This window comes from Bufo gargarizans, chromosome 2 (genome assembly GCF_014858855.1).
Source record: "Bufo gargarizans isolate SCDJY-AF-19 chromosome 2, ASM1485885v1, whole genome shotgun sequence".
Lineage (NCBI taxonomy): Eukaryota > Metazoa > Chordata > Amphibia > Anura > Bufonidae > Bufo > Bufo gargarizans.
Genome location: NC_058081.1, coordinates 91,143,370 through 91,215,458, shown reverse-complemented (window position 1 = coordinate 91,215,458; position 72,089 = coordinate 91,143,370). Strand labels below are relative to the sequence as shown.

Here is a 72,089-nt window from a genome sequence, read left to right as displayed (position 1 = left end):
CCTGTACCCTTCTTATGTTCTCTGTGGTGGAGTTCCCTGGCATGAATCCGGTTTGGTCCTCATGGATTAATGATAGTATTACTCAGTTGAGGCGAGAGGCTAATATTCTAGTTAGGATTTTATAGTCCACATTTAGTAGTGCTATGGGTCTATACAATCCGCAGTCAAGAGTATCGTTGTCAGGTTTGAGTAGGAGTACTATGGTGGCTTTCCTAAATGACTCCGGTAAGCGTCCTGTTTCAAGGGCCGAGTGGAAGGTGACCAATAGTTGGGGGGCTAGTACCTCTGCATATCTAGAGTATACTTCGTTGGGAAGCCCATCTGGGCCTGGTGATTTCCCATTTTTTAGATCTGCTATTTCTTGTAGTACCTCCTCCAAGCAAATAGGTTGATCCAAAATTGCTTTGTGCTGTGGTGAGTTTGGGGAAAGAAATGTCTTCTACATAGGTGGCTATCTCTGTTTCGGATACTGTTATATTGGATCTAAATAAATCGTGATAAAAGTGTGTGAAAGCGCTGAGAATTGTTTCTTGAGTACTAAGTACCTGTCCCATGACTCATGTGATCTCTGATCGCTAGGATGGCCGTAGAGGGTGAGTCATGTCGGATCTGTTGGGCCAGTAGCTTAGCTGATTGGTTTCCCAGTTCAAAGGCAATTTGTTTCATAAAGAACAACTTCCTGTCAGCTTTAAGAATAGCTAAATATTGTCTTCCCTCTTGGAGCCACTCAATTCTGTTGGCATCAGTTGGGTGACTTAATATATTGCTACTCTAGCATGGTGCACAGAGACTCCATTTCCAGTTCCAATTTTTTATTTTATTTTTTTGTCTTTTTTAATATAGGACAGGCATCTCAAACTGCGGCCCTCCAGCTGATACCTGTAGGCTGTCCGGGCATTGTGGGAGTTGTAGTTTTGCAACAGCTGGAGGGCCGCAGTTTGAGATCCCTGATATAGGATATGATGGAGTGTAGCGCCCCACATAGAAAAACTTTTAATGTATCCCACACCAGCCCAATATTAGACTCGTTTTCATGCGTTTTAATGAATTCTTGTAATTGATATGCTATCCCATCTGTTGCGCCCATGAGGTTCAACCAGAATAGGTGAATGTTCATTCTATACATTATTGAGGGGACATTTCGTATCAATATGCATACTGGTGAATGATCGAAAATTCCCTGGGGCAGGTATGTAATAGATCTCAAATTTAATAATGTTGAGTCATTGCCTAGTATATAGTCTATCCTGGTTAGGGAATTGTGGCTGCTACTGTGACATGAGTATACTCTAGACCTCGAATATCTATACCTCCATAGATCGTGCCATCTAAATTCTGTTAAGAATCTACTGTGCTGCGAAGGGTTCCCTATACTAAGAGGGCCTGCTACATCGTTGTGGCGATCAATGAGTGGTCTAACATCATGTTTAAGTCTCCCATGCAGATTACTTTGGCGTGTGGATATGCTGCAGCGAATGTGGCCGCTAGATGTAAAGTCTGCATGGAGCCAGGGGGAGGGTTATAAACGCTTAGTAAAACATAATGTACATTGTCAATAAAAGCGTGTACAAAGATATTTTTGCCTTCCGTATCAATAGCTAGCTCCTTTGCCTCCCATCCTAGCTATTGATGTATTAATAACGACGCCCCCTTGTGGAAGAGGAATGGTAAGAGCGTGCGTACCACTGCACCCAAGGCTTCTTCAGAACCAGAGATGTATTAGGAGTGAGTCTCTTGAAGACGCAATATATGTGGGCTGGAATTCCTGATATAAGAATGCACCATTGACCATTTTTGTGGAGTGCCTAATCCCCCTTACATTCCATGAGAGGATTTTCAACTCAGCCATGGAGTCCTAAACTTAGGTATGTCATCAGGAGCTAGACTTATCGCAATGGCTACGGGTGAACTGAGTTTGTGTGTTTGATTTAGCTATAAACATACTAACAGTAGAAACTCAATATATAAACTATAAACCTTAATATTCTAGTATTTGTAAGATAGATGTTATGTCTGATGTCACTTCTCTACCATCAGACTCTAGGCCAGTAAACCGGATGCCTCTGTCTTTGATGTCATTCTGACAGAGGCATGCCGACTACAGCAAGTGCTATGATATTTCTATTTAAGCACATAAGTATGGTAAATGTGGCCCTGAATAATTAAGTGACGCTTGCATAGCCCGAGAGTCATACACAAGAATGTGTTACGTATATCAACTTATCTAGCCAGTCCGTTGGCGCCATCTGGTGTTCTGAGTGCTGGTGTTTACAGGGGTTTCATCATCTTGGTGACCTTCTTCGTAGGGCTAGCCCCTCATTGACTTCACTAGGAGAGGTATAGAAGACTGCCCGATCCCCATCCACTATTCTTAGTTTCGCTGGATAACCCATGGAATGGGGTATGTTGGCTTCTCTCAGCCGCTTCTTGACATCCATGAAGGTGGCGCATTGTTTCTGTAGCTCCATGGAAAAGTGCGGAAATATGGAGACTCTGGTGTTGTCATATTTGATCTCTTGTCATCTTCTGGCTAGTGACAATAATTTTATCTCTAGCTTTGCAATTGAGAAATCTTGCAAGCATGGGTCGAGGTGGAGCTCCAGGCGGCGGTGGTCTAGCTGGTACTCTATGTGCTCTTTCTACCGCAAAGGCCGCACTGTCTGATGTTCATGCAGATTATTGCTAATGAGCGTTTGTACAGATGCTCATTAGCAATGATCACCTGTGCAAAAAGTGCCCTTGATTACCCAATAATCAACCGAAACGCTGCATCATCAGGTAGTAGTTCATTGGTGCGGTCACCTAAATCGGGCATGCTCAACCTGCGGCCCTCTACCTGTTGGAAAACTACAACTCCCTCGATGCCCTTCTGTAGAATGATAGCTGTAGCTTTGCAACAGCTGGAGGGCCGCAGGATGAGCATGCCTGACCTAAATCATTTGCTGGCAGCAGAAGATTGTGATGTCTAAACAGCAACTCCATTGCCAGTAAGCAATTATTCTGTATGGTGATGAGTGATGGCATTAGTGATCTCTCCTCCCCATACTGTGGTGGAGATCGCTGCATGTAAATGCTGTCGTTTCCTCCGAACACACGATTGTCACGAAGGAACGCTACCTGTACGACAATCGCTTGTTACATCAGGCCATGTAAATGGGCCTTTAGAAACCAAGCCATAGTGCTGGATCTGATGTATGACTGGATCCCATTGATTGACACTAGGGTCTGTCGGGTTCTATCTCAGCATCCATCATTTTGGTGGGAAAAAGGTATAAGACTGATTGAACACTATGAAGCTATTGCACATGACTGCTAGTAAAAACCTGATTGCGGTCTGCCAGAAGTGGTGCCACTCTTTTTCCTAGGCTGTATCTACTTCTGCAGCTTAGCTCTATTTGCTTGAATGGGGCTAATATGCAATACGACACGCAAGTCCTGGAGTGATAACTAGTGTTGAGCAAACTTGTGTTTTCACCTTCAGCGTACAAGGTTTGGGTTATCTAAGAATTCCATTATGGATTCCGCTACCATAACTTATAGTCCGTGGTAGTGGAATCCATAACGGGATTCTTAGATAACCCGAACCTTGTACGCCGGACTTGAAACGCAAGTTCGCTCAACACTAGTGGTAACACTACGTTCACATCACTATTTGGGTTTATGTTGAAAGTCCCAATACTTATCAGTGCAAGAATATTGCAGCATGCTGAGCTATTTTTGCTGTCGGGGTGACAGAAATTTCTGCGCGTCCCGTTGGATAAGTCAGAGTTTGCCGGGTATAGTTTGGATCTGTTGTCCTAAAATGGACAGATGTGACCAGAGCCTAATGGGGGCCATTCGACATTAGTTAGTTGCGGAGCAGTTGAACAAACAGTCATCTGGTGAACGTTCATTTCTGAGATATGGCCACACACATCTAAGGCTACTTTCATACTTGCGGCAGTGTGATCCGGCGGGCAGTTCCGTCGTCGGAACTGGCCGCCGATCTGCCGCTGACTGAAAGCATTTGTGAGACGGGTCCGGATGCATTGCACAGTTCTTCATACATGTTCAATGTCCCTGGATAAAGGATCTTTCTGGGAATATTCTTTCAAAGAAATATCTTTTGTCCGAGAAAATTCTCTTTGAATAAATGATCTTTCGTCCAACTATCAGATGAAAAGTTCAAATGTGTCCGACTTCTTTTTAGAGGGATAATTGGTCTGGTATTAGTCGACCAAAACAGTGTTAAATTTGACCGGACGAATGATCGTTTTGGTTGAAATTGTCTGTTTTGATCAACTTTAGTTTAACATGTATGGGCACCCTAATACCACTACTAGGTCATTAGCTTTTCTACAATGGCAGATTTGCATTTACAAATTATTTACTGGAACTTGTTTTCATTTTAGGGGAAAATACAGTAAAATTCTGCTGTTTAAACCAATGCCATTAAACAACTAGGAACTAATTTGTGAAATACAGTTTTTGTTTTAGAATGCCAGGATCCATCAACAGCCTGTCATGTATTCAGACTAATAAATGTTGTACTCTAAGATTTTGTGTGACTGATTATAGTTGTTTTTACGACATAAATGTAATCTCTGCGCATTAATGGAGAACTTGAATGACTCTTTACATCAATACAATCTCTGTTCCTATGTCCTATCCGCGCTCATGAACATCATAGAGATGTATCTTTTGCTTCGTCGGGCGTAAGGAGGACCTCTCACCACTCCTGACAGGCCTGTGTTAATAGCTTCATGCATCCCCCATGTAATAACAATTCTGGAGCATCTATTCTTATTGCTCTATGTTGTGCCGTTCCTTTATTATTTCTACTAGATGTTAACCAGTTGGGGTTGTCCCTGCACAGTCTGACAATGGCATTACTGACTGGGTAGAGTTAGACTAGGGGCGTAGCTATAGGGGGTGCAGAGGTAGCAGTCGCTATCGGGCCTAGGAGCCTGAAGTGGCCCAAAGACCCTTGTGCCACATAACAACACACCGGTATTATAGTGCGTGCTGGTCAAGTTACACTTCTGTCTGGAGGGAAGAGGTTAGGTCAAGAATTTGGCATGGGGAGGGGGGCCGTTTCAGTTTTTGCCGCATGCAGCACAAAGGCTCTGTGCTTCCCTGCCCCCTGGCCACAAAGCACTGAGGAAAGGGGGGCCCAAGCTGAACTCTTGCACCAGGGCCGTTGATCTTTTAGCAACACCACAGAGTTAGATTGTGCAGGACCCCCCCCCCCCCCCCCAGTTGGTCACCACCCCTCTGTACCCTTACTGCAGACTGCTGGTAATTCAGTTATAACTTCTAGTAGGTAAACAGGCATGTCAGGAGAAGCTACGGGTCCTTTTTCAAGGCTTCAGCTGACACCACAGACAACCCCTTTTCTAGGGGTTTTCTGGGATGACTGATATTTGACAAGAACTACAAGTAGCAGTACACTGCTTTATGCACAAAGATACATTGAAAATATGAATAACTGTGTTACTGCTATACTTACTACATGAAAAGTAGAAGCTCCTAGGAGAATAGGTCGGGCCCATTTACCAGCGACAAGGTGGCTTCTATCAAATGGGACCAACACTAAGGCCCTTTTCACATGGGCAAGAATTCCGTGCGGGTGCAATGCGTGAGGGGAACGCATTGCACCCGCACTGAATCCGGACCCATTCACTCCAATTGGGGCTGTGCACATGAGCGGTGATTTTTACACATCACTTGTTCATTGCGTGAAAATCGCAGCATGTTCTATATTGTGCGTTTTTCACGCAACGCAGGCCCCATAGAAGTGAATAGGGGCTGCGTGAAGTGCAAGTGCGGATGCAGTGCGATTTTCACGCAAGGTTGCTAGGAGATGATCAGAATGGGGACCCGATCATATTTTTTTTTTTATAACATGGTTATAAGGGAAAATAATAGCATTCTTAATCCAGAATGCTAAGTAAATTAGGGATGGAGGGGTTAAAAATAAAATAAAAATGTAACTCACCTCATCCACTTGTTCACACAGCCCGGCTTGTTTTCTTTCTTCTTCTTTGAGGACCGGGGAGGAAAAGGACCTTTGGTGACCTCACTGCGCTCATCACATGGTCCATTACCATGGTGAGTAAGAGTCTTACTATTCCTTGTGTGTAATGCGGACAATAACAGAACATGTTTAATTTTTTTCTGCGGAAGGGACAAGTGGACATACAGACACAGAATGCACATGGAGTGATTTTCAGTTTTTTAATAAGGAAGTTAAAGTTCATGCTACCATGGCTGCAAAGCAAAAACAAATAAGTACTACAAGTAGCAGCACACTGCTTTATGCACAGACACATGTTTATAGCTCCTCCCACCAGCTAGTTACATAGACACGCCCCTATCACTGACACACTCATGAATAGCCCCCTAAAGCGTTTAACTTGGGGGGCACAGGCACCTCGGTTATATATGTAGGCTAGGTATATATTTAGGTACGTTTGTATATGTGTATATATATATATATATATATATATATATATAGATATATATATATATACACAGTTGCAAGAAAAAGTATGTGAACATTTAAAAACAATAGACAATCACAGATCTGTTGTCCTAAAATGGACAGATGTGACCAGAGCCTAATGGGGGCCATTCAATCACAGTCTGCTTAAACTAATAACAGACAAATAATTAAATGTTACCATGTTTTTATTGAACATACCATGTAAATATTCACAGTGCAGGTGGAAAAAGTATGTAAACCCCTAGACTAATGACATCTCCAAGAGGCTAATTGGAGTGAGGTGTCAGTCCAACTGGAGTCCAATCAATGAGATGAGATTGGAGGTGTTGGGTACAGCTGCCCTGCCCTATAAAAAACACACACCAGTTCTGGGTTTGCTTTTCACAAGCAGCATTGCCTGATGTGAATGATGCCTCGCACAAAAGAGCTCTCAGAAGACCTACGATTAAGAATTGTCGACTTGCATAAAGCTGGAAGGGTTATAAAAGTATCTCCAAAAGCCTTGCTGTTCATCAGTCCACGGTAAGGCAAATTGTCTATAAATGGAGAAAGTTCAGCACTGATGCTACTCTCCCTAGGAGTGGCCGTCCTGTAAAGATGACTGCAAGAGCACAACGCAGACTGCTCAATGAGGTGAAGAAGAATCCCAGAGTGTCAGCTAAAGACTTACAAAAGTCTCTGGCATATGCTAACATCCCTGTTAGTGAATCTACAATACGTAAAACACTAAACAAGAATGGATTTCATGGGGGGATACCACATAGGAAGCCCCTGCTGTCCAAAAAAAACATTGCTGCACGTTTACACTTTGCACAAGAGCACCTGGATGTTCCACAGCAGTACTGGCAAAATATTCTGTGGACAGATGAAACCAAAGTTGAGTTGTTTGGAAGAAACACACAACACTATGTGTGGAGAAAAATAGGCACAGCACACTAACATCAAAACCTCATCCCAACTGTGAAGTATGGTGGTGGGGGCATCATGGTTTGGGGCTGCTTTGCTGCGTCAGGGCCTGGACGGATTGCTATCATCAAAGGAAAAATGAATTCCCAAGTTTATCAAGACATTTTGCAGGAGAACTTAAGGCCATCTGTCCACCAGCTGAAGCTCAACAGAAGAATGGTGTTGCAACAGGACAACGACCCAAAGCATAGAAGTAAATCAACAACAGAATGGCTTAAACAGAAGAAAATACGCCTTCTGGAGTGGCCCAGTCAGAGTCCTGACCTCAACCCGATTGAGATGCTGTGGCATGACCTCAAGAAAGCGATTCACACCAGACATCCCAAGAATATTGCTGAACTGAAACAGTTCTGTAAAGAGGAATGGTCAAGAATTACTCCTGACCGTTGTGCACGTCTGATCTGCAACTACAGGAAACGTTTGGTTGAAGTTATTGCTGCCAAAGGAGGTTCAACCAGTTATTAAATCCAGGGGTTCACATACTTTTTCCACCTGCACTGTGAATGTTTACATGGTGTGTTCAATAAAAACATGGTATCATGTAATTCTGTGTGTGTTATTAGATTAAGCAGACTGTGATTGTCTATTGTTGTGACTTAGATGAGGATCAGATCACATTTTATGACCAATTTGTGCAGAAATCCATCATTCTAAAGGGTTCACATACTTTTTCTTGCAACTGTATATATACAGGGGCGTAACTAGAGTGTTATGGGCCCCAGTGCAAACTTTGGATCGGGGCCCCCTCCCCCCATTTTTACAAAGAAGCTGCAGATTTTCTTACTAATGGCTCTTTCCTGTGCGGCTAGTCCGCTGCGTGAATGAGGGCCAAGCCCCGTAGCAGAGACACGGAGCAGTAACATGATTGATAATGCTCTTTGCCTCTCTGTGACCTTTTTACTACAAAATCACAGTGAGATAAAGTTGTCACCGTGATTTTGTAGCAAAACGATCACAGAGAGGCAAAGGAGCATTATCAATCATGGTACTGCTCTGTGTCTCTGCTGTCCGGAGCGGGGCTTGGCTGTCTTTTACACAGCAGATTAGGCACACGGGATCCGCTCGTGTTAAAGAGCCCTAAGCCCAATGCATGGCTACACTCACCCAGTCCTAATAAAATCTGGCCCTACCTCATCCAGGGTGTCGCTGGCGTCGGTGTGATGTCCGCTGGATCCAGAACAAGGTCCCTTTGGTGATAGAGAAAAAAAGAATAATCACATAAGGAAGGGATGGTGACTGCCCCTGTGAAACTACCAGCAGGGGGGCGCTGTGCTGGCCTGGTAGACTGAACTATGCCAATGTATAGCAGGGTAATTTAGGACATTTCCCCTAAGTGCAACCACATAGTACTAATGCCCACCTTAAGGCCTTTAACAGTAATTAAGCCCACCTTGTGGTCCCTTCACAAAAGTTATGTCCTTCTTGTGGCCCCTCACAGCAGTTATGCCCACCTTTGTTCCTGTCACAGTAGTTACGCCCAGATATGTACCCCTCACAGTAGTTATGCCAAATATGTGCCCCCTAACAGTGGTTATGCCAGATTATGTGCCCCTCACATTAAATATGCCCACATATGTGCCCCTCACGGTGGTTATGCCAAATTATGTGCCCCCTCACAGTAGTTATGCCTTCATATGTGCCCTCTCATAGTTATGCCTTTATATGTGCCCCCCTCACAGTAGTTATGCCAGATATGTACCCCCCTACAGTGGTTATGCCAGATTATGTGCCCCTCACATTAGATATGCCCACATATGTGCCCCTCACAGTGGTTATGCCAGATTATGTGCCCCCCTCACAGTATTTGATATATGTGACCCCTCATAGTTATGCCTTTACATGTGCCCCCCTCACAGTAGTTATGGCAGATTAGGTGCCCCCTCAGTAGAGATGCCCACTTTTGTGCCCCCTCACTCTAGTTGTGCCCATTAACCCCCCTCCTTCCCCTTTGCCCCCAGTCTGCAGTGTTAGGGGAAAAAAATAACACATACTTACCCTCTTCCCTGATGTTGCGCTGCCACACTGGAGCGAACCATACTGATAAATTCAGTGTGGTGAGCCATGATGACATGGCACCTAACATTACAGTTAATATGTTGATTATATTATTTACTTACCTATGTGAAGAATGGGTTAACCCAGATGCTGTGGGTGCTTGCGCTGATATCTTCAAATTTGATTGGAGATCACTTTAACTGCCAGTTTGAGAACCTATAAAAGAACAGAAAATAACGATTTTGGCTCATTCACATAAGTATTTTTCAAGAGACAGACCTGCGTTCATCTGTGTCATGGAAGATCTGTTGAAACAACTTATTTTCAGAGCAGAAAGCCAAGGGGGAGAAGAATGGCTGAGGAAGTGCTTACAGCAAGGACCGGACCAGCAAGAAGAGCTTCTTTTATCTTCTAATCCCGTCTGCTGCGCAGTACCTGGCGCGAGCGCCGAACTGATCGATCCTCCCTGCGATAATTTTTTGCGCATGCGCGAAAAACCTGAGACCCGCTCGCCGATTAAAAAACGTCAGCGGAGAGACAAGAGGGCATATTCCCCTTCACAATATGCGCCTCCTTCTAAGACCAAGAAAACCAACTTATCTTCAAGCCGAGCCAGCAGGAAAATTCAACGGCGTCATTTTCAACAGCATTCAACTGTCACTCAGGAGCCATCACCTGCTTCAACAGTTGATCATCCTCCTACATCATCTGCTTCTGGTGAGCTGAATTATAACTTTTTAAGTGACTGCAAACCGCAGGGCACTATTAATCAAGAGATTAATTCACTTGACATTGATTCTTCTAAATTGAAGATTCAGTTGTTTGATGAATTTTTACTTTACCTATCTAAAAAGGATGAATCACCAAAAAATGTTTGGTCTGGATTAGCAGATGTCAGTCAAGTTAATACCCTTAATAGTCTGACTGCTGCTAATTCAACCATTCAACCGTTCACTAATGTACCTAAAATGTCCAATATTAACCCTGAAATGGCAGTAATTCCTGAGCTTGAATTTAACTCAGGTATAAAAGAGACATCTGTTAAAGAAGTTCTGGCGTGTCAAATTTCTCCATTAGGGTTTCATTTACCCTTGAGCGTGAAAGAAAAAATTTTGAGAAAAGAATATGTTGAAATTTTTTCTCTTCTTCCTTCATCTAGTGAGAATTTAAAAAGTGAATTATTGAAAGACAAAAAATCAGATTCTGAAGAAAATAGAAAATTACACCAGAAATCCTTTTTTAACTGGCTGCAAGCATTTAATATATACTCAGCAGTTTTGGGTGAAAAATTTCCTAGTCTTTGTACTGGTTTATTTTACCATGTAGATACTATTTTGGAGGCATATAGAAATTTTGGCGGAATGGGTTGGTGTCTGTATGACGAATCCTTTCGTCAGAAACTTGCAGTATATCCGAATCTAAATTGGGGTAGTAAAGATGTCGGGCTTTGGTTGAATTTAATGCTCCCTAACAAAAACAATCTTTTTCGTCAACCCAATTTCATTAACGTCAAAAAAGGTATCTGTTTCGCATTTAACGAGTCGCATTGCAGATGGCAACATAATTGCAAATACCGACACGAGTGTTCTTTCTGTGCCGGTTCTCATTCAGCCTCAAAATGTTTTAAAAAACAAGGTATTCACTTCCCAATTTCTAACAAGGAAATTCAATCGTTTAAACAAGGTGACTCCGCTGAATTTGCCAATAATAATTCAGTGGCTAGGTCATTACCCAAACATTCAGATGGCTAATTTATTAACTGACAGTTTTACCAATGGGTTTTTCATACCTGAATTTGTGGGTCCAGGTTGCATTCTAGTTGAAAATGCGTTATCTGTAAAACAAAATATTGACATTGTTAAAGAAAAAATTGAATCTGAAATTTTGGCAGGTAGGATTGCTGGTCCCTTTGATTCTCCCCCCTTCTTGAATTTTCGTATATCTCCTTTAGCTTTAGTTCCTAAAAAAGAACCAAATTCTTTTCGTCTTATTCACAATTTATCTTATCCTAAATTCAGTTCCTTAAACGATGAGATGGAAAAAAATAAAGCCAGTGTGAAATACTCCTCATTTGATCAAGCTTTGTCTTTTTTACAAAAAGCAGGCCGCAATTCTCTTCTTGCCAAAGCTGACATTAAATCTGCTTTCAGACTACTACCTATAAACCCCATCGGTTATAATTCTTTGGGTTTTTATTTTCTCGATAAATTCTTTTATGATATGGCCCTTCCCATGGGATTCACCCTATCTTGCTTTTATTTTGAGGCGTTTTCAACTTTTCTACACTGGGTTATGGATATTCACTCAGGTAGTGGATTTTTACTACATTATCTCGATGACTTTTTATTTATAGGTCGTGTAGATTCGGATGATTGTATGAATCTTCTGAATAGATTCATTGGTATAGCTAAATATTTCTGCATTCCATTAGCTGTAGATAAAACTGTCTATCCTACTACGAATCTCAAGTTTTTGGGCATAGATATAAATACAGTAACAATGGAATTTAGCATACCAATGGAAAAAATCCAGAATACTGTTCAACAATTAACTCGCATATCCGGAAAAGAAAAAATTACGCTTAAACAACTTCAGTCTCTTTTAGGTTCTCTTAATTTTATTTCTCGTGTGATTCCCATGGGAAGGGTCTTTTCTAAAAGATTGTATGCTGCCACATCAGGTAAGTCCTCACCTCGATCCCATATTCGCATCACCAAACAACTAAAGGATGACATTTCAGTTTGGTTGCAATTTTTATGTGAATTTAACGGTCACACCATTTGGCAGGAAGAGTTTGTTGGCTCAGACACCTTGTCTCTTTATACAGATGCGTCTGGTGCTATTGGATATGGTGCTTATTTTGACAACTTTTGGTCTGCCGAACGTTGGCCTTTAAATTGGATTACTAATAACAAGTACTCAAAAAATTTGGTTTTTCTAGAATTATTTCCAGTTCTAGTTTCTCTAACAATTTGGTCCTCAGTGTTTCAGAATAAGAGAATTCTGCTAAGGTCGGACAATATGGGAGTAGTTTTTTCCATAAACTGTTTAACTTCAAAGTCTCCGTTAGTTTCTTCATTATTGCGTAAGATAGTTTTTCAATGTCTAAAATTTAACATTTGGATAAAAGCTAGATTTATTTCTGGGAAAACTAATTATATTGCTGATTATTTGTCCCGACAGCGCTTCAAGGAATTCTTCTTAATGACACCTCGAGCTTCCCGAATGGGAATTCCTTGTCCAACTCATCTTTGGGAGATATCAGAGGATTAACTAATGAACTTATTTTTGGTTCATTAGCCAAGAATACATGGGCAGCATATTCTGCCGCATGGTTGGATTGGAAGCTTTTCTGCATATCTCAAAAAATTTCTTACATTGATTTTAATTTAGGGAATTTTATCAAATTTATTATATATCTTTACAACAACGGTTTACAAGCCGATTCTATTTCTAAAAAATTATCGGGCATTTCTTTTTTCTTTAAATTAAAAGGCGAAAGCTCTATTCTGAATAATTTTATCATTAAACAAATGATTAAAGGTATCAAAAGAAAGTCAGTCCACAATGTTAAGACCAGCCCTTTATCTATTGAATTGTTACAAAAGGTCATATGTAATTTAGTATTAGTTTGTTCTTCGGAATATGAAACCAATTTATTTTCTGCAGCATTTTCTATAGCTTTCTTTGCTGCTCTAAGATTAAGCGAGATTGCTGCAGACAATAAAATCTCAAATCCCCCATTATTGATATAGGACCTTCAAAAGTTGTATGGATTTTTGGTGATGAACTGATTCAATTGGCTGAGAGAAGATCTGCTTCTAGACATTCTACTGTTAATTTAGGTTATTCAGCAGAATTTTCCATAAACTGGTTTTCCTTTGCTGACCTTAAAATTTCTGATATCTTCAAGAATGTCAGCCTTATATATTCAAAAATGTCGAAACCTGACCTGTTTATTTTACATATTGGCTCGTTTGATTTGGGAAAAATCAAAACGCATTTGTTAATTTATGAATTAAAAGAATTGTTATGTAAAATATGCTACTTACTTGATGGTGTTGTACTCGTATTTTCTGACATCATCCCAAAATTTTCTTGGTTCAATTCTGAGTTATCCTTTCTGGAAACAATTAGGAAAAGAATTAATAAAAAAATGGAGATTTATTTGAAGGAAATTGGTCATGGCAATTACAGACATGTTGAATTAGAAGGATTCGTTAGAGGACTTTACCAAGAAAAGGATGATCAGCTTTCTGATATTGGATGTGATATATTCATTTCAGATTTGCAGAACATAATTGATAATGGTTTTTATTAAAGGCTTGCAATGTTTATTGGGCCACTTGTTTTTATGTGGCGTTGTGGGGTTAAGTCACTCTCTGAGTGGACTGAGTGTTATATGGTTTATTGGTTTAAATATTTACTTATTTATATTTGAGAATAAATTGGATTAACCAGATTATAATTAATTGGTTAAGTAATAAGCATTGCGGCCTTTAATTACCCAACTAAATAAATAAAGATATTTGCTTAAATTCTATTTTGAGTGATGATTTATTCTATTTTGTGAATTGGAGCGTATGACATCATGGAGCGAACCATACTGATAAATTCAGTGTGGTGAGCCATGATGACATGGCACCTAACATTACAGTTAATATGTTGATTATATTATTTACTTACCTATGTGAAGAATGGGTTAACCCAGATGCTGTGGGTGCTTGCGCTGATATCTTCAAATTTGATTGGAGATCACTTTAACTGCCAGTTTGAGAACCTATAAAAGAACAGAAAATAACGATTTTGGCTCATTCACGTAAGTATTTTTCAAGTTCCCTCCCTCCCTTCCCTATTTATTTTGTCGCTTTGCTTATTGACGGGGGTTAAGTCACTCTCTGAGTGGACTGAGTGTTATATGGTTTATTGGTTTAAATATTTACTTATTTATATTTGAGAATAAATTGGATTAACCAGATTATAATTAATTGGTTAAGTAATAAGCATTGCGGCCTTTAATTACCCAACTAAATAAATAAAGATATTTGCTTAAATTCTATTTTGAGTGATGATTTATTCTATTTTGTGAATTGGAGCGTATGACATCATCACATCGCGCTGCTGGCTGTGCTGAAGGCAGTTTCCCAGGCCTTCAGAGCTCCTCCCACAGCCAGCAGCGCGATGTGCGGCCAGCAGAGGGAGCGCTGGAGCTCCTGCTTCACTGATGATCTGGAGACAGGGCCGAGTGTATGTGAGTGAGTGCGCGCATCCCCCCTCTTCCTCCTCCCCCCCTCTGCGCAAACCTCCCCCACCTTGCCTCATATTAAACATGTAATGGAGCGCCCAGACAGGGCCCGGCCTTGTCACTGTACTTCAGGCCGGGCCCAGTCACAACGCTTCATTGCATGTTAGTACAGCGGGCCCCCTCCCCCCGCCGGGCCCGGTCGCAGTCGCACTCCCTGCGACCGCTATCGTTACATCCCTGTATATATACATATATGTGTGTGTGTGTATATATATATATATATATACACAGTACAGACCAAAAGTTTGGACACACCTTCTCATTCAAAGAGTTTTCTTTATTTTCATGACTATGAAAATTGTAGATTCACACTGAAGGCATCAAAACTATGAATTAACACGTGGAATTATATACATAACAAAAAAGTGTGAAACAACTGAAAATATGTCATATTCTAGGTTCTTCAAAGTAGCCACCTTTTGCTTTGATTACTGCTTTGCACACTCTTGGCATTCTCTTGATGAGCTTCAAGAGGTAGTCACCTGAAATGGTCTTCCAACAGTCTTGAAGGAGTTCCCAGAGATGCTTAGCACCTTAACCCCTTAAGGACCGGGCTCATTTTCACCTTAAGGACCGGGCCATTTTTTGCAAATCTGACCAGTGTCACTTTAAGTGCTCATAACTTTCAAACGCTTTGACTTACCCAGGCCGTTCTGAGATTGTTTTTTCGTCACATATTGTACTTCATGACACTGCTAAAATTGGGTCAAAAAAGTTATTTTTTTTGCATAAAAAAATACATTTTTTACCAAAAATTTTGAAAAATTAGCAAATTTCAAAGTTTCAGTTTCTCTACTTCTGTAATACATAGTAATACCCCCAAAAATTGTGATGACTTTACATTCCCCATATGTCTACTTCATGTTTGTAGCATTTTGGGAATGATATTTTATTTTTTGGGGATGTTACAAGGCTTAGAAGTTTAGAAGCAAATTTTGAAATTTTTGAGAAATCTTCAAAATCCCACTTTTTATGGACCAGTTCAGGTTTGAAGTCATATTGTGAGGCTTAGATAATAGAAACCTCCCAAAAATGACCCCATTCTAGAAACTACACCCCTCAAGGTATTCAAAACTGTTTTTTCAAACTTTATTAACCCTTTAGGTGTTCCACAAGAGTTAATGGCAGATGGAGAAACAATTTTGAAATTTCTATTTTTTGGAAAATTTTCCAATATAATAAATTTTTTCCAGGAGTAAAATAAGGGTTAACTGCCAAACAACACTCAAAATGGGTTGCCCTGATTCTGTAGTTTGCAAAAACACCCCATATGTGGTCGTAAACTACTGTTTGGCCGAACGGTAGCACATAGAAGGAGGGGAACACCATATGGGTTTTGGAAGGCAGATTTTGCAGGACTGGTTTTGTTTATACCATGTCCCATTTGAAGCCCCCTGTTGCACCCCTAGAATAGAAATTTCAAAAAAGTGACTCCATCTAAGAAAGTACACCCCTCAAGGTATTCAAAACTGGGTTTACAAACTTTGTTAACCCTTTAGGTGTTCCACAAGAGTTAATGGCAGATGGAGAAACAATTATGAAATTTCAATTTTTTGGAAAATTTTCCAATATAATCAATTTTTTCTAGGAGTAAAACAAGGGTTAACTGCCAAACAACACTCAAAATGGGTTGCCCTGATTCTGTAGTTTGCAAAAACACCCCATATGTGGTCGTAAACTACTGTTTGGCCGAACGGTAGCACATAGAAGGAGGGGAACACCATATGGGTTTTGGAAGGCAGATTTTGCAGGACTGGTTTTGTTTATACCATGTCCCATTTGAAGCCCCCTGTTGCACCCCTAGAATAGAAATTTCAAAAAAGTGACTCCATCTAAGAAAGTACACCCCTCAAGGTATTCAAAACTGGGTTTACAAACTTTGTTAACCCTTTAGGTGTTCCACAAGAGTTAATGGCAGATGGAGAAACAATTATGAAATTTCAATTTTTTGGAAAATTTTCCAATATAATCAATTTTTTCTAGGAGTAAAACAAGGGTTAACTGCCAAACAACACTCAAAATGGGTTGCCCTGATTCTGTAGTTTGCAAAAACACCCCATATGTGGTCGTAAACTACTGTTTGGCCGAACGGTAGCACATAGAAGGAGGGGAACACCATATGGGTTTTGGAAGGCAGATTTTGCAGGACTGGTTTTGTTTATACCATGTCCCATTTGAAGCCCCCTGTTGCACCCCTAGAATAGAAATTTCAAAAAAGTGACTCCATCTAAGAAATTACACCCCTCAAGGTATTCAAAACTGGGTTTACAAACTTTGTTAACCCTTTAGGTGTTCCACAAGAGTTAATGGCAGATGGAGAAACAATTATGAAATTTCAATTTTTTGGAAAATTTTCCAATATAATCAATTTTTTCTAGGAGTAAAACAAGGGTTAACTGCCAAACAACACTCAAAATGGGTTGCCCTGATTCTGTAGTTTGCAAAAACACCCCATATGTGGTCGTAAACTACTGTTTGGCCGAACGGTAGCACATAGAAGGAGGGGAACACCATATGGGTTTTGGAAGGCAGATTTTGCAGGACTGGTTTTGTTTATACCATGTCCCATTTGAAGCCCCCTGTTGCACCCCTAGAATAGAAATTTCAAAAAAGTGACTCCATCTAAGAAAGTACACCCCTCAAGGTATTCAAAACTGGGTTTACAAACTTTGTTAACCCTTTAGGTGTTCCACAAGAGTTAATGGCAGATGGAGAAACAATTATGAAATTTCAATTTTTTGGAAAATTTTCCAATATAATCAATTTTTTCTAGGAGTAAAACAAGGGTTAACTGCCAAACAACACTCAAAATGGGTTGCCCTGATTCTGTAGTTTGCAGAAACACCCCATATGTGGTGGTAAACTACTATTTGGCTAAACGGCAGGACATAGAAGAAGGGGAACGCCATATGGTTTTTGGAAGGCAGATTTTGCTGGACTGGTTTATTTACACCATGTACCCTTTCAAGCCCCCTGATGCACCCCTAGAGTAGAAACTCCATAAAAGTGACCCCATCTAGGAAACTACGGGATAAGGTGGTTGTTGTTTTGGGACTATTTTTGGGGTAAATTTGATATTTGGTTGCTCTATATTACTCTTTTTTGAGGCAATGTAACAAAAAAATTAAAATCTAAAATTGTTTCTACATTCGCTATTTAGTTTTGTGGAACACCTAAAGGGTTAACATAGTTTGTAAAGTAACTTTTGAATACCTTGAGGGGTGTAGTTTCTTAGATGGGGTCACTTTTTTGGAGTTTCTAGTCTGGGCTACATCAGGGGGGGCTTCTAATGGGACATGGTGTAAAAAAAAAAACTGTCCATCAAAATCTGCCTTCCAGAAACCGTATGGCGTTCCCTTCGTTCTATGCCCTGCCGTGCGGCTATATAGCCATTTACGACCACATATGGGGTGTTTCTGCAAACGACAGAATCGGGGCAATAAATATTTAGTTTTGTTTGGCTGTTAACCCTTGCTTTATTACCGGCAAAATGGATTTAAATTGAAATTTTGCCCAAAAATAGGTGTTTTGGCACCGTTTTTATTTTATATTTTTAACACCGTTCATCCGAGGCGTTTGGTCAAAAGTTATTTTTATAGCGACGACTTTTACGCACGCGACGATGCCCAATATGTATGGCTCTCAGACTTTGGAGACACTAAGCAGGCATCCTAAAACTGCGGCCCTCCAGATGTTGTAAAACTACAATTCCCACCATGCCCTGCTGATGGCTGTAGGTTGTCTGGGCATGCTGGGAGTTATAGTTTTACAACATCTGGAGGGCCGCAGTTTGAGGATGCCTGCACTAAAACTAATATTTTTGGGGGAAAGAAAAATAGTTTTCGTGTCTCCAAAGTCTGAGAGCCATAGTGTTTTATGTTCTCTAGTGAACTGTTGGGGATTATAAAAATTTAGTACTCCATGGAAGTGTGATACTCCCTGAAGCAATCGATAACGCAGAGGCCCGGATGATCGGGGCACGTGTCGCACTGAGTGGTGGTGTCCTTCCGTATCCCCCTCCTGCGACACACTCTGCACTTTTTTTGGGTTCGTCCCTTCTTTCCAGTATGGGGGACCACACCTGGAAAGTGTTGGCCAGGGACGATCCGGGCGCCTCCAGTTCCCGAGGTACTCCGGCCTGCTCTTTCCCGGTCCGAAAAGATCAGGTCCTTGAGGACTGCCTCATAGAATTGGAGGAATGTCCCTGTGCTGCCAGCGCTTCGGGATAGTACAAAAGAGTTGTACATGGCAACCTGCACCAAGTAGACCGCAACTTTTTTGTACCATGCCCGGGTTTTGCGCATGGCGTTATATGGCGTGAGGACTTGATCCGAGAGATCAACTCCTCCCATATACCGATTGTAGTCGACGATACAATCGGGCTTGAGGACCGTTGCCGCGGTACCTCGCACAGGGACTGGGGTGGTGCCGTTACCGTGGATTGTGGACAGCATAAGGACATCCCTCTTGTCCTTATACCTGACCAGCAACAGGTTTCCACTGGTAAGTGCACGGGTCTCACCCCTGGGGATAGGTACCTGGAGGGGGTAGGCAGGGAGGCCGCGCTGATTTTTCCGCACGGTCCCACAAGCGAACGTAGATCTGGCGGCAAGGGACCTGAACAAGGGAATGCTGGTATAAAAGTTATCCACGTACAAGTGGTAACCATTATCCAGCAGTGGGTACATAAGGTCCCACACGAGTTTCCCGCTAACACCCAGAGTGGGGGGACATTCTGGGGGTTGAATACGGGAATCTCGCCCCTCGTACACACGAAATTTGTAAGTGTACCCTGAGGTACTCTCACAAATTTTGTATAGCTTCACGCCATACCTCGCTCGCTTTGTGGGAATATATTGGCGGAAATTGAGTCTCCCCTTGAACGCAATGAGCGACTCATCAACCGCGACCTCCCTTCCAGGTACGTAGGCCTGCTGAAATGTGGCCCCAAAGTGATCGATGACAGGCCGTATCTTATACAGCCGGTCATAGGCAGGATCACCTCGGGGTGGACATGCTGCATTATCGGAATAATGCAGACATTTCCGGATGGCCTCAAACCGGGAGCGTGTCATGACCATACTGTACAGTGGGGTCTGGTACAGGACGTCCCCACTCCAGTATTGCCTGACACTGGGTTTTTGGACTAGACCCATATGCAGCACGAGGCCCCAAAATGTCCTCATTTCGGCTGCACTGACCGGCGTCCAGCCACCGGGTCTAGCCAAAACTGAGCCTGGGTTTTGAGCGACGAACTGTTGGGCGTACAGATTCGTCTGCTCCACCATCAAATTCACCAGTGGGTTACTGAAAAAAAAACTAAAATAGTCAATTTCAGTAAACCCCACTGTGGGAATCTGGATTCCAGGATTGCCAGCGAAATCCGGAATCTCAGGCTCAAAGTCCACTGGGGGACACCAGCTAAGTTCATCGGCAGGGGTCTCCGGTGAACTTATTTGGTGGGCCGGGAAACCAGTACGAACCCCAGGGCGGCTCGTACTAGGGTGGGCCACAGGATCCCTAGCATGTGCGGCCCCTGGCTCCGCCTGGCGGCGTCTCCGCCGCCTTGGTGGCTCATCGTCATCCGATGATGATGAGGAGGATGCTGATGATAAGAGGAATGTGGGGTCATCCTCATCCTCACTGGGGCTCTCGGAGTCGGAGGCAATCTGGGCATATGCCTCCTCGGCCGAGAACACCCGGCGGGCCATGGGTGTGTGTGCGTGTAGGTGTGCGTGTGTGTAAAACTTTATTATATGTGCGTGTGTGTGGGGGCAACGGGTGTTCGCGTACTAAAAAAAGGAAAAAAGGGCAAGTGTTAGGAAAAAAAAAAAGTTGCTGATTAGCGGTACAACGCTGATCAGCGGTGGGGCAGGCGATGCGCTAACAGTGGACGGACGCTAAAAAGTGCCGACCAGTCAGCGAACGCAGAAAAAAAAGTGGTGGTGAGGGGGCTAGTGGTGGTGGTGGGGGGGGGGGGGGGTTGGGGGAGTGGTGGGGGGAGTGGTGGGGGGATGGGTGGAGGGGGTGGGGGGGCTGGTGGTGGTGGGGGGCTGGTAGGGGGGGGCAAGTGGCAGGGGGGGGTCTGGGGTCTGATAGATGGATCAAAAAAAGTTTTGTGTAAAAGTTAAAAGTTTTTTTTTTTTTTTTTTTTTTCCTAACTAACTTTTCCCTTCTTTCCCTGCCTAACGATGCCTCTCCCTCACTGACCCTAACCTACCTGGGTGGCGATGGGTGCAGGAGGGTGATGGATGGCGATTAGGGGGACACAGGAGCTGGTGCTGGACGATGCTGCCGGGTGCTCGTGCAGAACAGGAAGAGGAGGGGAGAGAGGAGCGCAGGAAGTTTGAATCTCGCGCCTCTCTCCCCTGCACCAATCAGCACCCTGGACAGCAGTGTTCAGCACCAGGGCCAGCACCGCCTCCTCAAATCCTCGGACTGCGATTGGTGGTGTATAATTACGCCACCGATCGCAGTCTTTTTCCGGTTCATCGGGTCACCGGACACCCGAATGGACCGGAAACGCAGAAAACCGCAGGTCTGAATTGACCTGCGGTTTTCTGCGATCGCCGATACGGGGGGGTCAAATGACCCCCCCCTGCGTTGTTACGGGATGCCGGCTGAATGATTTCAGCCGAAATCCCGTTCCGATTAACCCCCGCGGCGCCGGAATGCCGATTTTAAGTCAGGACGTACCGGTACGCCCTTGGTCCTTAAGGACTCGGGAAATAGGGCGTACCGGTACGCCCTGTGTCCTTAAGGGGTTAAAATGATGCAGTCCTCAGAAGATCTAAAATATACCAGAGGGCCTGGATCTCACCGACCCTTTTTGTGCATGTGATGGCCACCAGAAACAAAGCTTTCCAAGACAGAAACTTTAAATCTACTTTATCAAGCGGCTCAAAGGTTGACAAGACTAGCCCTTACAATACAGTAGGGAAATTCCAAAAAGGTAGGATGTCTGGAGGTCTGAGATTTTTAATTGCTCTGAAAAATCTTCTTACTAGAGGCTGATTAGAAAACTTTTCATTAAATAAAGCATTGAGAGCTGAGAAATGAACCTTCAAAGTGTTGAAGCTGAGGCCCTTCTTAAACCCCTCCTGAAGAAACTTGAGCAAATCAGGAACATCCGTAGAAGTACATCCGACTGACTCGGACCAAAAGGGGAAGCATCTGGTCACCCTATTATAGACTTTAAGAGTGAACGGTCTCCTATAGGCCGAGAGAATCTGGATTACATCATCTGAGAGGTCTAGCTCTTTCAGCAAACACCTGTCAGCCTCCAGGCTGTTAGACAGAACATTTCGGGGTTCGGGTGAAACAAACCCTCTTGTTCCAACATATCTGGACGGACTGGAATTTCCCAGAAGACCCCTCTTGACAGGCTGAGAGCTAGTGGAAACCAGGACCGGTAGAATTGCAATGATTGAAGCCTGATCCTCTATTACCTTCAACAGAACTCTCATTATCAAGGGGAGAGGTGGAAAGACATAAACCGTCAACTGGTTCCATAATAGTGACAGACCGTCCAGATGAGACGCACGATCCTCCCTGAACAGGGAACAGAACCTGGATGTCTTTCTGTTCCGCCTGTTGCTATCACATCAATTTCCGGAAATCCCAAGCGATTCGCCACCTGTAAGAACAGGTCTTGATGAAGACTCTACTCTGAGGGCCGAAGGAAATTCCTGCTGAGCCAATCTGCTCTTTGGTTGGATGACCCCTTGATGTGGACTGCTCTGATCTCCTGTATCCACATTTCCGCCCAAGCTACGATCAATCTGCTGTCACGGCCTTTGGTTTGCGCTGTGACACTGTTGCCACACTTGCGGTTGCCTGCGGCAACGTGTAGCTTTCCATGCTTGTGTGTGCACTTCCGCTTTAAGTGTCTTCCTTCCCTTGTCTGGTGTTGGAAGGGTTAACTCCCTTCCTAGTGTTTTGTTAACACTGGGTTTATGTGTGTGTGGGTGTGGCTGCTTGGGCTATTTAGCCTCTGCTGGATGCCTGAAGCTGGGGGGTACTCCAGCCATGGTGTATGCTGGAGCTATCTTCCTGGCATATTCCATCTGTCTAGTGAGGGCCACCCTTGTGGTCATAGAAGATGTTTTTATGGTGTCACATTTATTGCAGCTATGGGTGTCCTGGGTTCCTGTGTGGTTGTGGTGTGTGCTGTGTCCTTTTAATGTTGGTGTGGACAAGAGCACTTGTGCACGGGTTCCAGTCAGTGTGTCTGTGGCAGGTAAGTGTGTTACTAGTCTCGCTTACCTGCCATCTCTATAGCTGTATGTGTTCCCCTCTCCTTGCAGCTTGGTTGGTGGAGACTACTGTTCATCCGTGTTGTGGAGGAACAGATCGTCTTACCCTGCTTCTAGTCCAGGGATTTCCTGAGGGTTAGTAGGGCCCCGAGGTTCTGGAGTATGAGCCCTCCTACCATCTGGGTTGGCTCATACGGTTAGGAGTCAGGGTCAGAATTAGGGACGCATTAGGAGGTGACCTGCTCCCTGATCCCGGCGTCCTGGCCAGGCTGATCCCCTTTACCCTTGGACACTGCATGGGGGGGGGGGGGGGGTTTCCCCCACTCCCCGCCGTGACATCTGCATTCTTCTGCCAGCTGTGGGGATTTGGTTCCCCCTTGTTTGCCAGGAACCCACAGGTATGCCGCATTTAACGCTCCACTTCTCACTATTGGAGACAGAAGAAAAAAACATGTGTGAGGAGTGTCTTAGGCCTCTTTCACGCGAACGATGTGAAAAACGCACTTGCTTGCGGATGCAATGCATTATTCACGCAGCCCCATAGATTTCTATGGAGCCAGGGCTGCATGAAAAACACAGAATATAGAACATGCTGCGTTTTTCACACAACCCAGAACTGATGCGTGAAAATCACCGCTCATGTACACGGACCCATTGAAATGAATGGGTCAGGATTCAGTGCGGGTGCTATGCGTTCACGTCACGCATTGCACCTGCGTGGGAAACTCGCTCGTGTGAAAGGGGCCTTATAGTGTCCGCCCCTTGGTGGTTCTGTTCAATTTGAATGTTGTTCTTTTTTTCTGTGCTAGTAGGGAGAAAGGAAGATTAACCCTTTAGTGTGCTGCTGATGGACACTATGGAAAGTTAGATTTGCTGACAGTTCCCCTTAACCTTTTTTATTTTTCACTCTCGTGGCTGTCTGAAGCCCTGTGTAATGCAGGAGAAATGTTTTTTTTTTTTTTTAACATTCGGGGATACATATACCTTACAATTCATATGCTTTTTTTTTAGCTGTGGAAATATCAATAAAATGAGTTTTGGCTTCATTTAAAAAAAATGTTTTACACCGTTTCACACTAAATAACCCGATTACATTTTTCACGTGGTTATGCTCGCATGGATACCTAATATGTGTATTTTTTTTTTTTTAAGTTTACTGTGTGCCCAGTAAAATGTATTTTACAGTAAGAAATAGCGATATTTTTATTTTGGATGTGTCAGATTTTTTTCACATATTTTTATTTTTATGACATTATGTATAACATTTTAATCCCATTATCGGATTACAATTTTATAACTATTTCACATTTATAACATTAGTGACAGTTCTAAACAATCAGCACAATTCTTTAATGCGCCTCCAAGGGTCACTCCTGGGCTAAAAGTTCAGTATAAGGCCTCATGCACACTGTCCGTAATACACAGAGACCGACCGTAGGGCCACCGTATACAGTCACAGGACCTATTCACTTGAATGGTGTCAGAGATCCTCACCGCAAAAAAGTAGTGCATGCACTTTGCAGTGCTTTCATTCCGCACCACACCTTCCGGATTGCGGACCCATTCAAGTGGTCCGCAATTGGTCCACATCCATGATGCGTTGCACAAATGGCCGGTGCCCTTATATTGCGGACCCTCTCTAATGTTGACGGCAAGCAGAGAATGCAGCACTCGCAGGAGCACTGCGTTCACTTCAAACAGCTGATATGGGGTGGGGCCAGGAGTTGGACCTTGGCTGATCTCATCGCTCCGATGGCCATTTAACCCTGCTCATCTGCAGCAACGTCAAAAGATATCGCTGCAGACTGGTGACATTCTGCAGTCAAAAGACAGTGGGTTGTCGTTAAGGGGTTAAAGAAGCCAATGTCAGATTTTCTGCACAGGAAAGAATATTGCAGAAGACTACAATTGAAGTGGCTTATATCTAGTAATAGGTTGTCCTTCATGAGGCCCACTATAATATCAGTGTGAACAAAGCCAAAGTGCTAAACATACAGTGTAAATGCGGACCAGATAATATTGCATCTAATGACTCCTTACAAGACATTATTGGGATTTGGAGCCGTGCTCGATATGTAGAGAATGACAAATGGATTTTGTCAGATATTTTCGTATAAAGGGTTATTTCAGCAGGCGTATATGAAGCAGGTACACCACATGAGGGGATGCCGCACATGGAGGAGGGGAGTCTGCAAGAGTTCATTTAAGGACAGGCTGGATATATGAACTCTTCAGTAATTGGATTGTACTCTGCTGCCTCCTAGTGGTCATCTTATGCTCTGCTCTGGCTGATCTGTTACTGTGAACCTACAATATACAGTATGCAAGAGGTTCTGGGCTGCAAACTAACGTAGCCCTGAAATCGGGCAATATTAGTACTCCTTGTTTTTCCTGCTGTAGAGACACAACACTAAATGGATTCCAATCAAAGCTGTCGACGCAGGTGGTACACTGTAGCAGAAGCAGCTTGACCTTACCTAAACAGTTTCCCTTTAGCGCATTTCATATTACCTAGTGCTACGATCAGTTTTCTATTAGAAGCAAAAATGATTTGGAGAATTTGTCTAAACATTTGATTAAACCACGGTGCTGAGCGAACTCTGCTGTGACCATCAATGGCAAACCATATTGTTGGGTGATAAGAGCAGGTTCTGCCTTGGTACTAATGATGGCCACATCACAGTAGACTGGAGAGCGCCTACTGCCATAAAGCATAGCGTGGAGACAAAACCAGGTGCCATGGTGTGGGGTGCCATCAGTTGCCATGCCCATTCCCATATGGTAATCGTGAAGCGAACATTGACCAGTCTTTGGCATGTACAGGATATCATGGAACCAGTCCTACTGCCTTTTTTGACTCAGTAGACAGTGACCTAACAAGATAAGGCTGCCCACACTTCACAGTGTGCTCTCCAGGGTATCTAGCAGTTCCTCTGACCAGTTCGGTCACCAGATCTCTCCCCCATCTACAATGTCTGGGAATGGATGGGGCGACTGATCTCCCATGCACAGCGGCAAACATCCACCTTGGCAAAACTAAGAGCTTGTAATGACATAATACAGGCGGATACCCAGCACCTGCATGACCGTTACCATGCCAGAGTGGCAGCCTGGACCGCAGTATGGGTAGATGCCACCCAGTATTAAATATAAAGGGTGCACCACCTTGGTTGTGTGAGCTCTGATCATACACCACTAGCTCTATATACTTTTTCAATCGCATTAAAGCAATTGTCCCATCTCGCTGTTTCAAGAGCAAGATAGCTGGGCTAGGCTCACAGAGACAGCAGAGGGTCCGGCGCTCCACTGTTTCCATAACTCCTATTGCAATGAATGGACACTGCCTCCATAACTCCAAAAGTTACAGAAGCAGCGTAGCTCTCATTCTCTACAGTATAAGTTATGGAAACTGCACAGAGAGGGCGGCTTGGCTGTTTCTGTAAGTCCCGAACCCCCCAATCTCATGATCAGCAGAGGCCCAGTGATCAGGACACTTAACACCTTTGCTGTTGTCTCAGTGGGACAACTCCATTAACAAGGAAATAGTCAAACACGTCAAATATCAGCATTTCCTCAGCTCTATGCAGCCCCCATACATAGAAGCACAGGAGATCGGCTCTCAGACTCGCAATACTGAAAAAGACCACTGCAGCCCCTACTTTCCACCTCATGTGGATGTACCAACCAAAGGTTAATTGTATAGAGAAAACCACGCACTCTCTATGTGGAATATGCAAAATTCAATAAAGAAATTGGAAGTAGATTCGCAGTGAATTGCCTGTAATCGTAGACAAGTAATATGTTGTCAGACATATATATTGTTACAGCTCTGGATTCTCAGTTTTGCCAAGTGTTGGATCATTAATCTTGTCCAATGAGGCTGCGATGTAAAGGTTAGCTGTCCCAATATGGACAATGGCATCGCAGCCCTGCCATCCATATCGGAACGGCTAACCTTTCAACATAAAATCCTTTGCGATAGATTGATGAAGGTCAACAACGACCGAAACGTTCACATCGCATCCTCATGGGACAAGATTAATGATCCAACACTTGGCAAAACTTAGAATCCAGAGCTGTAACAATATACACTCACCTAAAGAATTATTAGGAACACCATACTAATACGGTGTTGAACCCCCTTTTGCCTTCAGAACTGCCTTAATTCTACGTGGCATTGATTCAACAAGGTGCTGATAGCATTCTTTAGAAATGTTGGCCCATATTGATAGGATAGCATCTTGCAGTTGATGGAGATTTGAGGGATGCACATCCAGGGCACGAAGCTCCCGTTCCACCACATCCCAAAGATGCTCTATTGGGTTGAGATCTGGTGACTGTGGGGGCCATTTTAGTACAGTGAACTCATTGTCATGTTCAAGAAACCAATTTGAAATGATTCGAGCTTTGTGACATGGTGCATTATCCTGCTGGAAGTAGCCATCAGAGGATGGGTACATGGTGGTCATGAAGGGATGGACATGGTCAGAAACAATGCTCAGGTAGCCCGTGGCATTTAAACGATGGCCAATTGGCACTAAGGGGCCTAAAGTCTGCCCAGAAAACATCCCCCACACCATTACACCACCACCACCAGCCTGCACAGTGGTAACAAGGCATGATGGATACATGTTCTCATTCTGTTTACGCCAAATTCGGACTCTACCATTTGAATGTCTCAACAGAAATCGAGACTCATCAGACCAGGCAACATTTTTCCAGTCTTCAACAGTCCAATTTTGGTGAGCTTGTGCAAATTGTAGCCTCTTTTTCCTATTTGTAGTGGAGATGAGTGGTACCCGGTGGGGTCTTCTGCTGTTGTAGCCCACCTTTCTTTCCCATTCTGACATTCAGTTTGGAGTTCAGGATATTGTCTTGACCAGGACCACAACCCTACATGCATTGAAGCAACTGCCATGTGATTGGTTGACTAGACAATCGCATTAATGAGAAATAGAACAGGTGTTCCTAATAATTCTTTAGGTGAGTGTGTATGTCTGACATCATAATACTTGCCTACAATTACAGGCAATTCACTGCGAATCTACTTCCAATTTCATTTTTGTGTGCATCACAAATAAATCCACTTTGCATATTCTATATAAAGAGTGTGTGGTTTTCTCTATACAAGTATCTATGGGCATAGACCCGTATACCACAGCACCTCACATTAAAACACAGGAGTGCATATTCCTTCCCCTTTTTCTATCCAGCCAAAGGATAAGGCTGCCGCCTGTCTTTCCGACTCCCCCATTCACATTCGCTATGGGTGAACATGTACTGTATATGTATTCAATGGGGGGGGGGGGGGGGGGCAGCTGCCACACTTTTGGCGTTGGCTCATTTCCTGGGAGAATAGAAGGATTGGACAAAAAGTTGAATTAGTCTTACCGGTAATTCCTTTTACGCGAATCCTCCATGACGGCACCTTACTTGGAGATTATCCTCCTCCTCCAGCCAGGCAGGGACAGGAAGGTTCAAAAGGGCCCGCCTCCTCACTTATCTTCAGTGTCTTCTGGACTTGTCAGGCCCTAAACTTACACACTCATTCGTGACCTTCACCAGTTACTTATCTATTCTCTGTTATACATATTAAACCTCATACATATAACTCTGGACTAATTATTTAATTTTATAACTAGTCTCTTTTTTTTTTTTTTTGGGGGGGGGGGGGGGGGGGAGAATATAAGCGGTGCCGTCATGGAGGATTCGCGAAAAAGGAATTACCGGTAAGACTAATTCAACTTTTCCCCTCCCCTCCATGACGGCACCTTACTTGGAGAACTAACAGATTAGTCAATTAGGGAGCGACAACTGCTTGTAAAACTTTCCTACCGTAGGATAGGTCTCTTTTAGAATCAATATCTATCCTATAGTGCTTAACAAAGGTATGGGGATTCGACCAGGTTGCTGCCCTACAGATCTGATCTAAGGAAGCGGATGCTTCCTCTGCCCATGAAGTCGATACTGCCCTTGTTGAATGAGCCTTGATATTTACCGGGGGTCGTTCTCCTATTGCTATGTAGGCTTCTGAGATGGCCGATTTTAACCAGCGTGTAATAGAAGGTTTGGACGCTTTTAACCCTTTCCTACCCCCTAAGAATTGGACAAATAGGTTATTAGATTTTCTCCAGTCTTTAGTTTCTGATATATACTTCAGAACACACCTTCTGACATCCAAGGTGTGGAAATCCTCTTCTTTTTTAGATCTAGGATTTTCACAGAACGAAGGGAGAACCACCTCCTCCATTCTATGTAACTCCGAGACTACCTTAGGTAGGAAGGAATTGTCGAACTTTAGAATTATTCTGTCGTCCCTGATCGTCATGAAGGGTTTTTTAACCGAGAAGGCCTGTATCTCGTTAACCCTACGTGCAGAAGTAATGGCCACTAGAAATACTGTTTTAAGGGTCAGATGTCTGATATTTGCTGACTCTAAGGGCTCAAAGGGGGGTTTAGTGAGACCGGAGAGGACAGAGTTTAAATCCCACGGAGCGACCAGAGGTCTACTCCAGGGTCTGAGTCTGACGGTTCCCTTCATGAAGCGAATGACCCACGGGTTAAGAGCTATTTTTTCATCTAAATAGACACTTAGTGCTGAAATTTGAACTCTAAGAGTGCTAGGTTTTAACCCTTTATTAAAACCTTCTTGAAGAAAATCTAGAATAGACAGAATACTCCCCCCAGAGTTAGAAGTATTTTCTGAACACCAGGAAATATATCTATTCCAGATTTTGCGGTAAATTTTATTAGTGACTTCTTTTTTGCTGGCTAGCATGGTATTGATTACTCTGTCCGATAAACCCTTAGATTTTAAGACTGCCCTTTCAGGATCCAAGCAGAGAGGTGCAGACTCTGCGTTTTTGGGTGGAAGACTGGCCCTTGACAGAGGAGGTCTTCTGACCAGGGCAGAATCCATGGATCTTCCCTGGACATCTTTGCCAGGAGAGGAAACCAGGATCTCCTCGGCCAGTTGGGAACAATTAGGATTACCTCGGCCCTCTCTTCTTTTATTTTCCTGAGAACCCTTGGAACCAGGGGCAGAGGTGGGAAACAATATGCCAGTTGGAAATTCCAAGGAAGAGCTAGCGCATCTGTTCCTGCACTTCTCGGATCCCATGGATCCAGGGAAAAATAAGTTGGTAATTTTGCATTTAGTTTGTTTGCAAAAAGGTCTATTTGGGGAAGACCCCACCTTTGTGTTAAGGCCTGGAAAATTTCCTCTTTTAAGCGCCACTCCCCTGGATCTAATTTCCTGCGGCTGAGGAAATCCGCTTGGCTGTTTTGCGTCCCTTTTAGAAAGACCGCTGATAGGGAGAGGAGATTCTCCTCTGCCCACAAGAAAATCTTGTTGGCTAGGGCTTGTAGTTGTTTGCTTTTTGTTCCTCCCTGGTGGTTTATATATGCTACCACCGTCTTGTTGTCGGATCTTATCTGCACGTTGGACCTTTTTAACTCCTCTGAGAAGTGACTCAGAGCCTTCCATACCCCCAGGAGTTCCCGGTGATTTGATGAGTACCTCTTCTGGGATTGTGACCACTCCCCTTGGGCTGACACTGTTTGGAGATGTGCCCCCCAGCCCCATAGGCTGGCATCCGTGGTGAGGATCACCTGATTTCTCACTACCCATGGAACTCCCCTCTGTAAATTTAAATTCGATTCCCACCACTTTAGTGAGGACCGAATGTGATCCGGAATTATTATAAGACTGTCCAGGGAATCTTGTTTCCGGTTCCATATTTTTAACATAAGCGTCTGAAGAGGACGGGAATGTATTTGCGCCCACTTCACTGCCGGAATACAAGCTGTAAAGGATCCTATCAGGGCCATCGTTTGTCTTATGGTGTGGGATCTTTGTTGCCTGAACTGTTTTACTTGGGATTGGATTTTCGTGATCTTTTCTGCTGGTAAAAAGCATTTTTGGCTCACCGAGTCTATAAGAATTCCCAGAAAAACTATTTTTTGCGTGGGGACTAAGTGGGACTTCTCCCGATTTAAAATCCAACCCAGTTCCTCCAGTCTGTCTATCGTTTTGGATAGATTGATCTCTAGGTCTTTCTGGGAGTCCCCCACTATCAAGAGGTCGTCCAGGTATGGAACTATCATTACCTTTTCCCTCCTCAGAGGGGTAATTGCCTCTAGCATAATTTTTGTAAAAAGCCTGGGGGCAGTCGTTATCCCAAAGGGTAGAGCTTGAAACTGGAAATGTTTTAGATGCCCTTGGACCCATACCGCTATTCTCAAAAACGGTTGAGACCCTGGGTGAATGGGTACGTGAAAATACGCATCTTTTAAATCTATGGATGCTAGAAACGCCCCTTCTTGTAGAACTTTGACCGTGGTTCTTATAGATTCCATCCTGAACTTTTCGTACTTTATGGACCTGTTCAGGGCTTTCATATTTATAATGAGACGCATTTTCCCGTTTGGCTTTTTTACCAAGAACACCCTGGAATAACAGCCCAGACCGACTTGATCCGTAGGTACCGGAACTAAGACGTTCATCTGAACTAGCAGTTCGATTTCTTGCTCCATGCAAAGCTGGAGATGTTCCGAGCTCTGAACTGGAGTCTGAATAAATAGAGAGGGGGGACTCTTGACAAAGGGAATACTGTACCCCCTGTGGAGGGTATTTCGTAACCAGTGGCTGCATGAGTATTTTTCCCAGCAATCCACAAATTTTCCCAGTCTTCCCCCCACTGGGGCTCTGGCGTAATTTTTTGGAAGAATCTTCGGAACGGGGAGAGAACAAAAAAACCTTCCCTTTCTGTCTTCCCGATCTCCAGTTTTCTGTTTTACTCCTTTTATTTTGAAAACTAGCCTTTTTTTGGGGACGAAAAAAGGGAGCTTTCCTCTTCTTTTTATCCTCTGGGAAGTTCTTTTTGGAATCAGAAGCTTTCTCTAGAATTTTATCTAAGTCCTGCCCGAAGAGAAGTTTACCATAAAACGGAATGTTACATAGTTTTGCTTTGGAACCTGTGTCCCCGGACCAAGTTTTTAGCCAAAGTGCCCTTCTAGAGTTATTGGCTAGAGCCGTAGCTCTTGCGGCCAGCCTGACAGAATCCGCTGTAGTGTCTGACAAAAAATGCCACTGCTTTTAATAAGAGGGAATGAGTCTGCAAAGTTCTCGTATGGGGTATTGGATTTCAATAGTAGATATAGTTGTTCCAACCAATTTTTTAGGGATCTAGCAACTGACGTGGCCGCGATATTAGGTTTAAACAAAGCCGCGACCGCATCCCAGGTTCTTTTAAGGTTAGCATCCACTTTTTTGTCCATAGGATCACGCAATGATCCTGTATCTTCGAATGGTAAAGAAGAACCTTTAGCTAGTTTGGAGAGTGAAACATCGATTTTAGGACAACTCAAGAACGGGGATAATTCTTCCTCGTCGAAAGGGAGCCTTTTCCTAATTGTTCGGGGTAGGAAAACCTTCCTCTCAGGATTTTTCCACTCCCTCAAGATAAGAGACTGCAGATTTTTGTGTACCGGAAATACCCTTTCCTTCTTGGGTTCTAATACTGAAAACATTCTATCCTGGGCGGACCTATGAACTTTTTCTTCCTTAATTTCCATGGTATCCCTGACCGCTTTTAACAGATCCTTTATATCGTCAGATGAAAATAGATAATTTTTAAAATCCCCATCAGAGTCGGAATTATTACTATCCTCGTCACTATCTGAAGAGACGTCAGAGGAAGAAGACGAGGTTTTTAAGAGGGATTTTTTCCTGGGCCCATGTTTGGACGTTGATGGAACGTTAGAGGCTGCAGAAAAATCTGAGAAAGCAGTTTTTATTTCCTGCTTAATTAGGCACTGCAATTCCTGTTTCAGGGACGGGGCTTCTACCCTAACGATGCTATCAATGCATTTTCCACAACGTTTTTTAACATAATTATCGGGGAGTTTGGCCGAACATATGCGACATCTAGGAATTTTAGATTTCGGCGATATTTTAGGCCTTACAGAACCATCTTTGTCACTCTACCATACAAAAAAGAGAGGGGAGATGGAAAAGATTTAGTAACAGTGCAAGCAGCATTCCATACTCACAACCTGGATGTCACTCACAGCTACAGGTTGGTCCATAGCTTCCTCCTGATCCATCTGTGCAGATGTCTGAGGCTGCAAGGAGTTTGCAAACTCTCTGGTCAGAGGCCGACATCCGACTTGACCAGGGCGCCAGTTTTTAAACCCTGTGTATGGCCGGAAGTCTCCCCAGGACCTCCGACGTCATCCGGGCCGGCAACTCTCTGGCTACCATAATTAGGCCCCCAGATGACGTCACCCGCCGGAGACGAGAATCTCGGGCAGCGGGCAGCCGAGAAACCGGAAGTGCTCCCTGAGTGTCCGGTTGCCGCGGCCTGCCACTACACGCTGGCGCGCGCGAGTTTTGAAATAAGGGCCGCGGCAGGCATCCAAAGGACCGGACTTACTTGCCCAAGGTAAGACCGTGGCTGGCGCAATGCACCCTCCATCCGATGGCTCCCGACCGGAGCACGAACGTAAACCTATCTTCCGCCTGGCAGGGACAGGAAGACACTGAAGATAAGTGAGGAGACGGGCCCTTTTGAACCTTCCTGTCCCTGCCTGGCTGGAGGAGGAGGATAATCTCCAAGTAAGGTGCCGTCATGGAGGGGAGGGGAAAATATTCAATCATCTGTGGAGGGAGAGACGGGAGTTCCATACACACATTGCACTATTTTCGTCGGGTTTGGCCAACAATACAGCAATGTGTAGAGGGGCCTTCCTTACTCTGCCGTGACATGTCCGATCTACTCTGCCTGGAGCTATTCTCTAGTGCAGATCTAAGAGCAGTGTAGCTTCCCCATTATATATAGTCCGTACTGGCTACTACACAGGTAAAATCGGGTACAGACATTTCATCAGTTTTGTGAAAAAGCCAAAGAGGTGCCCATACACCTAGCTGCCAGCTGAATCAAGGTATTGACCTCCAGCCATCTCTCCCCATAACCATACATGCTCAGGTTGCATGAGAATGTATGTATGTATGTATTTCAGTTAATCGGCCATAATAACAAAAGGATGGTGCATTAATATTTCAGTACCCCCGATCTGATCATCCTCAGTCAGCAGGGGGCACACCTGTACATGTTGCCCTGTCATCTGCTGAAAACAGCAGGTTCAGCCAACTGTGGGGCAATGCAAGATACCATAAACCAGGCATGCTCAACCTGCGGCCCTCCAGCTGTTATAAAACTACAACTCCCAAAATGCCCTGCTGTAGGCTGATAGCTGTTCGGACATGCTGGGAGTTGTAGTTTTGCAACAGCTGGAGGGCCGCAGGTTGAGCATGCCTGCCATAAACAGAAACGCATCTCTTTCTTGTATATTCACATAAGTGGTCTCTGCATTGTGACTCTCCAGCTGTTGTGAAAGGGAGCATGGACATTCAGGGCAGGTGGGAATTTGCCCACAACTAAATTAAACATGGCCGTCTAGTGAACACATTTGCTTCAGGCAGCAAACTAGATTGTAAGTAATAAATATCACACTCAAACATCTTCTAACAGAAAAGTTTTAATACAAAAAAAAATATAATAATAGATCAGAAGTCACAAATAGATGAAAAGAGTCCTCCACATACATCACACGTTCAGGATTCTGGTCATGGATTAGGCAGGGCTGGGGTCTTCTAAGTCTTCGTCCATCTGTATCCACCCTACTATACTCGTTCCAAAGCTTCCAACATGATGATGCTGTTCCCTCGAATAACCTGACAAAGACAGAACGGATATTGTATCACACAAGGGAAGTATCGCATTAGAACATGCATTGTTATTGGGTAGGCAGGCCGTTTCTATGGATCAGTTCAGGGATGTTTAACCTGCGGCCCTCCATCTGTTGCAAAACTACAACTTCCAGCATGCCCTAATAGCTGTAGGCTTTCCAGGCATGCTGGGAGTTGTAGTTTTTCAACAGCTGGAGCGCCACAGGTAGGGAATCCTTGGATTAGTTTACCACCTATATCCACCCGATTTCCAAAAATTTTAGGCTAGCGTAATGAATGCCGAATCTCACTGCTGACTGCCAAGTTGAGAATTGAAGGGTTACACTCATGTTAGAGTAAGCAGGGCTCTGAGGTCGGTAAGACATAGTTACGAATTGAACGGAGCTAAACAGACTCCATCGCCTACAATGGAATCCGTTCAGTTTCCGTTTGGGAGCCTGCATGCAATACTTGTTTGTCCGGTCTGTTTGACAGAATCTGCAACAGAAGCTCCGCACAGATGTGAACAAGCCCCTACAGTCGTAACATGGTAACAGTGGGTTTTGTAAGTAATCAGACTACTTAGACGGGACTTACTGGAACAGAATTTCTGAACAGATAACTAAAATCCTGTAAGTAAATGTGTAATGCATATTAATAATGGGAAGACACTTATGCACTTTATCCCCATTCTCACCCAGGTAGCCCCTCTGATATTTCATGCCCCGGTGCTCTCCTTTGCCCTGTGCTGTATAGGGCAGGGCAAAGGCATTTTCTGGAGATTCAGTGACGTAGTGGACTCTTCATAGGGAAAGCTTGGCGGCGCTAAAATGGCAAGGGCAGCGCTAAAGCCGCCCATCAGAGCTTGTGATGTCACCGAGAACACTGCTGGGCGGAAGCCTCCGCCATATAAACAGAAAAGCCCTGTGCAGCTCTGTCCCATTCATTGCATCCTCTTTAAACAGCTGATCAGCAGGGGCGCCAGGAGTTGAACCCCCACCAAATATTGATGACCTATTCTGAGGATAAGTCGTCAATACTGTAGTCCCAGAAAATCCCTTTAAAAGGGGTTGTAAAAGATGAAAATCCCCCAAAGCCAGGATTGTGGGAAAATAATAAAAGATCCTGTTCTCATCCATTTTTACTCCCACCACCTTGAAAGTCCTCATCTCTGGACTGTGTTTATATGGCTGCAGCAGTGACCTAGCCATACACCCCATGTGATCCTGAAGCCAATCACCGGCCTCAGGAGGTATATGGCATGAGACCACACAGGCCAGTGATTGGCTGTAGCAGTCATGAAAGTATGTGTTACTGCTGCAGCCATATACAGTACTTTACTGACTATTGGACGCATCTCTGCTGTAAACTGTAATAGAATCTTCTAGTGCATCTTATAGTTACTGAGAGATCCTGGCAGCAGCATGTACTGTGCCAAGTACATAATGTCTGTCATCTGCTCACTGATCAGGCACATCTTAACTCCAGTTTTGAGACTTGGACAGCTTAGGCTGTCCCCGATAATGATGAGGCAGTAGGGCTGGCATAGTCAGGGGGGTGCAGTCGCTGGCAAGGTTATGACGTATTGTAATACATTCAAAAATAAAGCATAATTAGAGCAGCTCTCACCTGCCTGGAAAGTGAAAAAGAGGAGTTGTCCAGCCTTTCTTCGTGGAATTCCAAAAGCACTTTACTCAATATAAAATATTAAAAACATCCGAGTACAGGTTGCATCGGTCTACGCGTTTCGGACAGAAAACCAATTTTACCCCTTACTTATGACTGCTAAAAATACACAGAATCCTCACCTTTATAGGAGGAGAAAGCCGCACCTGGGCCAATCAAAGGGTCATGCGGCTCCCCCCTCCTGCAAAAGGTGCATGACGGTAAAACAAGCTTAAAAAAACATCATAAATGGCTTGAAGATATGGGAAACCAAATGTTAGTATTGTAAGATCAAGTCTAATCTTTTGTTTAACCCTTGAGGTTGGTGACTTTCTAACTGGAAAATCCAGCAGGATTCTCTATTTAGAAGTTTCCTTTTGCGGTCACCTCCTCTTGCTGGTTTATTGACCCTTTCAATACCTTGTACAGACATATCTGCGGTGTCACCACCATGAACTATCGCGAAGTGAAGACTTGCCGCTGAAATGTTGCGGCTTTCATGGTGTGGCACATCTGAGATATGTTTCCTTATCCGTGTTTTTATAGCGTTCGTCGTACAACCCACATATTGTAACATACACTTGGTGCAGGTGATCAAATAGATGGCATAAGTTGTGTTACAATTTAAGAATGATTTCATCACAAAGCTCTGGCCATTAACACAGGATTCAAAGGATCTGGAAATTGACATATATTTACAACAAGTAAACACAGAATGCCCACATTTATAGTTACCTTTGGTTGATAACCAAGTACTTTGTGATGTCAAAGTCCTTTTATTTATTTGGAAAAGACTCGGACTCACTGTGTTAGCTATAGTGGGGGCTTTACGTGCCGCACATTTTACACCATTTTGTGCTACTTCCATCCAGTTTTTATCACATGCTAGCACTGGGAAATAGACAATGTAAAAGGGGTAAGGGGTAACAAGACCCCGAAACGCGTCTGGTTCCAAAGGATCCAACTACAACCTACAGATCAATGATGAAGAATACCGCTCGGTAAATCAGTGCCTGTATCCACCAACGTTCGGAAGCTTGAGAAAGACCGCCCTAGTGAATATTATTCAGGTGCGAACAAGCGGCCGGTGTGGAACTAACAGAGTCAAAATACGTCCTAACTCGAAAGACCACGGTCGAATACACACCAAGACCAACGTCCAGAGTAAGACTCAGGCATTCAGCCACACCGAATGGTAAGACTGTTCGAATTTATTATCTATCGTGTGTTGGCATACCGAGATTAATCTCAGTGGGACGCCACTGAGAAGCATTTATAGCGGGACGCCACTATACGAACATTCAAGTATTCGCATGCAAGCTGATTAGTGGAAAAGACTTGATTCTGTATCCGAATATTGGTGCAATTCAAACCGGATTTTGTCGATTTTATTCGGATGTTGTTGATGCAACTGTTCCTATAAATCTTATCTCCATACAAGAAATTCGGACTGAATATTTGAATGATATGGTTGCACACCCCTGAATGTTGCTGGTGATTGGAATATTCTATGCGAACTACCACCAGCTATATTTATAGATTTTTAATAGACATTTTAGTTATTTATGATATATTATGTGTTGCATTTTATGTGATATATTGTATGTGATATTTTGGGATTGTAATTGTTCCACTTTTGTTTGGATTTTATTATCTAGCACACTCCTTTTAATAAATTCAATATTGGTCTCATATCCGAGAGTGCCCAGTAGCTTTGATTTTCAGATTTAGCACTGGGAATTTTTTTTTTTTTTTTTTATAATGTTGCCGATCAGTGTGTACTCGCTACTGAATTGTGTGACAAAGACATTCTTCTTTATGTTCAAGTTCTCTCCCTCCATAGCCAATATATTGCATGGTGGGAGAGAAACTTTCTTCTCTTCGACACCAACCCGTTTGCAGATAGTATTAGGTGGTATGGCCTGATCTTTATCTGGTCAGGTGATGTGGTGGCCATACCTCCTTTCTCTAACTATCTGAACACACGTGTGAACAGTATCCAATTTACTGTTCACCATGATGCCTCCAATGTAGTGTTTCTGGATCTCCGCCTAAGGGGGGGGGACTCCTCCACAGCCTCCATATATACAAGTACATATAGGAAACCCACAGCAGGCAACACACTACTACATGCCATGTCATCCCATCCATACAGTTAGAAATATACCCAAGGGGGAATTTATTAGAGCCAGGAGAAACTGTAGTCAAAAAGCAACTTATGAAATTGAGGCTCAGGACATCATCAACAGACTGTCCGGCGGAGCATATTCCAAACAGAGGATGATAAAGCATAACAAAGAGGTTTTGGATATGAATAGGGATAAACTGATCTCAGCCGCCCCAAGAAAACCAATGTAAAAAGCATGGAGATGAATTGTGATACAAACTACATAAAGAAGAATGTCTGTCACACAATTCAGTAGCGAGTACACACAGATCGGCAACATTATCAAAACAGTGCTAGCATGTGATAAAAACTGGATGGAAGTAGCACAAAATGGTGTAAAATGTGCAGCACGTAAAGCCCCCACTATAGCTAACACAGTGACATCACAAAGTACTTGGTTATCAACCAAAGGTAACTATAAATGTGGGCATTCTGTGTGTACTTGTTGTAAATATATGAAAAGTTCCAGATGCTTTGAATCCTGTGTTAATGGCCAGAGCTTTGTGATGAAATCATTCTTAAATTGTAACACAACTTATGCCATCTATTTGATCACCTGCACCAAGTGTATGTTACAATATGTGGGTTGTACGACGAACGCTATAAAAACACGGATAAGGAAACATATCTCAGATGTGCCACACCACGAAAGCCGCAACATTTCAGCGGCAAGTCTTCACTTCGCGATAGTTCATGGTGGTGACACCGCAGATATGTCTGTACAAGGTATTGAAAGGGTCAATAAACCAGCAAGAGGAGGTGACCGCAAAAGGAAACTTCTAAATAGAGAATCCTGCTGGATTTTCCAGTTAGAAAGTCACCATACTAACATTTAGTTTCCCATATCTTCAAGCCATTTATGATGATTTTTTAAGCTTGTTTTACCGTCATGCACCTGTGCAGGAGGGGGGGAGCCACATGACCCTTTGATTGGCCCAGGTGCGGCTTTCTCCTCCTATAAAGGTGAGGATTCTGTATTTTTGGCAGTCATGAGTAAGGGCTAAAATTGGTTTTCTGTCCGAAACGCATAGACCGATGCAACCTGTAGTTGGATGTTTTTATTATTTGATATTCAATAAAGTGCTTTTGGAATTCCACGAAGAAAGGCTGGACAACTCCTCTTTCACTTATCCTCATTGCTCCCAGTCTGGGTGAGGGAGCGGTTCCGTGCCCTATAAGTTGGAATTTCCAGGCAGGTGAGAGCTGCTCTAATTATGCTTTATTTTTTAATGTATTGCAATACGTCATAACCTTGCCAGCGACTGCACCCCCTGTTCCTTGCCAGGAACACAATGCAAGGGTGAGATCTGTGGAAAATCAGCATCAAAGCAGAAGGAAAAACGAGATTTTTGTGAACTCACCTGTAAAATCTCTTTCTCGCGTAGTTCATTGGGGGACACAGACCGTGGGTATAGCTGCTTGCTGCCACTAGGAGGCGACACTAGGCTAAGAAGTGATAACTCCTCCCCCGCAGGCTATACCCCCTCCAGCCTGGAGAGAGCATATCAGTTTGTGCCCAAGCAATAGGAGTAGGAGAAAAAAAAAAATCAATAAGGAAAATACAGTACACAACCCACAACTGACAAACATCAGTCGGAATGCACCAGAACTGAGGACCATACTGGCCCACCAACCGCCAATATGTGCGGCAAACAGAACACAGGGTGGGAGCTGTGTCCCCCAATGAACTACGCGAGAAAGAGATTTTACAGGTGAGTTCACAAAAATCTCGTTTTCTCGCTAGTATCATTGGGGGACACAGACCGTGGGACGTCCTAAAGCAGTCCACGGGGAGGAAAAAAAATAAAAAATCACACGCCCCTGGAGAAAAAACGCCCTCGAGGATGCGGCATCCGCTGCCGCCTGCAAGATCTTGCTGCCTGGAGCAGCAACAGATGATGGCTAGAAAAGACCCCCGAAAAACTCTGTGAACTTGCCGGAAGACCAAGACGCTGTCCTCTAGAAGCGATGTCTGGAGTAGATGAACCCGAGAAATGACGACCGCTGGACGGCCAGGCCATCACTCCGCTAGGAAGCAACCGACAGGCAGACATCCCAGGAAAAAAAGCATCCCGTTGGAAGACGCCAGCCATGACAAGGACCTCCAAGAAAATCAGGCAGAAAACCCATACAGCGGAACACGCCATATATAGACCAGCAAATCTCTGAGGCCAAAATAGATGGCTGATGGAGAGCCCGCCCTTAAAATACGAGGGAGAAAGAAGAGAAAAACCATGTCCGAGAAGACCCGAAAAGCGGTGACCTTCCGCCAGAAAGAAAATTCTGGCGGAGCACTGCCTGATGCAAATGACAAAGGACAAATGGACGTACAAAAAGAAGAAGAAGTCCCAGAGGGGGGGCTTGTTTGTTCCTGAAACGCCCCCAGCGATCTACCGATCGTCGGGGCGAAGCCGGTTGTAGACCACAACTGTGGGAGCGGAACCAAAATCCAGGTTCGCAGGATCCTCCTCTGGTTAAAAGAAACCGGTAATGGAAAAAAAAAAAAAAAAACATAATTGACATATAGTGACTTCCGGGCAGAGACCAAGATAAGAGAATACTCCCCGTGGAAAAAAATAGATCCCGGATTCCATAGCTATACAACCCATTGCCACCGGTCGAGGAAACCGAAGGGAAAAGGTGGTCAGCAGTCCAGCTAGCGGAAGGACAGGAAAGAAAAATAGGGGTGTTCCGTTCAAGGAACTAAATCCCTACCAGTGGTGACAAGGTGTGACAGTCACCCGCTCAGCCTGGCTTGGGGGGACCGTAGTCCACCCCCGGAAGGAGCAGTAAAGGAATGACCACCATCGCTTGATGTGACACAGAAGTAACCATAACTGAAGGAAGGAATCACTGTAGTGGTAGACGAGTGCCACAGGGACTAAGTAAACATATCTGACGGACAGTATCACCGTAGTGGTAGACGAGTGCCACAGGGACTAAGCTACCCAGTCGAGCGCGCCCAAGTAAGGTGCTGATAGCTATGGCACTGACGCCAATGCAAAACCCGAGTTGACGACACAAGAACAATAGTCGTCAGAGCAACGGACAGTTAACAGTAATGAAGACCATTGAGAGGTCAGGGCAAAGCCCATTGCCATCAGGGACTGGCACTGTACAGATCTCTTGGTAATGAAATACACCCTTGAGGAGGAGCCCATACAAAGGAAGCTGCCAGAGTAACGCAAAGGCCACACTCCAGCTGAGGAGGATGCCACACCGTACAGGATACCAATCCCAGAGTCGGAAGAAAACGCCGTCTGACGAAGGAACTGTGCAATAGGAATGTTCAGTAGGAACCCTAGCATGTAGTGGAGATGCAAATACCCTTTGTACAGTAATAGCTACCGCCTGCTCCTCCCAGCGTAAAACTGAGGGAGAGGCCTAAGGACACCCAGAAGTAGCATGGAACCAAGCTAACTCAGTCAACCAGAGCCATTCTGAGGCATTCCATCTAAAAAGGGGGCAAAACCAGAGCAACCGCCGAAGCAGTGTCAGGGTAGAACCCCTATCTGAGGGGTCTGACCCACTGCCATGAGTTCGATCTCCGGCCCTTGCGAGAACTACCCTTGCTTTTTGTCAGAAATGGGATCTGAACCCACGCCTCCATTTGGAGACCCGAACACCCATACACGGAAGAGATTAACTCTTGAGTCTGGCACATTAGACCACTCGGCCATCCTGACTTAGAGAACACGCTGTAGTAGTCAATGCAGAATGCCAGCAAAACACCCTCACCTAATGAGGAAGAGTGGTGGCCCAGAATACAGAGTCAGTGCAACCTTGGGTTCGCTGGGTCGTAATCCCAACATTTGTATAATGGCGTGCACCCACACGCTGTAGAGGACCAAGTTCTGACCGACCTGAACGGTGGAGGCCCATAGGGATGGAAATCTAGGGCACCGGAAGAGCTGCTGAGCGACTCCCTTAAGAGAACAAGGAACGACCTATCTGCGCCAACCACCAGTACCAGAAGAGACGGGAGGATACAGTATGGGAGCAGTCCCAGTATCCATATACCTCTAGATGAAGAGTACCAGGCACCAATGGCAACTACCGTTGCCGCGGCCCACCCGTGAAGGAAGCCACGGCATCTAGTGCGGAGGCTTAGTTGAATTAAAGCATGCATAGATGCTCAGTGATTTCCCGTTAGATGTAGAAGGGGGTAATGCCACGACTGTTGAATAGTATTCAGTGGTAGCGCAACCCTCCGTCAAGGAAGGAAGGTAGGGAGATAAACAGAACCGCATCCAACGGTAGTGTAATAACCCCCTCCCTGGAGGGGGTAACGCGTACTGTAAGCACTACCCCCAATGGAAGTGCAAACACTCCACCTATGAAGGGGAGAAAAATATATAGGGAGTACTGAATCCTGAGGTTAGCGCCAGTACCTAACCTATGGCAGGGGGTAATGCACCCAGTAGGAATTGACCCCTATGGCAGAGAATTACACCCCTATCGAAGAGGATAATGCATACGAATAGTCCCGTTCCCGGTGGGTAGAGAATTCCTCCACCTAAGCAAGGTGGTAATACTTACAGCAAACATTGCCACCCGCGATAAAGCCATAACGCCTCCTATAAGAGAGGCTAATGCATAACGCCAGTACTGTACCCAGTGGAACAGCAATCCGTCAACAACCGAAAGGGGAGACGCAAATGGCTGGCCCTGACCAGTGCAAGTGCCGTCAGTCCACCTGTGGAAGGAGGGAATACAAAGGGTAAGTACTGTATCCAGTAGCAAAGCAAATGCCGCCTAAGGAAGGGGCAATGCAGACAATCAGTACTGCCGGTAGCATGGATGCAGTCTAGAAGGTTCATATCAGAGTCCGCAGAACTGTTCCCTGTTCCCTCAGAACCAACCCGTCAGAAGGGAGGGTTCTGAATATCACCCTAATGAGGAAGGATGGAGGTGCGGAGGAGACCGAGGAGGAATGTCCTGCTCGTGCGCAGCTCTACCTCTTAGCATCCAGCCATGGCAGTTGCAGGCTGTGACGGCGGTGATATAACCATCAAAACACCCAGGAGGTGGAATCGGCATCCCTACCTGACCGCTCACAGGATTGTGTGGGCGGTACTCAATCGACCCACAATCCAGGAGGGTGGATTGGGAACTGCCAGAGGTCCTCCATTGGATTGCGCATGTGGATTAACAACCAAATGACCCAAGAGGGTGGATTGGGAATCCAGCAGCTGTGCTCCCCTGGCTTGTGCAGGTGGAGCATTATCAACCAAACGGCCCCGTAGGGCGGATTGGGAATCCTGCATCTGTGTTCCCCCGGATCCGTGCAGGTGGAGCATTATCAACCAAACGGCCCCGTAGGGCGGATTGGGAATCCTTCAGATGTGCTCCCCCGGATCCGCGCAGGTGGAGAATTATCAACCAACGGCCTCAGCGGGCGGATTGGGAATCCTCAGATGTTCTCCCCTGGATTTGTGCAGGTGGAGCATTAATCAACCAAACGACCCCGTAGGGCAGATTGGGAATCCTTCAGATGCGCTCCCCTGTATTTTTGTAGGTGGAGTATTATCAACCAAACGGCCCCAGCGGGCGGATTGGGAATCCTCCAGATGTGCTCCCCTGTATGTGTGCAGGTGGAGTAATATCAACCAAACAGCCCAGCGGGCGGATTGGGAATCCTGCAGATGTGCTCCCCTGCATTTGTGCAGGTGGAGCATTATCAACCAAACGGCCTCAGCGGGCGGATTGGGAATCCTTCAGATGTGCTCCCCTGTATTTGTGCAGGTGGAGCATTATCAATCAAACGGCCCGTATGGCGGATTGGGAATCCCTCAGATGTGCTCCCCTGGATTTCACCTGTGGTGGCCTATACACCAGACGACCCAGAAGGTGGTCTGGGAAGTCTTCATGTGTGCATTCTCAACTAAACAGCCCCGGAGGGCGGATTGGGAAACTGTGAGCAATCCTGTGCTGTCCAGATAGGACATGGGCCCAGCCCCATACCCCACCACCAGGGTGGACATGCCGGCAGGAAGGGGTTAGGGTTAACTTCCTAATCTAAGGTAATTGGCATGCAGAAAGGGGACACTCAGATAATGCAGTGCCGGCTGCAAACAAACGACTTGCCACAAAGTGTTAACCCAGCTCAGATGACCAGATGCGGAGCTCAGCGGGGCACCTGGGGGAGGAGCGACAGCTAGTCGGGGAGAATCCGCGCCAAAAGGACGAACCCGCCCCCTCCATAACTGGAATGAAAGTTGCGGCCTAGTAGGCCGCAAAAGCCGGGACATAAAGTTCGGCGCACAGCCGACCGGGCGGTACTGCCGGCCGGTTACCACAGCGGGGCCTGAAGAGCAACCGCCGATGTCTGCCCACTGATTTGGAGGGGGAGTGTCCACTCTCGCTGCGGGAACCCATCCCGTGCCGCTAAAACAACTGCACGGGCTGAGTCCCGGTAGGCCCGAAGAGGAGCCGGGGGCTAGATTTTTGGCGCCGGCCAAACGAATAGCCGGCCGGGAGTGGAGTGACCGGAGCGGCGCTCTGCAAGTGCCCTGGCTGAACATCGGCCGCGGGAGCTCACCCCGCAGGCCGTACCTGGACCAGAATCTGAGGAGAACCCAGGCCCCCCGTATGGACAGAAGCCCAAACCTACATTGGGCCTGAGGTAATGTGGGGCCCTCATCATGAATGGCCCACCTGAGGAAAAAAGGTCCTCCATCTTATGATGAGGTGACCGGGGGGGGAAGGGAGAAGGGGGAGGGGAAGGGCCGAGGTACTTACCCAATACGGACTACTCACCCCATCTTCATCCTCTTCTCTTCACCCTTTCTCAGAGTACCAGCAGGGTCACCTCTTCAGCCGCTGGCACACGAAGTGGCAGGAGACTGGAATGGCGGAGGGTCTCGCCGGATTCAGGTGACCCCCTTGGCTGGCGGGAAGCAGGGGAGCTGGGCTGCCCTGGTCCACTTTCGTTTCTTGGGGAGGGCGAGCGGTGAGGGATTCCGACACCGGCCTTGCTCCCGGGGTAGACAGAGTGGCAGGCGACTGTTTCCCCAACCTAAAAGAGGAAAAAGATAAAATAAAAGTAAGCCGCCCTGCAAAAGCAGGGAGGTCTGCCTCCTACAACACTAAGCTAAAAACTGATATGCTCTCTCCAGGCTGGAGGGGGTATAGCCTGCGGGGGAGGAGTTATCACTTCTTAGCCTAGTGTCGCCTCCTAGTGGCAGCAAGCAGCTATACCCACGGTCTGTGTCCCCCAATGATACTAGCGAGAAAATTGCACGGAATTTCCATTCTGCAGGATTGCGTGCGGATTTTGTGCGCGGAAAATCCGCACTGTAGGTCATGTACATTGTATTCTATGAGAATTTGAAATTCTCAATGCACACGATGCAGATTTTTTCTGCACGGATTTTGACCTGCAGTGCGGATTTTAAAATCCGCGACATGTCAATACATTTTTTTTTTCCTGACCGGATTTTCTTCATTCACTTAGTGAAATCCGCATGCGGAAAATCCGCACCAATTAATGCGGATTGACCGCACAGATTTGCCTGCGGATTTCAGTGCGGATTCTCCGCACATGAATCCTGAGCGTGTGCATGTACCCTTAGGTTACACGCACACGTGAACGTACTTACTGCGTTTCTGCAACAAATCAGCAGGATATCTGCATGTGCTACTTCCAGATCACGTTGCGGATTTGCCCAAGATTTCACCCTTTGAAAGTCAAGGGGGAAATCTGAAAAGCAAATCCGCAGGTCAATTTACACAACGCGTAGATGAGACTTATGGTGACCTTGTGTACTTAGCTGGTACTGGATTACACAGACTTACCACACGCAAATCCGCATGGAATAGGGAACATGAGGATGAGACCTAAGGGAGAAGTCTTCATATCATGCCATCTCACACTTACCACCATGCCAATGTTGTTTTGGTTCCCGGCTCCAGACCCCTCTGTGCACTCATCCATAACCAGGTTCATGAATGGGTCAAACCCTCTCAGGATCCCTGTGACATTTCTGCCGCCATTCAGTTTCACTGCAAAATACATACATATATGGGCACGGGTGCAAAAATGACATAATGTAAGTGACACGTAAAGGACAAGTTACATTTCTACACTGGGTGCACCCAGACACTTACACGACAGCTTCTTGTCCATGAACCTGAAAGAGAACGAGGATCCAGAGTCAATACATGAGAAATACACATTGGAGACCAGGTTACTAGTACGGCTTTATAGACCGTGGTGGTCTCTGTTCCTAGCCCATGGCATACAGAAAGATTACAAGGAGTGGACCCCCGAACTACCACTTGTTAGGCTGATGACTGTATATTTAAACTAAGGGTTCCTTCACACGACTATTTTTAGTACGCATCCAACCTGCCTTTTTGGCGGATCGGCTGCGGCCCCGTGTACGTTCCGCAGCTTAAATAAATAGATAATGTCCTATTCTGGTCCATTTTGTGTACAAGATTAGTCATTTGTTACACAGCGTGGGACCGGTATCTGTAGTTTGCGGACCTCAAAATGGATACGTTGGTGCGAATGCCCCTAATGTGTTTAGGACTGGATGTTAGACTCTTTGCCTAGAGGTGCAGTGATCCTTGTCTGCTTCTAGTGAGATCTGCCTGGACAGAGCACAGCGGCACACCTAAAAAGACAACGGTTTTCGGCCACAAGGCATATACCGGACGTCGCTACAATCCACGTAAGAATTTACAAACAGCATAATAAAACTGGACAAAACTGTGGCATGTGATTTGTTCACAAGTTACTGGATCCGCACCTCATGTTCAGCCAGAGGAACAGACGCTCATCACACTGTGGAACCAATCCTTTCACAGAAAGCCTCCACAAGGCGTCAATGATTTCCGTGAAAGGATTGGTTCCAAGGTGTGATGAGCGTCGGATCCTATGGCTGAACCTGAGGTGCGGATCCGGTAACTTGTGGACATTACACTGTGAGAATATAGACCTACTCTCTTTGTAGGATCCCGCTGCCATAAATACAGGAGCGGGGGCAGACAAAGATGACTGGCAGAGAACAAGCAAGACATTATATCATGGTTCCACTGAGAGCTGAAGGTTTTAAAGGGATTTTCCACTAAACATTTTCCTGATAGTAACAGAATATAAATATCCAGGGCCCCATGAACCATAAGTGCAGCAGCCATTTTATATGTAGCTGAGGACAGCTGTTCCATTAATCATAAGAGTGGGACCGGAAATTGTACAGTAACCTACTACCACACAGATTAAAACCAGCAGCCAATCAGAATCCGGCTCTCACGTTTCATACATCCACTAGGAAATGAAAGCTGCAATCTAATTGGTTGAAGCACAGTGCAAAGGCAATACAAACTAAGAACCAATCAGAATCCAGCTTTCATCTACCATACGTCTATTTAGTAATGAAAGCGGCAATCTGATTGGGTGAAGACAGTAAGCTATCAAGGTAGGACACAGTGAGAGTGGTAAAAAAATCAACAACCAACCAGAATCCGTCTTTTATCTTTAATTCACTCGTTTGGACATGAAAGCTGCAATCTGACTAGACGCCCCTCTACTTCCACGCTTTGATAGCTCTCCCTAATGATACACGTGAGGGAGACCCGCTGCCGCCATCCCCTCCCCGGAATATAATACTAATCGTGCGGCCTGGACCCGCTTCCCCAGCGTGACTTACTTCTTCAGCTCGGGCGGATGCGCTTTGCTCATTTTCTTTCCTCGTGTCTGTGCTCAGCTCTAGCCGCCAGGAAACCAGGCACGTCGTACAAAAGACGCACACTGCTGACGCAGCCGGAAGCGGAAGAGGCAGCGACGACTAGACCGTTCAGCCATATTTGTTTTGGGCGAGTGTGCCCAAACTGTAAAGGTCCGTAGCGTAAGGTAAATCTCCGCATTAAATTCACACAGACTTATAACATTGCACATTGCTGTGATACTACGCGCCACCTTGTTTTTTTTCCCTATTTTATAAGTATACACATTAGCATTGCCCGAATGGGGATGGGACTCATGGAGCGTCCTAGGAGACAGGAAATGACGTAGTAAGGGCGGAAGCTCGTGTTCTTGTCCTTGGATCCCACGCTGGTGCATGCTGTCACACAGAAATGGCTGAGGAATATCAGAGCCGGCTGCAGAATGGGGTGGATGCTATGGTGAAGAGCCTGGAGAGGGAGAATATCCGGAAAATGCAGGTGGGAGCAGTAGTGTGGCAGGTGCATGTCACCTGTGGACTTTCATCAGGAGGCTTCTAATAGAAACCTCTCCATTGGAATATTGAATTAACAGAAGTGTCCACTTGTCATGTGACTGATTCTCCAGCTAAATCGGGGACCCAGCCTGTAATGTAAGGTGCAATGTCTCCTTCAGAGTGAGGATTGCTCGCTGCACCTCTCGCCCCTTTCACCCTGACAACGAGATTCCCAGGAAACTGCCCCGGGAACACTGTTAGTTGTCGAGATGGAGTTGGAGATTTTTGGGATGTGCAGCCGTAGCGAATGAGTCTCACTTTCTGGATTACTACCTGAGATTACACTGATCGCTGTGTGGCGGAGTGCTTAAAGGGAACCTGTCACCGGGATTTTGTGTATAGAGCTGAGGACATGGGCTGCTAGATGGCTGCTAGCACATCCGCAATACCCAGTCCCCATAGCTCTGTGTGCTTTTATTGTGTAAAAAACCTGATTTGATACATATGCAAATTAACCTGAGTTGAGTCCTGTCCCTGACTCATCTCACGTACAGGACTCATCTCAGGTTAATTTGCATATGTATCAAATCTTTTTTTTTTTCCACAGTAAAAGCACACAGAGCTACGGGGACTGGGTATTGCGGATGTGCTAGCGGCCATCTAGCAACCCATGTCCTCAGCTCTATACACAAAATCCTGGTGACAGGTTCCCTTTAATTTGTAGGGCTATTCTATCTTATAGAAAAGGGACTAATTGCCAGAAAATAGACACGTGATGCTCTGTGCAGAGTATACGGTGCAAGGATGGCGTGCTGAACAGCGTGCACTTTCTCCAAGCTCCATAGATTCCAGACTCGGTGTAATGGCTGATTGCAGGATGGTGGTGACCTTGGTTAAAATAATAATCATATGCTGCTTTCATGGGCGTAGATATAGGGGGTGCAGAGGTAGCAGTCTCTACCGGGCCCAGGAGCCTGAGGGGGCCCAAAGACCCTTGTGCCACATAAGAAAACACACAACGCACTGAGGGAAGAGGGGCTCAAGCTGAACTCTTGCACTAGGGCCAATGAGCCGTTAGCTACGCCCCTGGCTTCTTTTATCTTTTAATGGTTTCATTCATTGAAATGCAAATGTAATTAATTTGTGGACTATCTCATGAATGCAATGCAGTTTTCTAGTGTGGCCACAGGGTGGCAGACGAGTACAGATCAAGGCATTCAGTGAAGAGATTTCGCATTAGGGCTCATTCATACCATGTTTTTTTTTTTTTTTTTTTTTTTAATCAGGCCCAGTTCACGTCAGTGATTTTCATCAGTGATTGTGAGCCGAAACCGGGTTCAGGTCAGAAACAGAAAAGGGGAGAATCTGTCCATTATACCTTTTCTCTGTGAGGGCTTGACTAACTAAGGCTAGTTTCACACCTCTGGAAGCCTTAGGCCTCATGCACATCACAGTTGTGTGTTATGCGGTCTGCAAATTGCGTATCTGCAAAACACAGATGGTGTCCGTGTGCGTTCCGCCATTTGCGTTATGGCACTGACAGCCATTGATATAACTGCCTATTCTTGTTGCAAAACGGACAAGAATAGGACAGGTTATATATTTTTTGCGGACCACGGAACGGAGAAACGGATGCGGACAGCACACAGAGTGCTGTCCGCATCTTTTGCGGCCCCATTGAAGTGAATGGGTGCACATCCAAGCCGCAAAAACTGCGGCTCGGATGCGGACCAAAACAACGGTCGTGTGCATGAGGCCTTATTAAGAGGAGGAGGAAGGATCAGCTGAAGAGAGAAGTAGACTGTGAGGGGCCCCTGTTGCTACATGTTGCCCATCAAAATAAACAAACTATTTTTCGGCTCAATTAGAGTTTTAACACATTTACTGTTGGTTTTGATGAGACCCCGCAGATCCTGAAAACACAAGCTGCCCCTGCTCCCTATCTAAAAGTAGTCCCAGGAGCGTTGTGATGGACCAGGGCATGATCCTAGTGAACTCTGCTCTGCCGCCAAAAAGTAAAGCACGTCCTGTACTGTATTATTGACTGTCTGGGTAATGTTTCCTTCTGCTGGAATCTACGCTTTGTATTGTTCTGTAGTAAAACTGGCGGCACCATTGTGGGCTCTATTTTCGGACACAGCTTATGTTGTCCTGCCATAGACCTACATGTCATATTGATAGGATATGCCATATAAGTCTGCTGGAGGTCTGACCACTAAATCCTGAGAAGGGGGCAGCCGGGTCTTCCATCTTGGCAGAGTAGTGGCCAACGCCGTAGAGACCGGCTTAACTGTATAAAGAATGGGAGATATGGAAGCAGCTGGGGAGCTTTATTCAGGAGCATGTTAGGGGCCCCACCGATCAGTCGTTTATGGCATATTGATTGGCAGTAGTATGGGTCATGGGTAATACTGAAGAGCCTAGTGAAATTAATAGTGGCACTGTTGTACCACAAGTTGGTTTTGTGAAGTGTCTGATCTGCCCCATTTACCTGTAAGTGCAGTTATTGTGAAGCGGAAGTAGGACTAACGACAGCTCAGCCATGAAGGACCATCAAGTGCTGAAGACCATTACACACAAAAGCTGCATCATTCTAGAGGTCCAAACTGGGCCATGGAGGTCCCACCCACTTTCGTAAAAGCGGGGAGGTTGGCGGTAAAGGGGAAACAGTTGTGCATTTTTGGGCTTCCACTTTTTTTTTTTTACAAAGATGTAGAACAACAGTAAGTTCCCTCCTGTGTGTTCCAGAGCGTGACCATTGCACTTTGCCTCTTCTTGCAGGTGAAGATGTTCCGGTGTAGTGCACAGTGCTGTGATAATGAAAAGGCCTCCATGCAGCAGGTACACACCTGCATTGAACGCTGCCATGCCCCCCTTGCACAAGCTCAGAGTCTGGTCACCAGCGAGCTGGAGAGGTTTCAGGTAAGTCGTGTAGATAATGCATTGCTATTTAAAGGGGGTCGTCCGAGATGTTGATATTGAAGGCCTATCCTAAGGATAGGTCATCAATATCTGATCGGTGAGGGTCTGACTCCCATAGCCTCTTCCTAGGACAATGACGCCACATTTATCGGTCACATGGCCTAGGCGCAGCTCATTCTCATTCAAGTGACTTGACCTCTGCTGCAGTATACGAAGTACAGCACTATGCCTGGTAAACTGTGAGGAGGCTGCAGCACTCACCGGAGCACGGGGATCTTCAACAGCCAGCAATAGCAAAATCCTGGACAACCCCCTTTAATGTCATTTCGTATCTTTCTATATAATCCAGCAGAGGGCAGCAGATCTCCATTGTCAGATATGTTCATGGACACTAATAGTGATGAGCGAATCAACTGTCGGATCCCTTTGTTCATAACTTCAGAATAATACTGTACGGAGATCCTTCTCTGTACAGTGTTAGAATGTATGGGCTCCGATGAGCCGAAGTAAGTTATTTGTGAAGTGGCACATGTCTTCGTTGAATAACTACGGTAATTGATTTTTATAGTGGAAAGGCACTTTAAAACTTGAAACCGAACTTGGGTTTGGTTCCGAGGTACCATTAGGAACCAGAGTTCGGTTTCAAGTTTTAAAGTAGTTTTCCACTTGAATAACTTACTTTCGTTCATCGGAGCCCATACATTCTAATACTGTACAGAGACGGATCTCTGTACAGTATTAATCTGAAGTTATAAATGAAGCGACTTCGGATGTAACATATAAAACTCGCTTGGCTCATCACAGTGGTCACTATACTATGTTGTAAATAACAAGTCAAGGCAAAAAGGTTTTATATACCTGAGTAAGAAAACCTTCTGGTAAGATTACAGGTCTCTGGAGCAGCAGGGACTGGAAAACTAGCTCTGCCAATATAGGGGAAGGTGGGGGAGACTAAAGCTGAAGAGGGTGTAACAAACTGATGCTCTGAGGGCTTTGCCAGCCTCTTGGTGCTCCAGTTAGGTCATTTACTTATAAAAAAAATATCCATGATTACATTATCATTTTTATCAGCATAATAATAATTATTATTATTATAGCGCCATTCATTCCATGTCACTGTACATATGATAACGGGTGCACATACATAATACAGACAATTGCACTAAACATGAACAAGACGAGTTACAAACTGGTACAGAAGGAGAGAGGGCCCTGCCCGTGAGGGCTTACAATCTACATGGTATGGGAGAAGGACACAGTAGGTGAGGGGGAAGTTGGTCATGGCGGTATAGAGGCAGCAGGGTCACTGGTTGTAGGCTTGTCTGAAGAGGTGGGTTTTCAGGTTTCTTTTGAAGGATTCCATTGTAGGTTCCAGAGTGTGGGGGATGCACGGGAGAAATCTTGGAGGCGATTGTGGGAAGAGGTGATAAGAGGAGAGGAGAGAAGGAGGTCTTGAGAGGATCGGAGAGTGCGTTTGGGGATGTATCGGGAAAGTAGCTCTGAGATATATGAAGGGAACAGGTTGTGGACGTCTTTATAAGTATTTGTTAGTATTTTGAACTGAATTCGCTGGGCAATGGGGAGTCTGTGAAGGGATTGGCAGAGGAGTAACATGGAGAGAGGTGGAATAGTTGGGCAGCAGAGTTGAGGATAGATGGCTGTATGTCTGGTTTAATAGTGTTGGTCATGCTGCCAGATGCTTTTTAATCTTAGAGTGACCATTAATATGGAGGTAGAGCCTTGTTCTTACTACAGCAACACAGTATAAAAAGTAGAATAGAATAAATGGCGAAAGAAGAATTGGGACACATTTCCCTGCCTTCCTCAGATGAGTTCCGACTCTGCACAGATAGCTCTGCAGTCACAAGGGGGAGCTAACAATAGGTAGGACACACAATAATCCATGGACATTATGGGGGGCTGCTACAGCTAATATTTGATCATTTTATGTTTTGGGCGCAAAGAGGTATCTCACAGGGAAAAAGAACCACCTTGTGAGCGCCACCTTTTTGGGAGTGGCTCTCTGAGTAAAAGTCCGACTTTTTAACAAGCCATGGTAAATGACAAGAAAAAATAGCCAAGCCAAATATCCATCCACAGACAGATGTTTTAGGGTGCTTGCCCCTCATCAGTACGGCGTAGGATTCTGTCTGAGTGGGAGGAGCATGCTCTTTATCCTGTTTTCGACTGATTGATATACAACACGTGATGTTCTCCACTCACATACAAAGCTGCATTTGAAGATCGCTAGCATGCTAAACTTTTGTTCATCTCACCCTAGGATCGCCTGGGCCGCTGTACAATGCACTGCAACGACAAAGCAAAGGATTCCCTTGATTCTGGAAGTAAAGCATTGCAAGCAAGAGCTCAGTTGGAGAGCTGCGTGATGAAGTGTGCAGAAGATCACATGAACCTCATCCCTAGTATGACCAAGAAGCTAAAGGATGCTTTGGTTGAGGCTGACAAAAAGACCACGGAATGATATAATGAAACGTAACCCTTGCTGCGTTCTGTAGCAGGCTCTGGGCCTCAGCGTTGACCCTGCCGATGAGTTCAGACAAAATGACACGGGCTGTTACAGTCTTTGCTTTAGGAGAATGTGTGCAGTTCAGAGTCCATCAGTGGTGATGTCTCATGGTCTGCCTCCATTTGGCAAATCCCAAATTTTATCTATGATAGAATATATAAAATTTCAGAAGTCATTTATGGTGAAGAAGTGCAGAGACATTACGCCTGCAGCAGACGTCATATTGACTGTGATGGCAGTGAGGTCTTACATAGGTCACAATGAAAGATCCTTCTGCTTTTATCATTTATGTAAGAAAAGAAAATGGAATCTTTCCAGTCCAATTCATTGATAATTGATCTTTTTTTTTTTTTAAATCCTTTCTACCATTACCAGCTGTCATCTGAGAAATATAGCACATTTTGAATGACGGTTTTGAATTTTTCTCTTGAGCTTGGCAATTAATCAAATTCATTTGACTATTCTGCCATTCAGGTGCCGCGTGAATCTGTTCTTGCACAGAATGGTTAAATTGATTTCATTTAGCAAAGAGGGAGATGTGCCACAGAGCACTCTGCCCACACACACACTGATCTACAGCCTTCTCTGTACAAACGCTGAAAGCTGTCAATCATCCTGTGTAGGCGGAGACATCAGGACTCTCACTGTCCCTCCTAGGAGTCCTGTCCGCATTTTTATATATGGATCACAGAGCTTCTCTCCTTCTTTCATATCCTGCTCTCACACTGGGCAGCAGAAATCACTTAACACTTTCGCATCTTGCATTTACATTCTTGCTCAGAACCATCTCGCTAGCGCCACCTTCTGGAATTGGCTCCCTATGAGTAAAAGTCTAACATTTTAGCAATCCTTGGGACATGTCAGGGAACAATAGCCAAGCCAAATATCCATCCGTAGACGGCTGTTTCAGGGTGTTTGTGCCCCTCATCAGTACGTAGCAGGATTATGGGTGCCTTGGATGCAGCTTAGGTGGGGGTATGTTTTGGGTAGAAGTGTTCTTTATCCTGTTTTGGACACTTTATTGAACCCCATGCTTTTACATAAATGAAGCATGCACAGTCATTTTGAAAGCACGTCTGTCATGTCACCTAAAAAGTGGTCCCCTACTTTTACTGTATTTGGCTTCGATGCATATGCACATTGCAGTGTGAAGCAGCCTGATCTATTCATTGCAGCCTTCGTCCTCCCTCCACCAGTTGTGATGGCTGTGTCTTCATTAGAAGTATTCTCAACTGGGCGTCAGGACAAGGAGGCGCGCACTAAATATATATTGGACTCCCTCTTCTGCTCTGTGTCAGATTACTGAACGTTTTTCAGTTTCTTTTACTAATAAGACAAGAAAATTAAGATTAAAAGAAGTCTGAAATCAATAGAGCTTATTCAAGGAATGGCCTTTAGGTCGTGCACATATGGTGTTAAAAAGAATCCATTCCAGTAGGTGTGTCTTTTGCACCATGGTTTTCTTCATGTATTAAGAGTATGGGGCAGTCCATTTATTGGGGACCCCAACGAACTTGAGGCCCTCCCTGACCACATACTGTGGTCCATGTAGTAACACTCGTACACAGCCTCCTCGTATTCCAGGAGTACATCATACTATTAGTATATTACCATCTACATACATACCTACCCACCAACACTCATCTGGCAACATGACACTTAGACAGGATAGCTTGGGGCAGAGTGTTGATCCACGGCAAAGGCAGTATTGAAGCGCTAACCACGAGGCCTCCCTACTCAAACCCAATGGTCATCGTATCCCAAACAGAACCTGGATTTGTCACCAAAGATGATTGTCACCGATTCAGTAAATAGCAGTCCAGGTTTCTAATTTATGATGCCAAAGCAAATGAAGGCGATAGTGGCTGTCTCTCAAGAGCAGGACACATAATGGGTGCTGTGATACCATATTTCCTTCTGCCAAACACCTGGAAATGGTCCAGGCAGAGACAGGGGTGTGTAATGAAGGTGCCCCCTGTGTCTAGATGGTGCATAATAAAGCTTTTTGAGATGCTCGTGATTGTTGGCATTTGAGCCTCTCTACTGGTGGTCTGCCCGAGCTGGCCGGACCCTGTTTGCCATGTGTGTGCATACCCTTATGTGACCCCTGCTCCTAATACTTCCTAAGCTAGGTCAGAACGTTGAAATGACCATCCTGCTTCTCTCCATGTCCAATGATGCGCCCCTTATTAAAGTCTGCCAACTAGAAGAAATGTCTTCAAGTGCCTTAAGATATATGTCTAGCAGTCAGCAATCTCTCACCAGAAGTTACACTACCCAAAAGTAGTCTCTGAGAGCCTTTTATCAGGCAGCGGGGGAAGCACATTTACACCCTCTTGTGGTAAGACTGGGTGTCTAATCAGACCACCCTTGTCAATGAATATGTATATAATATATATATATATTAAAAATAAATAAATAAGAACGGACAGTCATTGCTAAAAGAGGAAAGAATATTAATAATCCTATTGATGATTTGTATTTATATTCACCATCCTCTCTGATTTTCCAATATGATGGCAGAAATATTAATAAGATAACAATTCTAATCACCAATATGTAACAGACCACATTCCCCCTCATGAGACCATCTGTGTCTGTACCCCAACTGCAATACCTTTTAGCTTCAGGGTACTTTCACACTTGCGGCAGAGGATTCCAGCAGGCAGTTCCGTCGACTGAACTGCCTGCCATATTCGTCAGAACGTATGCCAACTAATGACATTTGTAAGACTGATCAGGATCGTTATCCGTCTTACAAATGCATTGAAATGCCAGATCCGTCTTTCCGGTGTCCTCCGGAAAAAACGGATCGGGCGTTTATTTTTTTCACACTTTTTTCGGTCTGCGCATTATTTTGAATGCTGGATCCGGCACTAATACATTCCTATGGAAAAAATGCCGGATCCGGCATTCAGGCAAGTGTTTTTTTTTTTTTGGGCCAGAGATAAAACCGTAGCATGCTGCGGTATTATCTCTGTCCAGAACAGTCAAAAAGACTGAACTGAAGACATCCTGATGCCTCCTGAACGGATTACTCTCCATTCAGACTACATTAGGATAAAACTTTTCCGGAACTCTATGCCGGAAAAGAATAACGCTAGTGTGAAAGTACCCTAAGTATAAGATATTACTTGCGTATAAATGACAATTTTACTTAGTTTCAATCAAATACAAGATAGTTACTACTAGTTCCAAATACTTACAATTAGTTACATTATTTCCCATATCCTGGTCATGTATTTACACATACACCATGTATCTGCCTTATTGTCTCTACAGTATTCTTAGCCGTAGGCTGCAGGTTGGTCCTCTCTTCTCCTAGGACCTCACAGGAAGGCAAGGAGCACAAGAGAGACCGACCAGGCGCATTGCTGCTATAACTATACCTGACTACCCAGAATTTCTCATGTCTGTGATATAAGCACAGTCAGGGGGATGGGCGATGACTACGAAACCACACAGCAGAGTCCGGTAACTCTAAGGCCTCATGCACATGACCGTATGTGTTTTGTGGTCTGCAAACTGTGGATGCGCAAAACACGGATACCGGCCATGTGCATGCAACCACGTTATTTTTTCCTTCTTTAGAAATGTCCTATCCTTGTCTGCGATATGGACAACTATTGTACTGTATTGTTTTATTATTATTTTTTTTTCCAGGACTGAGGCACAGACCTATGGATACAAACAGCGCACTTCTGGAGGTTGCTTATCTTCTGGAAGAACTAAAGGATTGGGTGGAAATATTCATTTTGTCAGATCCTTCTCTATTTTGACATCATCATTCGGGGGGTAGTCAGAATTAGAATGTTGCCCAAATAAAAAAAACTGGGGCTTGATATTTCAGGAATATCTGAGGAACATAGGATGTTTTTTTTATTTCTGACCAGAAGATGGCGCACTCTTTCTTTAAAACACTTCCTTCCCTTTTGTTTGGGTTTAGGTAAAAGACAGAAGTTGTTTTATAACCGAGGGAATTCCGTAAGAGCGTGTTCACATGTGCACTGAGCTCTCTGTTCTTCTGATGGACTAAGGATTACTCATCTCCGTGTTATGCCCTGTTGATCAATTGGGTGCTTTAGGGTATCCGTTAAGTTCAGTTACTGCCCACTTCATCATGTATCGGCTATATTTGGTTTAAGAAAAAGTCCTGTCTGCAGGATTTTTTAGACTGGAGCTTTCTGTTTTTTATTTATCAACATAAACATCATTGGATATCAGATTCGATCCATTTAATGGATGTTTTTATTATTTTTTTATTTTTATTTCTGGCGGATGAGAAGAACCGCATGTTCAATGTAGATGTGAACAAGCCCTAAGCTAGAGGCTTGGGCATTGTAGAATTACATAGTGTATGGTTAAAACAAGTAAAACCCCCACTGAAAGGGACATGGGGACCCTAGTGGACAGTAATGTACCCCCACTCCTGGGCAGACCGGAGAAGGGAAGCATTCTTACCAGCTTCCCGGTGCTGGCTCCTGACTCTTTTTCTCGTTGGCCTCAGCTTCTCTGCTCGAGTCCCTAGACGTAAACTTCCGTTTTGATGCTGCTGCAGTCAATCCTTGGGCGTGGTAACCTATCCCCCTTGGCAAATAACAGGAAAACGGGTTAGGTAAGCAAGTACTATACTCTCTTAAAGAGCCTGTTCTCGTGAGATCTCACAAGAACAACTGTCCTCCCTGGTTATGAAGTGGTCCACTGCAATTGGGCAGAGTCACAGCCAGGGAGAAAGAGACGACCACTCAGAAAAGCGGATGTCTCCTCCTCCCTGTACCGGTGCTCTGCATTAACATACATGGCTCCAAAAACTTTGGGGATCATACTGGAGCAACTGAGGGGTGTTTAAAAAAATAAAAAATTACTGTAGCATGGGGGGAGTGCTCTCCATATAATGGTACTCGGTTAAAAAAAAAAGTGAAAGGTCCTCTTTAAACTGCACCAGATTTATCCCACTTCCTCGTACTGGATGATAAATCTGTCACATTACACCATCTAGTCTAATTTTACGTCACCTACAATTTGGCTTGGTCTTACTCTAAAAATGCGCCACAATTTTGGCATATTTTTGTTGCATGTAAGCCATGCCCCTTTACAACAAAGCCACACACCCTTTCAGCAAAGCATGTACACCAGCTTTTTGGGCACAAATTGCGCCACAAAACTCATACCTTTTCTATAGATAATCTCCTCCAATACTCCATTCTGCTGTTAAAAAGTACTTTCCCCTCACCCGATTGCTTCAGATTTTTTACTAGTCACAAGTAAATGTTTCAGATCATCCAACTAATGTTAGTATAAGATGAAGACAGCTTTCAAGTGATACTTCCATTTGCTGAAGATATAGATTTATTCTAGAGATGAGTGGATCAATTATAATGGATCAATTCTTCTCATCAGCAAGAGTTCTTCACCTGTGAGCGGCTGTCCCCGCAGATGAAGAAGCCCCCACCTGCCTGTTGATAGACAGGACTTGGCATCTCGCTCGGCACTGACAATCTTCTGCCTGTGCCTATGTTTCTAGTAGCGCAAGCACAGGGGCTCTGTTCATGCGCTGCTACCAATAACTGGTTGTGCCACCCTTGGCAGTAACAACCATTAAGTGTTTGTGATTGAAGAACTGTTTTAATTTGGCTAAATTTGAAAGTTTATGTCTTGTCACAGCATCTCAATAGGATTTAAGTAAGGACTTTGACTTAGCCACTCCAGTTCTTCCTTCTGGGATTCGCATCCCCACCTATCCCTTGGTTGAACTTGATGGACTTATGTCTTTTTTTTTCAACCGTATTAACTATGTAACCTTTTCGTTTTGCTTCTTTTGAGTCATTTAGAGGTGGACTTGCCTGTGTGCTTCAGATCGTTGTCCTGCAGCATAACCCAACTTGAGCTTTAGTTCACAAACTGAGGGGTGGACATTCTCCCTTAGCATCTTCTGATAAAGAGCAGAATTAATAGTTCCATTAATTGTGACAAGTCATCCAGGTCCTGCAGTAAAGCAGCCTCAGACCTTTGCACTTCCACCACCATATTGTACTGTTCGTATGATGTTCTTATGATGGAATATGGTGTTAGTTTTACACAAGATGTAATAGGACCCATGTCTTCCAAAAAGTTCCACCATCAAAAATTCCATCATCTATATCTATATATATATATATATATATATATATATATACACTCACCTAAAGAATTATTAGGAACACCTGTTCTATTTCTCATGAATGCGATTATCTAGTCAACCAATCACATGGCAGTTGCTTCAATGCATGTAGGGTTGTGGTCCTGGTCAAGACAATCTCCTGAACTCCAAACTGAATGTCAGAATAGGAAAGAAAGGTGGGCTACAACAGCAGAAGACCCCACCGGGTACCACTCATCTCCACTACAAATAGGAAAAAGAGGCTACAATTTGCACGAGCTCACCAAAATTGGACTGTTGAAGACTGGAAAAATGTTGCCTGGTCTGATGAGTCTTGATTTCTGTTGAGACATTCAAATGGTAGAGTCCGAATTTGGCGTAAACAGAATGAGAACATGTATCCATCATGCCTTGTTACCACTGTGCAGGCTGGTGGTGGTGGTGTAATGGTGTGGGGGATGTTTTCTGGGCACACTTTAGGCCCCTTAGTGCCAATTGGCCATCGTTTAAATGCCACTGGCTACCTGAGCATTGTTTCTGACCATGTCCATCCCTTCATGACCACCATGTACCCATCCTCTGTTGGCTACTTCCAGCAGGATAATGCACCATGTCACAAAGCTCGAATCATTTCAAATTGGTTTCTTGAACATGACAATGAGTTCACTGTACTAAAATGGCCCCCACAGTCACCAGATCTCAACCCAATAGAGCATCTTTGGGATGTGGTGGAACGGGAGCTTCGTGCCCTGGATGTGCATCCCTTAAATTTCCATCAACTACAAGATGCTATCCTATCAATATGGGCCAACATTTCTAAAGAATGCTATCAGCACCTTGTTGAATTAATGCCAAGTAGAATTAAGGCAGTTCTGAAGGCAAAAGGGGGTCCAACACCGTATTAGTATGGTGTTCCTAATAATTCTTTAGTTGAGTGTATATACGGTATATATATCTTGTACCTCTCTAAGGGATACCATTGTTGCCCTGTGTCTTTCTTATTGTGGAATTAAGAAAAATGACCTTGACTTAGGCAAATGAATCCTGCAGTTCTTTAGGTATATATCTTGGTTCTTTTGTGATCTCCTGGACAAGTTGTCATTGCCTCTTCGTAAAATTTTTATAAGCTGGGCAACTCCTGGGAAAGTTCACCACCGTTCCATGTTTTCTCCATGGAGTCCCAGAGCATGAGCATCTGTATTTGTATCTCTTAAGAACATAGCATCATGTGCAGCTTTTTGAGAACTTCCAGCTTGCATCACGTTTCCAGACAGGTTCTGTTTAAGTGATGCTTAGGTTCAACAGGTCTGGCAGTCATCATGCCTGGGTACGGCTAATGAAATTGAACCAAATTAACAGTTTGGTTAACTGATTGACTTAATTGCTGAGAGGGAAAATACTTTTTCACATAGAACCAGGAGGGCTGAGCAGCGTTTTTCTTCAAAAATGAAATCCTCATTAAAAATAGCATATTGGGGGAAGACTTATCACAAGCTGTATTATGGGGCTATCCTCTTCTATAAACATTTTACACAATAAAATATGAACAATGCAGGGTACATTTTTGTAGGCACTGGACTTAAGAGGGGTTTCCCACAAACCAAAGTCTTAGATGTTACTGGGACGACTCTTATTATATATTTTAATATTGATGCGCAGTGATTTTTGTCCTTATGCTTTTTATTGTTTGTGTACCTATAGGATACACTAACTTCCAGATTTTTTTCAGGAATTGTGGGTCTGCTGTGTGAAACAATGGGCATGCTTTACTACACTGATGATACATTGAAAAACTAGTAAAAAAAAAAGTTATTAAAATAATTAATAAAACTTTGGCTATCTGCCTTTTATAAGAAAATAGTAGGGCTGCACTTTCACCAAACCCCTAAATTCCCCTTGTTTCTTTTAGGTAGGGGTTGGTGATTGCAGCTTTTTACTTTTACTCAATGAGAGGTCCAGGGGTATACAGCACAGATCCCCATCTAGCCACACACAAAAGCCCTTTTGTAGTGAACAGCAACAGACTCGGGGGATCTAGAAGGGCTTGTATGTATGGGTAGATATGGGGATCTGTGCTGTATACCCCTGGACGTCTCATTGAGTAGAAGTGAAAAGTTGCAATCACCAACTCCTACCCAAAAGAAACAATGGGAATTTAGGGGTTTGGTGAAAGTGCAGCCCTACCATTTTCTTATAAAAGGCAGATAGCCAAATTGATAAGTTTTATTATTTTAATACAGGGATCTGAATCACAAAGTGCTCTTGTGCTCCTCAGTGGTGATTTCTCTCCCTAGATCCTTCCACAATAAAAGGAGACTGTGCAAGATGCTGGTAAAACCTAACAGCTTTTAGTGCTGAAACCAGGAACTATGTATTGTGTGGAAGTATCTGTCCAGACTTAAAGAAGTTGTCTGGCCTTGGAGCAGACAGCCCCTGGGTTCCTAACACGTGGCCCTGGACATACAAAACCCCACTCACCTGTCCGTGGTTCCACCGCTGCTCTGGTCTTGGTCACTTTTGGTTCTTGCAGGACCAGGAAGCGGCTTGGTCCTGAGACCGCTACGGCCAATCACAGCCCTCAGAGGTCACAGAGGCTTGAACGCTACATCACAGCTGACATTTATGGGTTATTCACATAATATACAATAAAGTTTAAAAGTTGGCGGTACCATGTCTAGGAATTGCACGTATCTCCAGAAAGTAGGTCCCCTAGACACTTGTCATCTAGGTGGGGGTATGAATAGAAGGGGGGCTGGTCTCTCACCTCTGTGGTAGTCAGGGTTGCTTGGCTAACTCCCATAGAGATAAACAGAGAAAACCACAGACATGCCACACCTCACCAGGCAGGATTGGTAGACCCCTTTTCTGTAGAGGTGGGACCCTCATTTTTCAGGCAAGGCATATCATGTGGATATTCCATAAAAGTCTAAGACTGGAATACCCCTTTAACCCCCTTAGGATCAAGACAATTTTGGCAAAGACTGTTTTTATTTCTGCCTTCCAAGAGTTATCTTTATCTTTTCCATCAGCGATTTGAGGGCTTATATTTTTGTGAAAAAATGGAATTCCGCCATTGTTTTGGGGTTTCATTTTTCATTGTGCAGTAGAAATAACATGAATACCTTATTATGCATACCAGTAAGATTATGGCCAAGCCAAATTTTATATGTTTTACAATTTTTTAAACTTAGCCCATATTTTTTCTCAGTGGAGATGGGTGACGGTGAGGCCATATTTTTATTGGTACCATTTTGGGGGTATTAAATTCTTGACCATTTTTTATTCACTTTTTTGGGGAGGCAAGGTGACCAAAAATGTCAATTTATTTTTTATTTTTATTTTATTTTTTACAGTGTTCACTATGCAGACTTTTCCAATGCCAATCATGTTTTTGTATTTTTTTTTATATAAAAAAAATGGGGAAATTTTATTTATTTTTAATACATGTTTTACATTTTATTCATGTGTTTTTAAGCTCAATCGCGTATGATTTCAGTGACATCCTACTGCACTGTGCCAATTGCAGGGGATAATTGGAGTTTTAACATGGCATCATTGGAGACATACAGAAGCCCTTCAACTGCTATGACAATTGCTCAGCACCCCTTCAATGTGTTGGGGTGCTGAGGCAGGGAGGGGGTGATGGGTGACAGAGGCTTAGCTCCTGAGCCCGCTACATACACTCATTGTGCACCTATGACATATTTCTACTATATGGCAAGGTGCTCAAAGGGGTTACATAATAGTTTTGCTGCCTGCAGCAGCCACCAGGGGGCACTGCCTACTATTTATCCATTGAAATGCAGAGCTGTAAATAAATATACAAAGGATTAGAGCTTAGTGACAGAAAACCTCACCCACAATGACAATAAAAGCTTGCTAGAAAATTCAGCACAAAATTTTGGACCAGAAAATAACATTGTTTAAAAAAAAAAAAAAGACTTATATTGAAGATATCAAAGGGGAGGAGGTAGCAAGGTTCTCTAACTGGGAAATCTAGGGAACACCTAGAGCAGGGCTGGCCAACCTGCGGCCCTCCAGCTGTTGTAAAACTACAATTCCCACCATGCCCTGCTGTAGGCTGATAGTTGTAGGCTGTCTGGGCATGCTGGGAGTTGTAGTTTTGCAACAGCTGGAGAGCCACAGGTTGGCCAGCCCTGACCTAGAGGAATTCGAAGTCGGGTTTGGTACCGAGGTATCAAACCCGACTTCGGATTCCAAATTTGAAACACACAGAAATGAATACCAAATTCATTTACCAAAGTCTTGCGCAACTTTGGGTGAAATGATTTTTGCTTCTATGGACAGCATTAAAACAAAGTGTTTAGGCTCAAGCTTAATATATCGTTTTATGGGAAAAGATTCAGTAAAACCAGTAATTTAGTCATTTATCACACAATATGGCACAATAGAAAACTGATCCGTCCCCCATTGACTTTCAATGGTGCTCAAGACGGATCCGTCATGGCTATAGAAGACATAATACAACCGGATCCGTTCATGACGGATGTATTATTGTAACGGAAGCGTTTTTACAGATCCATGACTGATCTGCAAAAAACGCCAGTGGGAAAGTAGCCTCAAAATAAAAATAGCTGAGATTTAGGTGTAAAAATTATAAGTCTCACTGAATCTCACCACTATGCACTTTAGACAGAATGGTAACAATCCCACAATACATTTTTAGGGTACTTTCACACTTGCGGCAGGCAGTTTCGTCGCTGGAACGGCCTGCCGGATCCGGCAATCCGGGCGCGAACGGATGCATTTGTGAGACGGATCCGGATGTGGATCCGTTCGACAAATGCATTGCAATACCGGATCCGTCTTTCTGGTTGTCATCCAGAAAAACAGATCCGGTAATTTAAAAAATATATATTTTTAAAGATCTGCGCATGCGCAGATCGGTAAACCGGATCTGGTTTTCCAGAACACTTAGTACTGGATCTGGCATTAATACATTTCAATGGAAATTAATGCCAGATCCGGCATTCCAGCAAGTGTTCAGGATTTTTGGCCGGAGAGAAAACAGCAGCATGCTGCATAAGAGGGACTGAACTGATGCATCCTGAACGCATTAGGATAAAACTGATCAGTTTTTTCCCCGGTATTGAGCCCCTGGGACGGAACTCAATACCGGAAAAGAAAAGCGCTAGTGTGAAGGTACCCTTAGGGTCCATTCACACGTCCGCAAGTTCGTTCCGCATTTTGCGGAACGGAATTGCGGACCCATTCATCTCTATGGGGCAGCACGATGTGCTGCCCGGATCCGGAATTACGGACCCGCAATTCCGTTCCCGAAAAAAATAGAGCATTTTCTCTTAAGTGCCGGCGATGTGCGGTCTGCAAAATGCGGAACGCACATCGCCGTTGTCGGTATTTTGCGGATCCGCAAAACACACACGGACGTGTGAATGGACCCTAAGATAAAGGGTTTTTATTTTAATTTTTTTTACTTGCGAGATAATTTTTAACTTTCATGAGCTGAAGGTTTGTAGACACAATGGGTCATTTTCAACTGTCCCAGAGTGATGGATGTGTCATGTTCCACTACTGAACCTAGTATTACAGCCCACTCATAACACTCACTGATTCTGCCATATCTGTAACATTACGTGGTTTCTTCTTTTCCATATGCCGCCCTTGAGTGCGTTTTCCTTGGATCCTGAAACTGTCAGGACGCTCCCATTGCCCACGTGGATTCTGCTTCCTTTCATGCCATGAGATGAAAGCCGCATTCCTCTGTGCTCTGTCACACACCAGCATGACTCACCCACAACAGGATCAGCGCATCCATCACTGCACACAACAGTTAACCTCCTGCTGCCCTCCTGCCCGGACCTGTAGTAGTATTACAGGGGCAGAGAGCTGCAAATATTTCTAATTAATCATCATTCGTATTAAAAAATATAATAAAAAGTCAAACAGTGGTTAAATGGTTGTTCCAGTGCTATTCCTGTTAGTGTAACGCCCCAGAGTGGCATTACTACTTCAGCACCCTGCTACTGTCTTTATTGGTTAACCTCATGTCATCCTGTGTATTTATGTCAGGTCCAGAACACTGGGCATATTTATTTATTGTAACTGTTATTGTTCATGTAATTTACCTGGATGACCAGAAGGTGGCAGCAAGCATGGCAGAGCTACATTTATAGAGGATGGAACCTTCTTTCCATGCTAATTCTCCCTCTGAGGGGAGGGTCTTAGTTAGTTAGAAGTCAGTCGAGCTTACCCCCTGCTAGGGGAAGGTTTAGCTCTCCTCCAGTCTACTGTCTATGACCCATGGTGGCTATGTAATGCCCCAGAGTGGCATTACCACTTCTGCACCCTGCTACTGTCTTTATTGGTTAACCTCATGTCATTGTGTGTATGTATGTCAGGTCCTAAACACTGTGCATATTTATTTCTTGTAACTGTTATTGGTCATGTAATTTAACTGGTTCACCAGAAAGTGTCAGCAAGCATGGCAGAGCTACATTTATAGAGGATAGAACCCTTCTTTCCATTCTAACCCTCCCTCTAAGGATGGGAGGAGACTAGTCTAGCTTACCCCCTACTAGGGGAAGGTTCAACTTACCCCCTCCTAGGGGTTAGGTGTGCAGCAGGTGCACGTCCCTGCTGGACATGCTATGTCTAGGCCAGCTAGAGCACCTTCAGCTCTGATGGATGTGGAGGCCACAGCTTGGAGCCTCTGAAGCCAGGAGGAGTTTTACCTGGACAAAGTCAGACTACAGAGAGAAGTTGCAGTAGACAGCTAAAGCAAAGTTATTCAGTCAGCCTGTCAACACAGCAGGGCCAGAGAGCACCAGATGTAGCAGAGTTGAGTTTCTCCGCCTGCCAGAGTTAATGCTAAAGCCTGCTGGGAACCAAGACAAAACCTGAAACTGTTGGAGAAACGTTTATGCAAAGTAAAACAGCTATTGAACTTTATTACAAGGTCTGGACTCAATCTATTCCATCATCCCATTCATCAACAACCCCCCTTTCAATGTTTTGGGACTAACGCCTGGGTTCCAGCATATCCAGGTAGGAGCACTGTGACATGTGCGCCAACATTAAGTGACATTTAGGGCACCCTATACCACTCTGGCATTCCTACACTTGGGTACCATCCACAGTATCACTAAAAGGGCCCCTGTGTCCTTGTTGCTTCATTGCAACTGGCGTCACAAAACAAGTACTAGTACTCTTAAAGGGCCCTGGGGGGAAGTGCCCGCTGCATTAGGCTATATAGAAGTGATACAGGGTGTTCCACTACTCGGGATCTCCAGGAGTCAATAGCTGCTGCAAACATATCTGTTTTAGTAACTACTTGCGTCCCCTATGTCATAAAAATTCGGTAGCATATATTCTTATGACTCTATGCTGGGCCATTCCTTATTCTGTGAATGAATTCTTTGGAATCTATGTTGTGCTATTCCTTTGTTGATCCTCCTAGAAGTTATGAATTAATTCTTTGCAATTTGAAATAAAAGTCCAGATGGGTGTAAACAGTTGGGGGGGGGGGGGGGGGTCTGACACTATCCAATCAGTACTGCCAGTGGCAGACTGTACAGGAACCCCCCCCCCCCCCAACTGGTAACACCCATCTGGACCAAACTGCTAATACTTCATTCATAGAAAGAATACAAAACAAAGTGCCAAGCGCTACATAGGGTGGAGGTCAGGGAAGCTAGTAGGTACTGCTCTCACCTTGTAGGGTTGTGAAGAGTTGTGGGTAAATGATACTGGAGGGAAACTATCAGAGGAATGATCCGGATGTGCGGATAATTTGAAGAGAAGATCCAAGGGAACCAATAAAACAAGATTCGACTGGAAAAGTCCTATTTTTCTTCTAAGGTACCTCTGGTTCCCTTGAATCTTCTCTTCAATAATTCTTGAACTTCTAGAAGGAATAATAAAGGAACAGCACAACACAGAAATCATTGAATAGATGCTCCTGAATTATTATTACATAGTTACTAAAACATGGCATGGCAGAAGAGGTGACAGAAAAAGGGAAGATGGAGACAGCACGTCCTTTTGTTGAGGTTTATTCTAGATGCAACGTTTCGGCTGAAGAGCCTGTCAAGCATCCATCCATACACACACCATCATCTTACAGCACGCCTAGATAGACATCCAGAATACAACAACCATAGATACAGGTATGACAATTGTTCTCATCAATGAACTCCTTATGATCTAAATGCACATTGCCTTTCTTTGTTAACTAATACATATTGGGCCAGATGTATCATTACTCTGACGGCTCACTCCACTTTAACATATGGCTAAAGTCAGATTTATGATTGGCCCTTTAAGACTGTAATAAATGTGGTTTGACGGTAGCAGTTTATCCGACAGTAAGCAGCTTTACAAAAGTCGCACGTTTTTATGAAAAAGTCGCACGTTTTTATGAAAAAGTCGCATGTTCTATTAAAAAGTCTCATAAGATAAGCATGGTCTTCACTGGAGTGAAATTGCGACTTTTTTGCGACTTTTTAAATAGTCCCAATAGTAAATCTGTCTAGAGGTTAATTTACATAAGAAAACACGCCCACTTTCAGAAAACTGGCGAGCATAGTGCAGAGCAGAAAAAAGTCGCAAATTTGTGCGCAGTTTTAGCGTTTGGGACTTTTTCACTCCATTATTCTGACCTGAGCTAATGATAAATCTGGCCCATTGGATCTACGTGTATAGATTTCACATTTATTTGTTATTGTTTTACACACTTATATAGCGCTACTATATTGCGCAGCGCTTTACAGACATTAGCATTGCGCTGTCCCCAATGGGGCTCACAGTCTAAGTTTAAGGCCAGTCCCACCTATGACCCCGGTGATGTCATGGCGTTAGGTGGATGACCAGCCCGCTATTATCATGTCACTATTTGGCTATAAAGACTCCATTTCACTGGGTGTAAGTATGCTTGACAGAGGCTCTTCAGCCGAAACGTGGTGTCTGGAATAAACCTCACCAAAGAACGTGCTGTCTCCATCTTCCCTTTTTTTGCACGTGGATTATCTGATTATCACGGGGCAGCTTACCACTTTCCCAGGAGATGTGCGCCCATCACCTGCATGCTAGGTGTGCTGTCCACCCCCTACATTTCAGGAGAGGTGACAGGTCCTCTGTCAGGGTATGTCCACGGATGACCGGTCTGCTGTGGATTTCATAGTGTGGTTTTACTACAAGTTTCAACCTCTGCGCTGGAAACACGGAGTGCTGTCCGCATCTTTTGCGGCCCCATTGAAGTGAATGGGTCCGCATCCGAGCCGCGCGTACCCAAACAACGGCCGTGTGCATGAGGCCTAATTCTCATCCACTTTGCTGGTTCTGTAATATGCTAGTGGATTTTCCACACAAAAATATGCAAGACAAATCCATAGGTAAATGGACTATTCCACTGTGATGTCCATCAGTCGTGCTATTCTTGCTGTCAAAAACAATGGAATCTGCAACGAAAGCTTCTAACAGGCCTTAAAGGGGTATTCCAAGAGTATAATATTGGAGGTCTATCCTCGGGACAGGTCATCAATATCTGATCAGTGGTGGTCCGACTCCCTGTACCCCACAGTGCTCCAGTGAGTGCCATGGCCCCTTCCTTGGCCAGTGATGTCACATACATCGGTCACGTGGCCTAGATGCAGCTCAGTTCCATTCAAGTGAATGAGCCTGGGCTGCAATACCAAGCACAGCCACTATAGAATGGATGGTGCTGTGCTTAGTAAGCTGTGAAGAGGCCACAGTGCTCACGGCTGATCGGTGGTGGTGTCAGGTGTCAGAGCCTAACCAATCAGATATTGATGACCTATCCTGAGAATACTTCTGGAAAATCCCTTTAAAACACAGATGTGAACATAGCCATAGATACATACAGCAATATATGATATTTTTTTTTATTTGCCCAGGTTCCAACATGCCAATTATTCACATCTATCAAAAGTTATTATGGATATTAAAAAGTCTTAAATACATACAGTATGTGGCCGACATACTTGGTCTACGCTTTCATTATCCTAGCTGCGCACTATACCTGGTGAACGTGCACCTTACACTTTCGGACTCTCATTATTAACTCTTATCATAGTAAGAAAAAAGCTGCATGTTTTTGGGGTGACCAGGGCAATTTTTACTCAGTTCATGCCTGCTAAAAGTATAGGAGCACACAATTCTGAAGGTAATGTATAATTCCGTTTTATGCATTCCCTATACGGTCCATATATACGGAACCATTCATTACAATGGGTCCGCAAGAAAAACTGAATGTACTCTGTATGCATTCCATTTCCATATTTCCATTTTTCCATTCCGTTCAAAGATAGAACATGTCCTATTATTGTCCGCATAAGGCCTCTTTCACACTGGCAAAATGCGGACCGCAATACACGGGCGCCGTTCCTTGGGCATTCCGCATCAGGGATGCGGACCCATTCACTTGAATGGGTCCGCAAATCCGGAGATGCGGAATGGTGCGGAACGGAACCACGGAACGGGTTTCATCCCGTACTTCCGTTCCGCAAAAAGATAGAACATGTCCTATCTTTTTGCGCAACGGCCGGATCACGGACCCATTCAAGTGAATGGGTCTGCGACCCGCTGCCCCACAGAATGTGCTCGTGCATTGCGGCCTGCATTTTGCGGGCCGCAGCATGACCACGGGCCACACACGCCAGTGTGAAAGAGGCCTTACGGACAAGGATAGGACTGTTCTATCAGGGGCCAGCTGTTCCGTTCTGCAAAAAACAGAATGTACACAGATGTCATCTGTATTTTTTGCTGATCCGTTTTTTGCAGACTGCAAAATACTGAAAAAGCCATACGGTCGTGTGCAATAGGCTTTAGGCCTCCTGCACACGAACGTTTTTTTAATTCTGTTTACCTTCCGTTTTTTGCGTTCCATATATGGACCGTATACGGAACTCTTCATTTCAATGAACACGCAAAAAAAAGGAAGGTACTCCGTATGCCTTCCATTTCCGTATTTGCATTTTTCCATTCCGTTCAGGCTCCATTTACACGTACGTAGTGCATTGCGGATCCGCAAATTGAGGATCCGCAATACACCCGGCCAGCACCCCTATAGAAATGCCACAATTGAGTACAAGAATAGGACATGCTCTATTTTTTTCCGGAGCTGCGGACCGGAAGATTGGGGCCGCGCTCCGGAAATGCGGATGCGGAGAGCATATACTGTTCTCTCCGCATCCATTCAGTCCCCATATAGAATGAATGGGTCCGCACAATTGAAGAACGTATGCGGACAACACTTGCGAACGTGTGAATGGAGCCTCAACGATAGAACATGTCCCAATTTTGTCCGCATAAAGGACAAGGATAGTACTGTTCTTTTAGGGGACAGCTATTACATTCTGCAAAAAACGGAATTCACGCGGACATCATGTGTATTTGTTGCGGATTCGTTTTTTGCGGACCGCAAAATACTGAAAAAGCCATAAGGTCGTGTGCAAGAGGCCTTAGACTGAGACTGATCACAAGTCCCCAGCTTTGTGTGGGCTATGTTGGAATGCAGAGGCTAAGCTCCATCCTTCCTGTGTGATCTGTGATTAATCTGTGGCTACGTGTTAAACCTGTAAGTGGTGTATGGGCCAATCAGAATAAGGAAAAGGGAAATAGCTCACCCTCTCACAGACACAATGAGGTGCTCTGGTCTAAAGTGATTCACCCTTCACAAATGTAAGAAAATGTATATTTGAAAAGACCGGCACTCTCAACATACAGGACCATATGGATGATAGCAAATCACAATGTTTAATTAATAATA

At 44.4% G+C, this 72,089-nt stretch overlaps 2 protein-coding genes and 1 long non-coding RNA gene across 3 annotated transcripts; 1 reads left to right on the top strand and 2 right to left on the bottom strand.

The window, feature by feature from the left end:
- Positions 1-9,601: 9,601 nt before the first annotated feature.
- Positions 9,602-14,190, bottom strand: LOC122929517. Its single transcript, XR_006387978.1, has 4 exons — positions 14,132-14,190; positions 13,498-13,568; positions 11,235-11,279; positions 9,602-9,661 (listed from the first exon to the last, which is right to left on the bottom strand). It is a non-coding gene; the product is annotated as an uncharacterized LOC122929517 (long non-coding RNA).
- A 20,338-nt stretch (positions 14,191-34,528) lies between these two features.
- Positions 34,529-48,349, bottom strand: SNRPG (small nuclear ribonucleoprotein polypeptide G). Its single transcript, XM_044283119.1, has 4 exons — positions 48,225-48,349; positions 46,678-46,700; positions 46,448-46,572; positions 34,529-34,742 (listed from the first exon to the last, which is right to left on the bottom strand). Exons 1-4 carry the CDS (start codon positions 48,254-48,256, stop codon positions 34,692-34,694), a joined length of 231 nt encoding a protein of 76 aa, XP_044139054.1. The 5' UTR covers positions 48,257-48,349; the 3' UTR covers positions 34,529-34,691.
- Positions 48,350-48,599: 250 nt separating this feature from the next.
- On the top strand, positions 48,600-56,354 carry FAM136A (family with sequence similarity 136 member A). The gene is made up of 3 exons (XM_044283118.1): positions 48,600-48,738; positions 51,516-51,656; positions 53,938-56,354. The coding sequence occupies exons 1-3, from the start codon at positions 48,652-48,654 to the stop codon at positions 54,136-54,138; spliced, it is 429 nt and encodes a 142-aa protein (XP_044139053.1). The 5' UTR covers positions 48,600-48,651; the 3' UTR covers positions 54,139-56,354.
- Positions 56,355-72,089: the final 15,735 nt, after the last annotated feature.

What these genes read in the sequence shown, in the direction of transcription:
- FAM136A (XM_044283118.1), top strand. Translation starts at nt 48,652, where the DNA reads ATGGCTGAGGAATATCAGAGCCGGCTGCAGAATGGGGTGGATGCTATG. An exon ending in AGAATATCCGGAAAATGCAG is followed by an intron (nt 48,739 to 51,515) that starts GTGGGAGCAGTA and finishes CTCTTCTTGCAG; the next exon opens with GTGAAGATGTTCCGGTGTAG. An exon ending in GCGAGCTGGAGAGGTTTCAG is followed by an intron (nt 51,657 to 53,937) that starts GTAAGTCGTGTA and finishes ATCTCACCCTAG; the next exon opens with GATCGCCTGGGCCGCTGTAC.
- SNRPG (XM_044283119.1), bottom strand. Translation starts at nt 48,256, where the DNA reads ATGAGCAAAGCGCATCCGCCCGAGCTGAAGAA. An exon ending in CATCCGCCCGAGCTGAAGAA is followed by an intron (nt 46,701 to 48,224) that starts GTAAGTCACGCT and finishes GTTCTCTTTCAG; the next exon opens with GTTCATGGACAAGAAGCTGT. An exon ending in AAAACAACATTGGCATGGTG is followed by an intron (nt 34,743 to 46,447) that starts GTAAGTGTGAGA and finishes TGTCTTTGTCAG; the next exon opens with GTTATTCGAGGGAACAGCAT.